At 52.4% G+C, this 72089-nt stretch overlaps 2 protein-coding genes across 3 annotated transcripts in view; one reads left to right on the top strand and one right to left on the bottom strand.

The window, feature by feature from the left end:
* The window catches only part of lamtor2 (late endosomal/lysosomal adaptor, MAPK and MTOR activator 2), a 10234-nt gene extending 9044 nt beyond the window's left edge, over positions 1–1190 (bottom strand). For both annotated transcript variants that reach the window (XM_078431859.1, XM_078431860.1), the window contains exon 1: positions 1084–1190. In XM_078431859.1, the coding sequence (XP_078287985.1) occupies positions 1084–1151 (68 nt within the window). In that variant the 5' untranslated portion in view covers positions 1152–1190. The remainder of the gene's footprint in view (positions 1–1083) is intronic.
* Positions 1191–27950: 26760 nt separating this feature from the next.
* LOC144612267 (RNA-binding protein MEX3B-like) lies at positions 27951–53931 on the top strand. The gene is made up of 2 exons (XM_078431826.1): positions 27951–28439; positions 46346–53931. Exons 1-2 carry the CDS (start codon positions 27965–27967, stop codon positions 47518–47520), a joined length of 1650 nt encoding a protein of 549 aa, XP_078287952.1. The 5' UTR covers positions 27951–27964; the 3' UTR covers positions 47521–53931.
* The last annotated feature ends 18158 nt before the right edge of the window (positions 53932–72089 follow it).

The raw sequence follows: 72089 nt of genomic DNA, 5'->3' as shown, positions 1-72089 counted from the left end.
CCCCCCCCACCCACAGGTGCTCTCCCCCCGACCCACGGGGTGCTCTCCCCCCCCCACCCACAGGGTGCTCTCCTCCCCCACCCCCCACCCACAGGGTGCTCTCCCCACATCCCACCCACAGGGTGCTCTCCCCCCCACCCCCCACCCACAGGGTGCTCTCCCCCGACCCACAGGGTGCTCTCCCCCCCACCCCCCACCCACAGGGTGCTCTCCCCCCCACCCACAGGGTGCTCTCCCCCCCACCCACAGGGTGCTCTCCCCCCCACCCCCCACCCACAGGGTGCTCTCCCCCCCACCCCCCACTCACAGGGTGCTCTCCCCCCCACCCACAGGGTGCTCTCCCACCCACAGGGTGCTCTCCCCCCCCACCCACAGGGTGCTCTCCCACTCACAGGGTGCTCTCCCCCCCACCCACAGGGTGCTCTCCCCCCCACCCCCCACCCACAGGGTGCTCTCCCCCCCCCACCCACAGGGTGCTCTCCCCCCCACCCCCCACCCACAGGGTGCTCTCCCACTCACAGGGTGCTCTCCCCCCCACCCACAGGGTGCTCTCCCACCCACAGGGTGCTCTCCCCCCCCACCCACAGGGTGCTCTCCACCCACAGGGTGCTCTCCCCCCCCACCCACAGGGTGCTCTCCCACCCACAGGGTGCTCTCCCACCCACAGGGTGCTCTCCCCCCCCCACCCACAGGGTGCTCTCCCCCCCCACCCACAGGGTGCTCTCCCCCCCCACTCACAGGGTGCTCTCCCACCCACAGGGTGCTCTCCCCCCACAGGGTGCTCTCCCCCCCACCCCCCACCCACAGGGTGCTCTCCCCCCCACCCACAGGGTGCTCTCCCCCCCACCCCCCCACCCACAGGGTGCTCTCCCCCCCCACCCACAGGGTGCTCTCCCACCCACAGGGTGCTCTCCCCCCCACCCACAGGGTGCTCTCCCACTCACAGGGTGCTCTCCCCCCCCCACCCACAGGGTGCTCTCCCACCCACAGGGTGCTCTCCCCCCCACCCACAGGTGCTCTCCCACCCACAGGGTGCTCTCCCCCCCCACCCACAGGGTGCTCTCCCCCCCACCCCCCACTCACAGGGTGCTCTGGACGCCCGCGGTGTTGGCCTGACTCAGGACCTGGGTCAGAGCCTTGGGTCGCAGCATCTTCCCTCCCTGCCGGAAGCCTGGCACCGGAAACGAGCCCGCGCAGCACCCTGGGGGATGTAGTCCTTTCAAACACACCACGTGACCGGAAACCGTGGCTGCGCAGCACCCTGGGGGATGTAGTCCCTAAAATCCCGTGACCGGAAACAGTGACCGCGTAGTACCCTGGGGGATGTAGTCCCCACACCCCCGTGACCGGACACTGTGACCGGAAACCGGCCCGCGCAGCACCCTGTGGGATGTAGTCCCAACACACCCCGTGACCGGAAACAGTGACCGCTCAACACCATGGGGGATGTAGTCCCAACACACCCCGTGACCGAAACAGTGACCGGTCCGGGGGTTGCAGTCCGAAAATGAACACGTTCCCGCTGACAGGGAAAAAAAACCCCACCTTTCCCTTTTTTAATCTCTTTCCTTCGTTGCTCTGGGTGAAGGCATTTCAAAAACAAAGAGTCTTCTTTAAATACAAAAAAACAAGGCCACCACCGCCATCTTGGTGAGCGTGCGTTGGGCAAGGATGTCCGCCATCTTGCTGAGGGCGCGTTGGGCGAGGATGTCCGCCATCTTGGTGAGGGCGCGTTGGGCAAGGATGTCCGCCATCTTGATGAGGGTGCGTTGGGCATGGATGTCCGCCATCTTGGTAAGGGTGCGTTGGGCAAGAATGTCCGCCATCTTGGTGAAGGTCCGCCATCTTGCTGAGGGAAGGTCGGCTTTCGTTCGGGGCCATTTTGATGAGGGAGCGTGCCGGCGCCATCTTGCTGAGGGCTCCGGGGCCCGTTGACGTGACTGCACCACCATGTTGGTAAAGGAGACTGCTCCAACTTTACACAGGGATAATTATAGAAGAGAATTGCAACTACCAGGCAGTGAAACAATTCTCTTTATCCGTAGAGTCAATGTTTCCAACTGGAATACGATTGAGCAATTGGACTAACATGTGAATAATGTAACTGTGCTGAGTAACAAGATGAATGAATAAGTTTATTGGCCAAGTATGTGCACATACAAGGAATGTGCCTTGGTGCTCCACTCGCAAGTAACAACACGAACATACAGTAAACAATTAAGAATAAAGCATAAAACATTAAAACATTAAGATTATAACATTGCAGTTTGATCATGCAAGTGAAATAAACCAGAGCAAAAAGAGACTACACACTTTTGGATATTGAGTAGAACTACTCGGGGGGGGGGGGAAAGCAGTTTTTATGTCTGGCTGTGGCTGCTTTGACAGTCCGGAGTCGCCTTCCAGAGGGAAGTGCTTCAAAGTGTTTGTGGCCAGGGTGAGAGGGGTCAGAGATGATCTTGCCCGCTCGCTTCCTGGCCCTTGCAGTGTACAGTTCGTCAATGGGGGGGAAGGTTGCAGCCAACAACCTTCTCAGTTGATCGAACAATTCGGTGCAGCCTCCGGATGTCGTGCTTGGTGGCTGAGCCAAACCAGACCATGATGGAGAAGGTGAGGACGGACTCAATGATAGCAGTATAGAACTGGACCATCATTAGAGGCAGGAAACATGTTCCCAATGTTGGGGGAGTCCAGAACAAGGGGCCACAGTTTAAGAATAAGGGGTAGGCCATTTAGAACGGAGATGAGGAAGAACTTTTTCAGTCAGAGAGTGGTGAAGGTGTGGAATTCTCTGCCTCAGAAGGCAGTGGAGGCCAGTTCGTTGGATGCTTTCAAGAGAGAGCTGGATAGAGCTCTTAAGGATAGCGGAGTGAGGGGGTATGGGGAGAAGGCAGGAACGGGGTACTGATTGAGAGTGATCAGCCATGATCGCATTGAATGGCGGTGCTGGCTCGAAGGGCTGAATGGCCTACTCCTGCACCTATTGTCTATTGTCTATTGTCTATTGCCTGTGGCAGATTGTGTTTCTTCAGTTGCCGCACGAAGTACATCCTCTGTTGGGCCTTTTTGACTGTGGAGTCGATGGTGGCCCCTCACATTTAAGGTCCCTGGAGATGATGGTTCCAAGGAACTTAAATGACTCCACAGATGTGACTGTGGTGTTGTTGATGGTGAGTGGGGGGAATATAGTTCTCAGCGTTCTAGCGCACCAGTTCCAGACACAAAGTCCAATGTCCGCAATGGGGTGGACGTGAATCGGACAGCACCCTGGCTTACGGAAGGACTGTTCAGAAGCCTGATAACAGACGGAAAGAAGCTGTTCCTGAGTCTGGTGGTGCGCGCTTTCAAGCTGCTGCACCTTCTACAGGACGGGAGAGGGGAGAAGAAGGAACAACCGGGCTGGGACAGGGACAAGCCTTTGATTATGTCGGCTGCTTTCCCGAGGCAACGTGGTGGAGAAGGAGTCAATGGTGGGGAGTATGGGGTGTGTGATGGGCTGGGCTACATCTACAATGGTGGGGAGTGTGGTGTGTGTGACGGACTGGGCTACATCTACAACTCTCTGTAATGTCTTTTGGTCTTGGGCAGAGTTGTTCCCAAACCAAGCTGTCATGTAGCAGAGCTTTTTACCGTGGTGCATCTGCAGAAGTTTGTAAGAGTCGTTAGAGACGAGCTGAATTTCCTCAGTCTCTTGAGGAAGGAGAGGCATTGGTGGGCCTTCTTAACCGTCGCACCAATGTGGTTGGTCCACGACAGATCGTAAGTAGGGCTGCCAACTGTTCTGTATTAGCCGGGATATCTATTGGGCTAAATTGGTTTGGTCCGTACGGGATCGCCCTTGCCCCGTATTAGGCCTGGGGGGAGCTGTAGGCCCGGACACTGTAGGCCTGGACATGGTAGGCCCTGACACTGTGGTCCGAGGGGCTATTGTAGGCCCAGATAGTGTTGGCCCAGAGGCCCGGATGCCGCCTGACGGAGGTTGCATTGCAACCCGCCTCCCGGCCTGGGCGGCCGCCATTGGTGGTGCAGGAGCACGTGGCCGCTGGCTGGGTGAGGTCACCTTTGCCCCTTATTTCGAAGTGAGGAAGTTGGCAACCCTATTGGTAATATTAATGGCCAGAAACTTCAAGCTCTCGACCGTTTCCACTTTGGCAGCATCGATGCTGATTGTGGCATGCATTCACTTCAGTTGAGTTTATAATCATGTGTACTGAGGTACCGTGAAAAGCTTTTTGTTTTGCTTGCCATCCAGTCAGCAAAAAGACAATACATGGTCGGCGTGGACTGGTAGGGCCGGACAGGCCTGTTTCCATGCTGTAGTTGTTATATTATGATTACAATCGATCCATTTACACTGCACAGATACATGATAAGGAAATAGCATTTCGTGCAAGATAAAGCCAGTAAAGTCTGATCAAAGATAGTCCGAGGGTCACCAATGAGGTAGATAGTAGTTCAGCACTGCTCTCTGGTTGTGGTAGGATGGTTTAGTTGCCTGATAACAGCCGGGAAGAAACAGTCGCTGAGTCTGAAGAGACATTTTCTTCCCAGCTATTTAGATTTTAGATTTAGAGATACAGCACAGAAACAGGCCCTTCAGCCCACCGGGTCCGTACCGCCCAGCGATCCCCGCACATTAACACTATCCTGCACCCACTAGGGACAATTTTTACATTTGCCCAGCCAATAAACCTACAAACCTGCACGTCTTTGGAGTGTGGGAGGAAACCGACGATCTCGGAGAAAACCCACGCAGGTCACGGGGAGAACGTACAAACTCCATACAGACGGCGCCCGTAGTCAGGATCGAACCTGAGTCTCCGGCGCTGCATTCGCTGTAAGGCAGCAACTCTACCGCTGCGCCACCGTGCCGCCACTGTTATCAGACAACTGAACCATCCTACCACAACCAGAGAGCAGTCCTGACCCACTATGTACACATTGGAGACCCTCGGACTATCTTTGATCAGATTTTGCTGGACTTTACCTTGTGCCAAACATTATTCCCTTTCTCCAGTATCTGTACACTGTGGACGGCTCGATTGTAATCATGCATTGTCTTTCCGCTGACTGGTTAGCACGCAACAAAAGCTTTTCACTGTACCTCGGTACACGTGACAATGAACTAAACTCAACTAGATTCAACTAAACTAAAGCAAAACAAAACTAAAAATGAACAAATCTAATCTAAACTGAACTACTAAATGATACCAAACTAATTTAATCAAATTTAAATTATACCAACCTAATCTAATCTGATCTAAACAAAACTAAACTAAACTATATTAATCTAAATTAGACCATACCAATCTAATCTGATCTAAACTATACCAAACTTTACATGGCACTTTCAGTCTGAAGAAGGGTCTCAACCTGAAATGTCACCCATTCCTTCTCTCCAGAGATGCTGCCTGTCCCGCTGAGTTACTCCAGCACCTTGTGTCTATATCAAACTAAATTCCTCTCCCAGCATGTATAAAGTTCTATCGTATCGTATCAAAACGAAACAAATCTAATCTAATCTAAACGAAACTGTTCCCTCTGCTCCTCCCACCTACCTCATTTGTTCCTGCGCTTTCTCACCAGCTTCCATCACCTGCAGTCCGTTGCTGTCTTGCCTCCACCTCTCACCTGTCCCTCCCTCCCCGAATCTAAATAAAACGTATTTAAACTAAAGTGAACTGAACTAATCTAAACTAAACTAATCTGAACTAAATTAAACTAAACTAATCCAAACTATACTAAACTAATCTAATTGAGCTAAACAAAATTAAATTATTCTAAACTAAACTGATTTAAACTAAACTGAACTAAAATAATCTAAACTCATCTTAACTAAATTAAACTTAACTAAAGTAATCACATCTAATCAAACTAAACTAAATTAAATGAATCTAATCTGAACTAATTTAACTAATCTAATCTGAACTGATTTAAACTAAACCAATCTAAAATAAATTAATCTGAACTAAACGAAACTAATCCAAACTAAACATCTAATCTAATCTATTCAAGCTAAACTAAATTTAACTAACCTAAACCGGATTAATTTAAACTAAACTGAATTGATGTAAAGGGTCGACGTCAGGAAGTGTTCAGAAGTTTAGGGAAATAACTGCAGATGCTGGTACAAATCGAAGGTATCACAAAATGCTGGAGTAACTCAGTGGGTCAGGCAGCATCTAGGAGAGAGGGAATGGGTGACGTTTCCAGTCGAGACCCTTCTTCAGACTGATGTCAGGAAGTGAAACGATACACATGTTCCAGTGTGCATTGACCACCATATTGAAGCAACGACCAAGAAAGCACACCCCCCAACCCCCCCCCCCACATAAAACAAGCTCAAGAACACGAAAAACGTACATTTAACACACACTATTAAAACAACATAGAAAGGCCAATCTCTTTATACCAGTGATCTCTCCTCCACCTTATCCATCCGCAAGAAGTGACTCGACCCGAAACCTCCATGGTCCAGGCCAAGACCTTCCGCCTGTGGCCTGTAGAGGGAGCCGCCGAGCACAGATTTGATTCACCTAAATTGAACTCATCCAAACAAAACTAATGTAAACTAAACTGAACTAATTTAAACTCAACTGAATTGATCTAAAGGGGCAAGTGATCGACGTCAGGAAGTGTTCAGAAGTTTAGGAAAGACCAGCAGCCCAGACCGTCACACACACAAACCAACCTCCCTTCCATTGACTCCATCTACACCTCGCGCTGCCTCGGCAAGGCCAGCAGCATCATCAAGGACCAGTCTCACCCCCGGTCACTCCCTCTTCTCCCCTCTCCCATCGGGGCAAGAGGTACAGAAGTGTGAAAACGCACACCTCCAGATTCAGGGGCAGTTTCTTCCCGGCTGTTATCAGGCAACTGAACCGTCCTCTCACCAACTAGAGAGCGGTCCTGACCTCCCATCTACCTCATTGGAGACCCTCGGACTATCTTTAATCGGACTTTACTTGATTTTATCTTGCACTAAACGTTGTTCCTTTATCTTGTATCTGCACACTGTGGACGGCTCGATTGTAATCATGCCTTTTCACTGACTGTATAGCACGCCACAAAAAGGTTTTCACCTCAGTTCACATAGCAATAATCAACTAAACTTAATTATACTAAACTAAACTAAACTAATCTAAACAAAACTAAACTAAAATAAATCTAATCTAAGCAGAACTAAACAAAATCAATCTAATCTAATCTAAACTATACCAACCTAATATAATGTGATCTAAACTAAATTATACTAAACAATACCATTCTAATCGAAACTAAACTAATCAAATCTAAACTAATTTAAAATCACCTTAACCATACTAATCTAAAGTAACCTAGGCAAATCTAAACTTGATTTACCTAAACTGATCTAAACCAAACTAATCTAATCCAAACCAAATTAAACCAACCCAAAATTAAACTAATCTAAATGTGTAGGAAGGAACTGGAATTAAAAGGTTCAAAGGTATTTTATTGTCACGTGTAGCAATTAAGGTAAAGTGATATGTGAATTACCATACAGCCATACGAAAAGCTCCCGTGTTAGGGCGGTCGAAACTCCCGCATCGGGACAGTCGAAGCCCCTGTGTCGGAGCGATCGAAACTCCCACATCTGGGCGGTCGAAGCCCCTGTGGCTTGGAGCTCCCGAAGTCGGTCTCTAACCAGAGACCGTGAGCTCCACGATGTTAAAGTCCGCAGGCTCCCGCGGTTGGAGCCCCAAAGTCGATCCCCGACAGGGATCATGGGCTCTGCGATGTTAAGTCTGCATGGTCTCGCGGTTAAGCTCTCGAAGTCGGTCTCCAGCATAGGCCGCCAGTTCCTCGATGTTAGGCCGCAGTGCGGACGGAGATACGATAAGAAACAAAATCGCATCTCCATCGAGGTAAGAGATTAGAAACGTTTCCCCCACCCCCCACCCCCCCACCCCGCCCCACCCCGCCCCCCCACACATAAAACAAGCTCAAGAACACGACAAATGTACATTTAACACACACTATTAAAACAACATAGAAAGGCCAATCTCTTTAAACCAGTGATCTCTCTCTCCTCCACCTTATCCATCCACAAGAAGTGACTCATCCCGAAACCTCCATGGTCCAGGCCAAGACCTTTTCACAGTGACCAAAAATTGGCCGCATCCTCCCCTCCCTCCCACTAAACTCTCCATTCCCAGAGCCATCAGTCTGAAGAAGGACCCCGACCGACCAGCCCCCTGTGGCCTGTAGAGGGAGCCGCCGAGCACAGATTTGATTCACCTAAATTGAACTCATCCAAACAAAACTAATGTAAACTAAACTGAACTGATTTAAACTAAACAAAACTAATCCAAAGTAAACTAACCTGAAGTAAATTAAACTAAACTAATCCAAATTAAACTAATCTGAAGTAAATTAAACTAAACTAATCCAAATTAAACTAATCTGAAGCAAATTAAACTAAACTAATCCAAATTAAACTAATCTGAAGCAAATTAAACAAAACTAATCCAAACTAAACTAATCTGAAGTAAATTAAACTAAACTAATCCAAACTAAACTAAGCTGGTAAATTAAACTAAACTAATCCAATTTAAACTAATCTGAACCAAATTAAATGAAACTAATCTTAACTAAACTAATCTGAACTAAATTAAACTAAACTAATCCAAATTAAAATAATCTGAAGTAAATTAAACTAAACTAAACCAAACTAAACTAATCTGAAGTAAATTAAACTAAACTAATCTTAACTAAACTAATATGAACTAAACTAAACTAATCTTAACTAAACTAATCTGAACTAAATTAAACTAAACTAATCCAAACTAAACTGAATTAATTTAAAACTAAACTAATCCAAACTAAACTAATCAAGCAAAACTAATTTGGATCGTAATGGAATATTTTTATTGTCACATGTGAGGAGGCACAGTGAGATTCTTTGCTAGTTTGCAATCTTTGCACCTAGCAGCCACCCACGGCGTTGACAAGGTTACAAAGCAAACCGGCTCCCCCTTTTGTTCTGCCCCACCCCCACAGTGGTTCCCCCCTCGCTGTGTCCCCATCGTCCTTTGCTCTCCCACCCTCCCTCATGGTCCATTGTTCTCCCCCCACCTCTCGCGCGGCGGTCTCCCCATGCCGGGTCCTCCATTGTCCTTCCCCTCCCCCCCTCACGCTCTCATCGACCGCGAGCTCCACGATGTTAAAGTCCGCAGGCTCCCGCGGTTGGAGCTCCAAAGTCGATCCCCGACAGGGATCACGGGCTCCGCGATGTTAAGTCCGCATGCTCTCTCGGTCGAGCTCTTGAAGTCGATCTCCAGCAAAGGCCACCAGCTCCTCAATGTTAGGCCGCAGTGCGGACGGAGATACGATAAGAAACAAAATCGCATCTCCGTCGAGGTAAGAGATTAGAAAAGTTTCCCGCCCCCCCCATCCCCCCCCACCCCGCCCCACCCCGCCCCCCCACACATAAAACAAGCTCAAGAACACGAAAAATGTACATTTAACACACACACACTATTAAAACAACAAAGAAAGGCCAATCTCTTTCTACCAGTGATCTCTCTCTCCTCCACCTTATCCATCCGCAAGAAGTGACTCATCCCGAAACCTCCATGGTCCAGGCCAAGACCTTTTCTCAGTGACCAGAAATTGGCCGCATCCTCCCTCCCTCCCTCTAAACTCTCCATTCCCAGAGCCATCAGTCTGAAGAAGGACCCGACCGACCCTGACCAGCCGCCTGTGGCCTGTAGAGGGAGCCGCCGAGCACAGATTTGATTCACCTAAATTGAACTCATCCAAACAAAACTAATCCAAACTAAACTAATCTGAAGTAAATTAAACTAATCTAATCCAAACTAAACGGAACTAAATGAAACAAAACAAATCCAATTAAACTAATCTGAAGTAAATTAAACTAAACTAATCCAAATTAAACTAATCTGAAGTAAATTAAACTAAACTAATCCAAATTAAACTAATCTGAAGCAAATTAAACAAAACAAATCCAATTAAACTAATCTGAAGTAAATTAAACTAAACTAATCCAAACTAAACTAATCTGGTAAATTAAACTAAACTAATCCAATTTAAACTAATCTGAACCAAATTAAATGAAACTAATCTTAACTAAACTAATCTGAACTAAATTAAACTAAACTAATCTTAACTAAACTAATCTGAAGTAAATTAAACTAAACTAATCCAAATTAAACTAATCTGAAGTAAATTAAACTAAACTAAACCAAACTAAACTAATCTGAAGTAAATTAAACTAAACTAATCTTAACTAAACTAATATGAACTAAACTAAACTAATCTTAACTAAACTAATCTGAACTAAATTAAACTAAACTAATCCAAACTAAACTGAATTAATTTAAAACTAAACTAATCCAAACTAAACTAATCAAGCAAAACTAATTTGGATCGTAATGGAATATTTTTATTGTCACATGTGAGGAGGCACAGTGAGATTCTTTGCTAGTTTGCAATCTTTGCGCCTAGCAGCCACCCACGGCATTGACAAGGTTACAAAGCAAACCGGCTCCCCCTTTTGTTTTCCCCCACCCCCACAGTGTTTCCCTCCTTGCTGTGTCCCCATCGTCCTTTGTTCTCCCACCCTCCCTCATGGTCCATTGTTCTCCCCCCACCTCTCTCGCGGCGGTCCCCCCAAGCCGGGTCCTCCATTGTCCTTCCCCTCCTCCCTCATGCTCTCCGACCACGGGTCGACCCGCCAGGCTTTGCCGCCAACGAGACCCTATCGTCGCGAGGCTTCGCCGCTCTCGACGCTTCACCGCTGTCTACGCCCCGCTTCATGCCACCGTGTCAACCCGGGCTCCATCGGCCGCTTAGCCTACCCGGACTACAACCGGATTTAAATTACTTTAAACTAAATTAACTTAAACTAAAATAATATAATTGAGCCAAACAAAATTAAACTAACATAATTTAAACTAAACAGGACTAAACTAAATTAAATGAAAATAATTTAAACTAAACAAAACTAGACTAAATTAAACTAAACTAATCCAAACTAAACCAAACCAAACTAATCTTCCCTAGGGGATTGATCTACAATCTAATCAAGCTAAACTAATTTAAACTAATCTAAACTAAATAAACTTAAACTAAACTAATGTAATTGCGTTAAACAAAATTAAACTAATCAAAACTAAACTAATCTAAACTAAGCCAATCCAAACAAAACAACTACATTAAACTAAAGTAAACTAATCTATTCAAGCTAAACAAAATCAAACTACACGAATTTAACCTAAACTAAACTGAATTGAACTAATGTAAAGGAGGTAGCGATTGACCTCAGGAAGCGATGTGGTACACATACTGTGGTCTGCATCAACTGTGCCAAAGTAAACTAATCTAAACTAAATTAAACTAATCTAATCTAAACTAATTCAAACTAAACAAAACCAATCTAAATTGTTTTTGCGAGACCTGGATGTCCTTGTACACCACTCACTGAAAGCTGGCGTGCAGGTACAGCAGGCAGTGAAGAAAGCTAATGGCATGTTGGTTTTCATAACGAGAGGATTTCAGTATAGGAGTAAAGAGGTTCTTTGCAGTTGTATAGGGCCCTGGTAAGACCACATCTGGAGTATTGTGTACAGTTTTGGTCTCCTAATTTGAGGAAGGACATCCTTGTAATTGAGGCAGTGTAGTGTAGGTTCACGAGATTGATCCCTGGGATGGCGGGACTGTCATATGAGGAAAGGTTGAAAAGACTAGGCTTGTATTCACTGGCGTTTAGATGAGAGGGGATCTTATAGAGTCATATAAAATTATAAAAGGACTGGACAAACTAGATGCAGGAAAAATGTTCCCAATGTTGGGCGAGTCCAGAACCAGGGGCCACAGTCTAAGAATAAAGGGGCGGCCATTTAAAACTGAGATGAGAAGGAACTTTTTCACACAGAGTTGTGAATTTGTGGAATTCTCTGCCACAGAGGGCAGTGGAGGCCAATTCACTTGATGTATTTAAGAGAGAGTTAGATTGAGCTCTAGGGGCTAGTGGAATCAAGGGATATGGGGAGAAGGCAGGCACGGGTTATTGATTGTGGGCGATCAGCCATGATCACAATGAATGGCGGTGCTGGCTCGAAGGGCCGAATGGCCTCCTCCTGCACCTATTTTCTGTTTCTATGTAAATTAAAATAATCTAAAGTAACTCAAATAAAATAAACTGAACTATCTTAATCTAATCAAACTAAGTTAAACTAATCTAAGCTAATCTGATTTAAACTAAACTAATCTAAATTAAAATAATCAAAACTAAAATAAAATAAACTGAACTAAACGAATCTAATCAAGCTATTAAACTAAATCTAAACTAATTTAATCTAAACTAATCTAAATTAAACTAATCTAAACTAAAATAAACTAAACGGAACTAAATTAATCTAATCTAATCAAGCTATTAAACTAAATTAAACAGTGTCCAGGCCTACACTGTTCAGGCCCACACTGTCCAGGCCTACAGCATCCGGGCCTACAGTGTCCGGGCCTACAGCACCCCCGGCCTAATATGGGACAAGGGTGGTCCCGCACGGGACAAACCAATTTAGCCCAAATGACGGGATGTCCCGACTACTACGGAACAGTTGACAATCCTACCGCGAATGCCAACAGAATTAACAAGCTCATGGATGGCTGGCTCCGTCCTGGGGGCGGAGTTGGAGTTGGATTCATGGGAAGGGGTCATGGAGGGGAGGATGCTCCTCAAACTGCTGAGCATCTTGGACAAGACAGCTCACCCCCCACTAAAATAATCTAAACTAACGAAAGTAAAGTAAACAGAGGCCGGAGGGAGTCTTGTGTTTCGTGCCTCAGGGTCGGCTGTGGGAGGTAATCCTGGGGTGGGAAGGCTGAAGGGGGCCGGATGGGCGAGGAGAGGGATGGGGATCGCTGGATGATCTGGGCGGAGGTGACGGCTGGAGGCCCCGCAGCAGCCTGGGGCTCGGCTGGATCCGACCCAACTCCAGGAGACACATCACGCGGACTGGGACTGGACTTTGGAAATGGGGCCAAAACCTGGCGACTCTTGCATGCAGTCTCAGTGGACCATTTCCCTGCCCTCCGGAAGACACGATACTGTAGCGACCATAGGGATTGGTCCTGAGAGTCGAACCCTCGGATTGGCCAGCAAGGTCACGTGGTGGTTTTGGCGCCCAAAACCAGTCAGTGGGAAGAGGACTTCGATGTGAATAGTTTAAGTTTAATGGTCGTCTGCGATCTCGGTTGTTATCTTTGTAACTGAATATTGCTACCGCAATAAACTTCTTTGACAAAGTTACAAGCCTTCAGACTCGCCATATTGGTGACGCCAACGTGATCTGGCCGATCACCTACCATGCAGGGACAAGGCGCCCCTGCTCCGGTTCTAACGCCCGGCGTACCGCAGCTAAACGCGGTCAGCGTTCATCTTCCTCCGTTTTGGGCGCATCAACCACACCTTTGGTTTGCCCATGCTGAAGCGCAGTTCCATCTAAGAGGCATCTCGGTGGACGAGACGAAATATTACTACCTGGTCAGTGCCCTACCGCCTGAGATGTCCGCGCGGGTGATGCAGTTCATCACCTCCCCTCCTGCAGACGGCAAGTACGAAGCGCTGAAGGTAATCATGCTTCGAACCTTCGGATTTAGTAGGCATGATCGAGCCGAGAGGCTTATGCATCTACCAGATCTCGGAGATCGGCTGCCGTCCGTCCTCATGGCCGAAATGTTGGCGCTGGCAGGCGGGCACAAGGATTGCCTCATGTTTGAGCAGGCATTCCGGGAGCAACTTCCAGAAAACGTTAGGCTTATGCTCACGGATTGTTCTTTTAAGGACCCAGTGGCATACGCGGAGAAAGCTGATGCGCTCATGGCGTCGAAATTGTGAAAGTACAGTTTGATCAACAGAGTCACGGCACCATCGGGCAGCCCGCCGCGACACCAAGATGGCGCCGCGAATCCCGCCATTTCTCCGAAACCCCGCCAAAAGGATCCGCACAAGCGCGGCTGGTGTTATTATCATCTGAGATGGGGTAGAGAAGCCCGCAACTGCCGCTCACCTTGCACTTTCTCGGGAAATGCCTCGGCCGATCGTACATAGAGGCAGTTGCGATTGGCCAGAACCGACGCCTCTACGTCTGAGATCGATTCACGGACACAGAATTCTTGGTCGACATGGGAGCCATAGTCAGCATCGTGCCGCCGACCGACCTCGAAGCCCGATCGGGTAAGAGAGGGCCTACCCTCATCGCGGTTAACGGTAGCCCCATCCGCACGTACGGTACGCGGGCAATGTCTCTGGCTTTCGGTACCTGCACTTACGAATGGTCATTTATCATCGCGGAAGTCGGTCAGGCGATTCTGGGCGCAGATTTCCTCTGGGCCTTTTCACTAGTTCCCGATGTCTGAGGTAAAGGCCTTCGACCCTCCGCTAGCAGCGATGAGCCCGCTGCTCCACCACCTGCCACCCCGCCCAGCCCGACTGTCCAGGCCGTAGTCGCGGCCTCCGGCCCGTATGCTGCGGTCCTGGCTGAGTTTCCGGAGCTGCTCATTCACTGTTTTGACGCTCCATCTGCAAAGCACGGCGTTGTCCATTATATTTCCACCGAGGGGCCCCCTGTTTTCGCTTGGGCCCGGAGATTGCCGCCGGACAAACTAATAGTGGAGCGTGAAGAATTTCAGAAGATGGAACAAATGGGCATTGTCCGTCGGTCCGACAGTCCGTGGGCCTCTCCGTTGCATATGGTCTCCAAAGCATCTGGGGGGTGGAGACCATGTGGAGATTACCGGCGTCTTAACGCCGTCACCACTGCAGACCGCTACCCCATTCCGCACATCCAGGACTTCTCGTCTAGTCTGGAAGGTGCTACGGTGTTTTCCAAAATTGATTTGGTGCGGGGCTACCACCAGATTCCTGTGCATCCAGAAGACCACAGGTTCGTGCCGGCAGCAGCACGGATCATGCGTCCGCTCTTCCAGTGTCTCGCGGGCAAACCTGTCGAGTTAGAGTGGTCCGCTGCGGCCGCTGAGACGGCCTTTGAGGCAGCTAAAATGGCTCTGGCAGATGCCACCATGCTCGTCCACCCAAGCGCCTCCGCCCCCCACGGCACTGACGGTCGATGCGTCAGACGTGGCGGTGGGAGGGATCTTGGAACAGCATGTTGATGGCAGTTGGCAGCCCTTGGCGTTTTTCAGCCGACAGCTTAATCAGGCTGAGCTGAAATATAGCGCCTTTGACCGGGAGCTTCTGGCTCTCTATTTAGCTGTCCGCCACTTTAGGTATTTTGTAGAAAGCCGCCGTTCGTGGCCTTTACTGATCATAAACCGCTGACTTTTGCTTTTTCAAAAGTGTCTGACCCATGGTCGGCCCGCCAGCAGCGGCACCTGACTTCCATCTCAGAGTTTACCACGGATGTTCGCCACGTCCCGGGTAAGCTTAATGCCGTTGCTGATGCCCTGTCCCGGCCAGCCGTTTCCCCAATTTCAGCGGAGGAATGCGAGGTAGATTTCCAGGAGCTTGCGGAGGCACAGCGCCTGGCAGACATTGCCTCAGCATATCAATCCACCACTTCGGGGTTGAAGTTGGCCCAAGTGGCTTGCGGGCCTGCGGGTACAAAAGTCTGGTGTGATGTTTCCCTCCCCCGCCCCAGGCCGGTGGTGCCGGCCGCCCTTCAGCGCCGGGTGTTTGATGCCATTCATGGGCTGGCGCACCCGTCCATTCGCTCCACCTCCGCCTTAGTAGCCGCTATATTTGTGTGGCATGGCCTGTGGAAGCAAGTAGCCGCTTGGGCCCGTTCCTGTGTTCCCTGCCAGACCTCTAAAGTTCACCGGCATGTCCAACCTCCGGTGCTGGAGTTTGCGGTCCCTGCGGTCCGTTTTTTCCACATTCATGTTGATTTAGTTGGGCCTTTACCTTCCTCTAGGGGCTACGCTCACCTACTCACGGTGGTTCACAGATTTACCCGTTGGCCGGAGGCCTTCCGTTGTCCGACACCTCCGCCGCCTCTTGTGCCCGGGCCCTGGCCCTCCATTGGGTGGCCCGTTTCGGTGTTCCGTCCGTCATCACCACCGACCGGGGGTCCCAGTTCACCTCTGCCCTTTGGGCTACGCTAGCGGAGCTGTACGGTTCCAGGTTGCAGCAGACTACGGCGTACCACCCACAGGCTAATGGGCTCGTGGAGAGGTTAATCGGCTGGGTAAATGTAAAAAATTGTCCCTAGTGGGTGTAGGATAGTGTTAATGTACGGGGATCACTGGGCGGCACGGACTTGGAGGGCCGAAAAGGCCTGTTTCCGGCTGTATATATATGATATGATATGATAACTCAAGTCTGCCCTCAGTGCGCGGCTGGACGGCCCTGATTGGGTGGATCAGCTGCCCTGGGTCCTTTTGGGCATCCGGACTGCTCCTAAGCAGGATCTCGGAACTTCGTCTGCAGAACTGGTATATGGCTCGCCACGCAGAGTGCCCGGGGATTTCCTTCCGGAGTCCTCTGGTCAGCAGCCCTCGGTTCCGTCGGTTTTAGCATCACTCCGGGCGCGAGTGGGTTCCCTAGCTCCGGTTCATACTTCACGTCACGGGTGTTCCATGGTGCACGAACCGCCTGCCTTGAAGGACTGTGAATTTGTGTTTCTGCGTAGGGATGCCCATCGTTCCCCGTTGCAGAGGGTCTATGAAGGACCGTTCCGCGTGTTGCGTAAAGGAACGGTTACTTTCACCTTAGATGTTGGGGGCAGGAGAGAGCTCGTCTCTGTGTCCAGGCTCAAACCTGCCCACTTGGTTCAGGACCGTCCTGTCCTCCGACCCGGGACCTCCTGCTCCTGTGGTTCCTGCAGCCCCTCTCCTTACTCGTTCTGGTCGCGAAACCCGGCTCCCTGCTCGGTTCAGTACCTTGGGTTCTGGGGGGGGGGGTCATGTAGCGACCATAGGGATTGGTCCTGAGAGTCGAACACTCGGATTGGCCAGCAAGGTCACGTGGTGGTTTTGGTGCCCAAAACCAGTCAGTGGGAAGAGAACTTCGAAGTGAACAGTTTGACTTTAATGGTCGTCTGCGATCTCGGTTGTTATCTTTGTAACTGAATATTGCTACCGCAATAAACTTCTTTAACAAAGTACAAGCCTTCAGAGTCGCCATACTCCGTAGTTTGAGGAGCATCCTCCCCTCCAAGACCCCCTCCCGTGACTCCAACTCCAACTCCGCCCCCAGGACGGAGCCAGCCATTCAGATGAGCTTGTTAATTCTGTTGGCGTTCGCGGTAGGATTGCCAACTGTCCCGTATTAGTCGGGACATCCTGTAATTTGGGCTAAATTGGTTTGTCCCATATGGGACCACCCTTGTCCCGGGGGGGTGCTGTAGGCCCGGAGACTGTAGGCCCGGATGCTGTAGGCCTGGACAGTGTGGGCCTGGACAGTGTGGGCCCAGACACTGTAGGCCAGACAAGGGTGGTCCCGTACGGGACAAACCTTTTAGCCTAAATTACGGGATGTCCCGACTAATACGGGACAGTTGGCAACCCTACCACGGACACCAACAGAATTAACAAACTCATGCTGTCGGCCTGGACAATGTGGGCCTGGACAGTGTAGGCTCAGACAGTATAGGCCCAGACACAGTAGGCCCGGATGCTGTAGGCCTGGACAGTGTGGGCCTGGACAGTGTAGGCTCAGACAGTGTAGGCTCGGACAGTGTAGGCCCAGACACTGTAGGCCCGGATGCTGTAGGCCTGGACAGTGTGGGCCTGGACAGTGTAGGCCCAGACAGTGTAGGTCCGGAGGCCTGGGTGCCACCTGACGGAGGTTGCATAGCAACCCGTCTCCCGGCCATTGGTGGAGCGGGAGCACGTGGCCTCTGGGTGGGTGAGGTCCTGTGGGACGTGGGGCAGTGACATCACCTTGTCCCTTATTTGGGAGTGAGATGGTTGGCAACCCTAGTCCGCGGCCTTTAACCTGCTGCCCCAACACAGGGCAGCGAAGAAGTACTAAAGATAGACACAAAATGCTGGAGTTATCCACTTTGGTGTGAGGTTATCCACTTTGGCGGCAAGAACAGGAAAGCAGAGTATTACCTGAATGGTGACCGATTAGGAGAAGGGGAGATGCAACATGACCTGGGTGTCGTGGTACAACAGTCATTGAAAGCAAGCGTGCAGGTGCAGCAGGCAGTGAAGAAAGCGAATGGTATGTTGGCATTCATAGCAAGAGGATTTGAGTTTAGGAGCAGGGAGATTCTACTGCAGTTGTACAGCGCCTTGGTGAGACCGCACCTGGAGTATTGTGTGCAGTTTTGGTCTCCTAATCTGAGGAAAGACGTTCTTGCCATAGAGGGAGTACAGAGAAGGTTCACCAGATTGATCCCTGGGATGGTGGGACTTTCATATGAAGAAAGACTGGATAGACTCGGCTTGTACTCGCTGGAATTTAGAAGACTGAGGGGGGATCTTATAGAAACATATAAAATTCTTAAGGGGTTGGAGAGGCTAGATGCGGGAAGATTGTTCCCGATGTAGGGGGAGTCCAGAACCAGGGGTCACAGCTTAAGGATAAGGGGGAAGTCTTTTAGGACCGAGATGAGAAAACATTTCTTCACACAGAGAGTGGTGAATCTGTGGCATTCTCTGCCACAGAAGGTAGTTGAGGCCAGTTCATTGGCTATATTTAAGAGGGAGTTAGATGTGGCCCTTGTGGCTAAAGGGATCAGGGGGTATGGAGAGAAGGCAGGTACAGGATACTGAGTTGGATGATCAGCCATGATCATATTGAATGGCGGTGCAGGCTCGAAGGGCCGAATGGCCTACTCCTGCACCTATTTTCTATGTTTCTATGTTTCTATGTTTCTATGAGTAACTCAGCGGGTCAGGCAGCATCTCTGGCGAGAAGGAATGGGTGACGTTTCGGGTCGAGACCCTTCTTCAGACTGATGTCAGGGGGGGCGGGACAAAGGAAGGATATAGGTGGAGACAGGAAGATAGAGGGAGATCTGGGAAGGAGGAGGGGAAGGGAGGGACAGAGGAACTATCTAAAGTTGGAGAAGTCGACGTTCATACCACCGGGCTGCAAACTGCCCAGGCGAAATATGAGGTGCTGTTCCTCCAATTTCCGGTGGGCCTCACTATGGCACTGGAGGAGGCCCATGACAGAACGGTCAGACTGGGAATGGGAGGGGGAGTTGAAGTGCTCGGCCACCAAGTGATGTCCCGGGACATCAGGTCGGTTAATGCGGACCAAGCGCAGGTGTTGAGCGAACCGATCGCCGAGCCTGCGCTTGGTTTCGCCGATGTAAATAAGTTGACATCTAGAGCAGCGGATGCAATAGATGAGGTTGGAGGAGGTGCAGGTGAACCTTTGTCTCACCTGGAAAGACTGTTTGGGTCCTTGGAGGGAGGTAAAGGGACAGGTGTTGCATCTCGTGCGGTTGCAGGGGAAAGTGCCCGGGGATGGGGTGGTTTGGGTAGGAAGGGACGAGTGGACCAGGGAGTTACGGAGGGAACGGTCTCTGCAGAACGCAGAGAGGGGAGGGGATGGGAAGATGTGGCCAGTGGTGGGGTCCCGTTGTAGGTGACGGAAATGTTGGTGGATGATATGTTGGATCCGCTGGCTGGTGGGGTGGAAAGTGAGAACGAGGGGGATTCTGTCGTTGTAGCGAGTTGGGGGGAGGGGGAACAAGAGCGGAACTAGGGTCTTGTGCTTAGGTATGGCGATACATTACTGAACTGTCATGCACAGAAAGAATTTTAATGTACGTCTGTAAATGCGATAATAAAGAACCATTGGAGGACCATTGACCCGAAACATCACCTGACCATTCCCTCCACAGATGCTGCCTGACCCACTGAGTTCCTCCAGCACTTTGTGTTTTGCTCCAGATTCCAGCATCTGTAGTTCCTTTAGAATCTGTTTCACCGTGTTCTCACACTCACCCACTGTGTACAGCCACGATAACTATGTTCGACACATCTCCCTTTGCCGTGCGCACTGCCACCTGCTGCACAGGAGGAGCAACGGGTCCTCCCACCCCACGCAGTCCACCAAACATCACACTCCCCCTTTCCAGTTTGAACGTCTCTATTCCTCAATGAGTCGCCTAGGGGGAATACCACGATTGCAACGTGTTGATTGACGAGGGACCACAGGCAGATCGGCGGGGAGTTCGTCTGGTGGAACATCGTTAAGCCAGGGGAGGGGCAAATCAGGCACTCCAATGTCCGCACGATACGACACTGGGATATCCGACTGCTTGGTTCTGTAATGCACTGTTTCGTAGCTACGATTTTCTTCTTATCCCCCAGAGCATGCTTTCCATCTCTCGCCATTGAACCCCGCTTTTGCTTCTGAAGAGTATTATTAGTTTGCTTTTCTTTGGAAGCATTGAGTCCATTGAACTCATCAATAAATTCTTCAGTGAAGAAGGTGATACTCTGGTTCCCAAGTGTCTTCATTACTTCCATAGCCTTTCCATCGTTTGAGGTACTGCCAACTCCCTTTTTAATTTTTCCTTTTGTCGACAATCTTCTCCACCTCGTATAGATCTCCTGAAGCCATACCTGCTTCCAGAGGCGGTCGCTATTTGCTTGCTGGTGTTACTGCTGTTGTTTCGGCGGCCGTATTACCCAAGTGCTCCTTTGCAGACTGACGGTCGACGGCGTCCATCCGACTGAACGGAACTGGTCTTGGTTTGAAAAACGTAGGGCCGGCATCGTCTTTGAGTATGAGCAGTGCCTTCATCTTTGTGCAGTGCCCGAGTCCAGGTGTGAAAACGGCCGGAAACTGGTCAAGAACCTTCTGCAGGTTGTTCTTGCACTTGCTGACCATGTTGCAGTCCGTGGTGGATGACAATGACATAGTTCATCCATCGTAGATCAAGGCGTTCATGTCAAGCTTGAAAGCACGGATCCAGTCGATGGCACACAGGGATGTACCTTCTTTGCCAACGACGATCAGCGGCAACATCTGTGTCATACCATTACAGGAAACGGTGACAGTGCATTTGCCTTTTGTGGGAATGGCCTGTCGTCCGTATCCGAAAAGGCGGATGTTGGCCGGTTTCAGTTTCGGCGATCCGATCCTCTCCCAGATGTCCTGACCCACCAGTGACACAGCCACACCAGTGTCCACCTGGAATTGTGGATCAATGTTCGGGACCCGCAGCGACATCCTCGGGCTTGTCGGTGATCGTGGACACACTGAGCACTTCAATAGAAATGGTCTCCGCGATTTGGTCGACTGTGTTTTGCGCTTTCTTGCCCTTTCTCCGCTTTCCTATGGATTGACACACTGCCTGGGGATGACCTTTTCGGTTACGGGCGTAACTAACGGACTGGATATATGGGCACTCACGGTGATGATGGGCAGTCAAGACTGGTAGCAGGGTTTCCATTCTTCCTCCACAGGGGAGCGGCTCTTCTGAAACTGTCCCTTCTTCTTCGGATTTGCTCTGGGTCGATCAAATGGTTTCTGGCATTGCGGACAAGTCTGACAAACTGTATGCACGAGTTGCGGACAAGTCTGACGAACTGTATGCACCTCTTGAGGGAGCTTCGATGCTGTATCGCCGGCCATTTTGTGCAGTTCTTTACTAAGCAGTTCGGCCATCTTAGCACACTGCAGCACATTGTTCAATGAGGCGTCCGATTCCTTGAGAATCTCCTGCTGGATGAATGCGTGCCTGCAGCCCATGGCCAGTCCATCCCGCAACGCATTGTCTTGGCACTTTTCGCAGCATTGAGCTTTAAAATCACAGTGATACAGTGTGGAAACAGGTCCTTCGGCCCAATTTGCCCACACCGGCCAACAGTCCAAGCTACACTAGTCCCACTTGCCTGCGCTTGGTCCATATCCCTCCAAACCTGTCGTATCCTTGTACTTGTCTAACTGTTTCTTAAACGATGGGGTAGTCCCAGCCTCAACTACCTCCTCTGGCACCTCATTCCATACACCCACCACCCTTTGTGTGAAAATGTTACCCCTCGGATTCCTATTAAATCGTTTCCCCCTCACCTTGAATCTATGTCCTCTGGTCCTCGATTCCCCAACTCAGGGCAAGAGACTCTGTGCATCTACCCGATCTATTCCCCTCGTGATATTATACACCTCTATAAGATCTCCCCTCACCCTCCTGCGCTCCATGCGCTCCCATTGCTTCTACTCTGGGGCTGTAGAGAGCATCCTGCCCGGCAACATTACAGTCTGGTTTGGGAACAGCTCTGCCCAGGACAGGATGGCCCTGCAGAGAGTAGTGCGTTCGGCTGAACACACCATGGGAACTACACTCGCCCTCCTGCAGGACCTATACATCAGGAGGTGCAGATCAAGAGCAAGTAAGATTATGAGGGACCCCTGCCACCCCAGTAATGGACTGTTCCAGCTGCTACGGTAAGGCAAATGCCTCCGCTGTCACGCTGTGAAAACGGAGAGGATGAGACGGAGTTTCTTCCCACAGGCCATCAGGACTGTCAATTTTTATAACTCCAGGGACTAAATTTTGTCTACACTATATTAACTTTATTTATATGCTGTAACTGTAATTCTTTTTTGTGCACAATCCGCAGGCATTGCCACTTTCATTTCACTGCACATCGTGTATGTGTATGTGACAAATAAACTTGACTTGACTTGATGGAATAGAGACCCAGCCTGCTCAACCTCTCTCTGTAGCTCACACCCTCTAGTCCTGGCAACATCCTCGTGAATCTTTTCTGAACCCTTTCAAGCTTGACAATATCCTTCCTATAACATGGTGCCCAGAACTGAACACTATATTCTAAATGCGGTCTAACCAACGTCTTATACAACTGCCAACCTCTGTACTTAATGTTCTAAATGGCTTACCCCTTATTCTGAAACTGTGGCCCCTGGTTCTGGACTCCCCCAACATCGGGAACATGTTTCCTGCATCAAATGTGTCCAATCCCTTAATAATTTTTTCTGTTTCTATAAGATCCCCTCTCATCCCTCTAAATTCCAGTGAATACAAGCCCAGTCGCTCCATTCTTTCATAATTTGACAGTCCCGCCATCCCATAACCTCGTGAACCTACGCTGCACGCCCTCAATAGCAAGAATGTCCTTCCTCAAATTAGGAGACCAAAACTGCACACAGTACTCCAGGTGCGGTCTCACTAGGGCCCTGTACAACTGCAGAAGGACCTCTTTGCTCCTATACTCAACTCCTCTTGTTATGAAGGGCAACATCCATGAGCTTTCTTCACTGCCTGCTGTACCTGCACGCTTAGTTTCAGTGACTGATGCACTAGGGCACCCAGGTCTCGTTGTACGTCCCCTTTTCCTAACCTGACACCATTCAGATAATAATCTGCCTTCCTGTTCTTGCCACCAAAGTGGTGACCTGACCTACTGAGTTACTCCAGCCTTTTGTGTCTGTTGAGCTTTATTATTGTCGCATGTACCGAGGTGCAGAGAGAGGCTTTGTTCTGCATGTTGTCCGAATAGAACAGATTTACCGTAGATAGATACAATCAGGTCCAACTCAAGTGCAATGGGTGCAATGGAAACTCAAGTGCAAAGGGGAAGATACAGAGTGCAGAACATAGTGGAGGCAGCACGGTGGTGCAGCGGTAGAGTTGCTGCCTCACAGCCCGAGACCTGGGTTCGATCCTGACCTCGGGTGCTGTCTGTGTGGCGTTTGCCAGTTCTCCCCCTGACCGCGTGGGTGCTCCGGTTTCCTCCCACACTCCAAAGACGTTCCCGTGCGGGTTTGCAGGCGGATCGCCCCCTAGTGCCTGGGGAGTGGATGGGAAAGTGGGATAACGTGGAACTTGTGTGTGAATAGTTGGCATGGACTCGGTGGGCCGAAGGGCCTGTTCCCGTGCTGTGTCTTTCAATCATTATACTTCCCTGGCAGGGGAGAGTCGGTGGCCATGATGGCTGACCTCCCAGGACGAGGCTATCCCATTGCACCTCGGGTGAGAGTTGTAAATCTGTGGAATTCTCTGCCTCAGAAGGCAGTGGAGGCCAATTCTCAGGATGCTTTCAAGAGAGAGCTAGATAGAGCTCTTAATGATAGCGGAGTCAGGGGGTATGGGGAGAAGGCAGGAACGGGGTACTGATTGTGAATGATCAGCCATGATCACATTGAATGGTGGTGCTGGCTGGAAGGGCCGAGTGGCCTCCTCCTGCACCTATTGTCTATTGACACCTGCCATGTTCCCAAATGCGGGATACTCGACTGCAAGATTTGTGGTCGTGGGGAACAGTGTCCGCGCTCAGAGATTTGGGCGGCCATGGCGGCGCAGTGGTAGAGTTGCTGCTTTACAGCCCTTGCAGTGCCGGAGACCAGGGTTCGATCCTGACCACGGGCGCTGTCTGTACAGAGTTGGTACATTCTCCTCATGACCTGCGTGGGTTTTCTCCGAGATCTTCGGTTTCCTTCCAAGACGTGCAGGTTTGTAGGTTAATTGGCTTGGTGCCTGTGTGTAAAATTGTCCTCAGTGTGTGCAGGGTAGTGTTAGTGTGCGGGGATCGCTGGGCCGAAGTGCGGACTCGGTGGGCTAAGGGCTTGTTTCGGCGCTGTATCTCTAAGGTGGTGCAGCTGTAGAGCTGCTGCCTCACAGTCCCAGAGACCCGGTTTCCATCCTGATGATGAGTGCTGTCTGTACGGTGTTTGTACGTTCTCCCAGTGGGTTTTCTCTGGGAGTTCCGGTTTCCTCCCACACTACAAAGACGTAGAGATTTGTAGGTTAATTGGTTTGGTACAATTGTAAATTGTCCCTCGTGTGTGTAGGATAGTGTTAGTGTGTGGGGATCGCTGGTCGGTGCGGACTTGGTGGGCCGAAAGGCCTGTTTCCGTGCTGTATGTCTAAACTAAACATAGTCTAGATCAAATTGAGACCTTGTTCAGTGTGGTCCATGTCTCTCAGTATCGTGTTGAGTCAGACATAGTGGAAACAGGCCCTTCGCCCCAACTCATCCATGCTGACCAAGGTGGCCCATCTAAGCCAGTCTTGTCTTTCCCTTCTCACCAAACCTTTTTGAACATTTGTACTCTCTTCATCATCTCTGGGGGCGGTGAGATTGGGAGGGGATGAGAGGGGAGAGGACAGTGATGCGGAGGGGTTGGGGAGAGCGGTGGGGAGGTGAAGACAGGGGAGTGGTGTGGAAGGGAGGAGGGGACACAGAGAGGTGGGGAGGGGACGGAGTGAGGGGAGGAGATGGGATGAGGGGATGGAGAGGGGTGGGGAAGGGATGAGGGGGTGGGGAGGGGATGGAGGGGAGGGGTGTGGGGAGGTGAAGAGAGGGGAGGGGACGGAGTGAGGGGATGGGGAGGGGATGGAGAGAGGTGGGGAGGGGATGAAGGGAGGGAGAGGGGTGATGGAGAGCAGTGGGGAGGGGATGGAGAGAGGTGGGAGATGAGGGATTGGGGAGGGGATGAAGGGTGAGATTGGAAGGTGATGAGGGGAGGGAGGGGACGGGGTGGGAAGGGTTGAAAAGAGATGGCGATGGCGTGGAGTGGGGATCAGGGGGGTAGGGAGGGGAGCAGTGGAAGGGGATGGATAGGGTAGGGGTGTGTAAATGGGGGGAGGGATTGAAGACGGTTTGGGTGAAGCATAAGAGGAGAGGAAAGGAGAAAGGTCAGAAAATGGAGGGAGAAAATGAAGGAAAGGAGGGAGAGAGAGAAAGGAGGGGAAAGAGGAGAGACAGAATGGAGAGGAATGGGAAGGAGAGAGAATGGAGAGAGGATGAGAGGGAGGGAAAGAGAGGGGAAAGGTGGGAGGAGGGAGACAAAGAGATGGGAGGAAAGGAGAGGTAGGGAGTGAGATAAAGGAGATGGGAAGACAGAATGGAGAGGGGAAGGAAAGAGAGTGAAGTGAGGGAGACAGGGGATGAAAAAAGAGAGAAGGGAGAGAGGGAGAGAAAGAAAGAGGGAAGGAGAGAGGGAGGAGGAGAGGGAGAGGGGGAAGGTGGGAGGGAGAAAGAGTGGAGGAGAGGGAAAGAGATAGAGTGGGGAGGGAGGCAAAGAAAGAGAGGAAAGGAGATAGAGTGGGGAGGGAGGCAAAAAAAGAGAGGAAAGGAGGGGAGAGAAAAAGAGAGGGAAGGAGAGAAAGAGAGAAGAGATGGAGGGAGGAGAAGAAAGACCTCATTGCAGCCAAGAGGAACAAAGGAGGGATGCGGCGCGGGGCATGCCGGGACGTGTAGTCCCCTAACGACATTCTCCCCAGCTTGTGCCTACAACTCCCGGCGGGCGGCGCGCCGGGCTTCCGGCAGGGCTTGGCCGGCGGGCGCGGGGCAGGGCGGGACGGGGTTGTAGTCCTGGCGGCGGCCCGGCTGAACGGGCGGCTGTGGGCATTCGGACTACAACTCCCGGCGGGCGGCGCGCGCCCCCGGGCTTCCGGCGCGGGGCAGGGCGGGACGGGTTGTAGTCCTGGAGGCGGCCCGGCTGAACGATCGGCTGTGGGGGGGGGAGGACTACAACTCCCGGCCGGCGGCGCGGGACGGAGGGGGACGGACCTCGCGGCGCGGGGCAGGGCGGGACGGGTTGCAGTCCTGGTGGCGGCCCGGCAGAACGGGCGGCTATGGGAGGTCGGACTACAACTCCCGGCGGGCGCCGCGCCGCCGCCCGTTGCCCGCCCACCCAACCAACCGTCAGCTGTGCGGCAGGCGAGGGAGGGAGGGAAGGAAGGAGGGAGGAGAGAGGAGGGGACGCGGCGCGACGCGACCAGAGAGAGAGAGAGAGAGAGAGAGAGAAAGGGGGTTTAAAACAAAAGAGTTGTGCCGAGCAGGGGCCGTCCAGGTGTGGCCGCCGCTCGCATCCCCCTCCCGCGGCCCCCGGGCAACCTCAGCCTCAGCCTCAGCCTCAGCCGGCCCCGACCAGACCAGACCAGACCCCCCACTGAGCCGCACACCCCCCCCCCCCCCCCCCCCACCGCCGCCGCCGCCGATCCACTCCCGCTCCCTTTGTCTGCTCCCCCCCCTCATTCCCGGGCCTCCCCTCTCCTCTACACACCCTGCTCCACTCACCCCATCCTACACCCTCCCTCCTTTATCCTCTCCTTTCTCTACTCTCTTCTCCCCACTCCTTTCTTCTCTACTCACCCCATCTCTCTCCCCCCCTCTCCCTCCTTTCTTCTCTATTCACCCCCTCTCTCTCCCCCCTCTCCCTCCTTTCTTCTCTACTCTCCCCCTCCTTTCTTCTCTCCTCTCCCCCCTCCTTTCTTCTCTATCCCTCTCTCCCCTTCCCTCCTTTATCCTCTCTTTTCTCTATTCTCTTCTTCCCCACTCCTTTCTTCTCTTCTCTCCCCTCTTTCCCCTTCCCTCCTTTTATCCTCTCATTTCTCTACTGTCTTCTCCCCTCCCTCCTTCTCTACTCACTCCCCCTCCCTCCTTTCTTCTCTACCCTCCCCTCCTTTCTTCTCTACTCTCCCACTCTCTACCCCCTCTGTTTTTTCCTCGCTCCCCTCTTCCTCTGCTCCTCCTTTCTCCTCTCCTTTCTCTCCACTCCTTTCCCCTGGCTCCCCTCTCTTTTCTTTAACCCCCCCTAGCCTCTGCCCTCTCTCTACTCTCCCCCCTCCTTTCTCCTCTCTCATCTTTCTCCTCTCTCCTTTCTCCTATCCCCCACTCTACTCCCCCCCCTCCTTGTTCCTCTCCTCGCTCTCTAATCCCCTTTCTCCTCTCTCCTTTCTCTCAACTCTGCTTTCTTCTCTCCTTGATCTCTCTTACCCCCTAATCCATCCCACTCCCTCCCATCTCCAGTTTTCCCAACAGGGGGTGGGTTTGAGAAGCGAGGGGGAAGGGGGTGTGTTTACCTCTCCCCTCTCTCTTCCCCCCCCCCCCCCATCTCTCACTCCCCCCCACCCGCCCCCTACATCCACCCCCTCCTCCGTCTCCTTCTAGGGGAGGGAGGAGGTGGGAGGTGGAAGCCTGGCGAGAGGGAAGGGTGGAGGGGATAACGTCTCCCCACAGGCCCCCCTGGGCCGGCCCAGCCCCTCGATCCCCTCCCAGGTGGCGGGCGGGCTGAGCCATGCCTAGCTCTGAGCTGCTGATGGAGAGGAACGGCAATGGGAGCGTGGAGCTTGGGCTGAGCGGTGGTGGTGGCAGTAGCAGTGGAGGCGGGCTGGAGCTCGACGTGGACATGGAGATGGAGATGGGCCTGGGCATGGGGCGGATGCTGGAGGAGGAGCAGCGGGCGCTGCAGATCGCCCTGGACCAGCTGTCCATGCTGGGGCTGGGCGAGGAGCAGGAGGGCGGCGAGCTGCTGGAGGACGAGGAGGACGACCAGGAGAACGTCAACAACAACAACAACAGCAGCAGCAACGGAGGAGGGGGAGGAGGAGGAGGGGGCGGAGGAGGAGGAGGAGGAGGGGGCCAGCACCACCGCGACTCCTACCTCGCCGCTCTGTACGAGGGCGGCGAGGCCAAGAAGAAGAGCAGCAACACCACCGAGTGCGTGCCCGTGCCCAGCTCCGAGCACGTGGCCGAGATCGTGGGCAGGCAAGGTGAGCACTGGGGTCAGCGGTCAGAGACTGGGTGCCAAAGGGGGGTCAGGGGTCAGAGACTGGGTGCCAAGAGGGGTCAGAGACTGGGTGCCATGGGGGTCAGGGGTCAGAGACGGTGCCATGGGGGTCAGGGGTCAGAGACTGGGTGCCAAGGGGTCAGGGGTCAGAGACTGCGGTCAGGGGTCAGAGGCCGTGTGCCAGGGGGGTCAGGGGTTAGAGACGGTGCCAAGAGGGGTCAGAGATTAGAGACTGGGTGCCAAGAGGGGTCAGGGGTCAGAGACTGGGTGCCAAGGGGGGTCGGGGGTCAGAGACTTGGGTCAGGAATCAGAGGCCTGGTGCCAAGGAGGGTCAGGGGTCAGAGACTGGGTGCCAAGGGGTCAGAGGCCGGATACCAAGGCAGGTCAGGGGTCAGAGACTGGGTGCATTGGTTCAAGAAGGAACTGCAGACGCTGGTTTACATCGAAGGTAGACACAAAATGCTGGAGTAACTCAGCGGGTCAAGCAGCATCTCTGGAGAGAAGGAATGGGTGACGTTTGGGGCCTCGACCTTCTCGCCAGAGATGCTACCTGACCTGCTGAGTTACTCCAGCATTTTGTGTCTGACCGGGTTCAAGAGTCAGAGGTTGTGTGCTGCGGGTGTTTGGCGCTTAGGTAATGGGTGCCAATTGACCATTGCTGGGTGCCAGGGAGCTGGAGATTGATTGGGTGCCCGCGGTTGCTGTCAGGGACTGGGTGCCATGGGTCTTGGGAGCCCGGAGTCTGGGTGCCGATTGACCATTGTTGGGTGCCAGGGGTCAGCAGCCTGAGATAGGGTGCCCACGATTACTCAGGGGTTAGAGACTGGGTGCCTGGGGGGTCAGGGGTCAGAGCCAGGGTGCCTGTGGGGTCAGGGGTGAGACACTGGGTGCCCATGGGGTCAGGGGTCAGAGATGGGTGGTCGGGTCAGAGACTGGGTGCCCGCGGGGGGGGTCAGGGGTCAGAGACTGGGTGCCCAGGGGAAGTCAGGGGTCAGAGACTGAGTGCCACAGGTTTGTTGCCCAGATATTGGGTGTCACAGGTTTGGGTGCCCAGAGTCTGGGTGCCAATTGACCGTTGTCAGGTGCCAGGGGTCGTCAGGAGGCTGAGACTGGGTGCCAGAGATTGGGCACCACAGGTTAGGTGCTCAGGATGGGTGCCATGGACTGGGTGCCCACTGCCGGGTGAGGGGAGGGGGTTCGGAGCCAGTGACTGAGTGCACATCACACGCGTGCTGGAGACTGGGTGCCCAGGATGGGGGGGCGGAAATTGGGAGCCAGGGACAGATGACCATTGCTGAGTGCCACTCGATGGGTACCAGAGTCTGGTTTCCACAGACAGTTGACCATTGCTGGATGCCAGGGATTGGGTGCCCATTACCGGGTGCCAGGGATTTGTTGTGTACCCAGGTGCCCAGTAGTGCGTGTCAGGGACTAGGTGCCAGGAGCTGGGTAGTAGGAACCAGGGACTAGATGCCCTGGGTCTGTGCCCATGCTGGGTGCCTGGGTGGTGTCAGAGAGGGAATGGGTGCCAGTGAGGGAACGGCTGCCCACACTGAATGCTGGAGGCTGGGTGCCATAGTGGGACTGTGTGCCTATACTTGGTGCTAGTGACTGGGTGCCATGGAGGGGCAGTACCAGTGCAGGGACTGGATGCTGTGCCCATCACCCCACAGGCAAGGTGCGGTGCTGCCGTGGTCACCTTGACCCCCCCACCACCTGGCCAGTCCCCTAGCTCTGGGCTGCCCGCTCTTGGGCACTGCCCTGTGTCGCCCACTGGGCTGTTGGGTGCCACCCGCGATGGAGACCTGGCATTGACTCCACTGGCACTCCAGTGGCCCTGGCGCTGATTAAGAACAAAATATCCCGGTGCTTCGTGGATGCACTTTGGAGCAATCTGCCCCCGTCAGTGCCCAGTCTAGGGGCTTGGTCGGAGGTGGCAGCGTTGCCCAGTGTTTCTAAGGGGTGTTGTGTCTGTAAATCGGGCATGTGTGTCGGGCTGGCACAGCTATAGTCTTGCCCGCTGGCTGAAGTCTCTGTGTGACAAGAGTCCAGCCTGTATAATTGTTACGTGCGCCGTAGATCGGAACAATGACATACTTACTTTCAGAGTAGGTCTGCAAGCACAGCACTCATGAGAAACACACAAAAATCCTCAAAAATCAGGGCGGCATCGTGGCACAGCAGGTAGAGTTTGAGTTCAGTTTATTGTCACGTGCACTGAGGTACGGTGAAAAGCTTTTGTTGTGTGCTAACCAGTCAGCGGAAAGGCTATACATGATGCTAGTCGATCCGTCCACACTGTGCAGATACAGGAGAAAGGGAATAATGTGACCCGGGTTCAATCCTGACTACGGGTGCTGCCTGTATGGAGTTTGCACGTTCTCCCCGTGACCTATGTGGGTTTTCTCCTGGTACTCAGGTTTCCTCCCACATCTCAAAGACGTAAAAGTTTGTAGGTGAATTGGCTTCAGTAAAAATTGTAAATTGTCCCTAGTGTGTGTAGGATAGTGCTAGTGTACGGGGTGATCGCTGGTCGCCACGGAGTCGGTGGGCTGAAGTGCTTGTTTCCGCGCTGTATCTCTAAAGTCTAAATGAAAAAATATATTAATACAAGAAAGCCCTGTCCCTAGTGTGACCGAGATAGTTTGTAGCTGGAAGGAACTGCAGATGCTGGTTTAAACCAAAGATGGACGTACAAAGCTGGAGTAACTCAGCGGGACAGGCAGCATGTGTAGGGAAAAAACTACAGATGCTGGATAAAATCGAAGGTAGACACAAAATGCTGGAGTAACTCAGCGGGTCAGGCAGCACAATGGGGACAATTTACATTTATACCAAGTCAATTAATCTGCTCGGGAGGCAACCTGAGAAAACCCACGTGGTCCCAGGGAGAACGTAGAGACAGCACCCGTAATCGGGATTGAACCCGGGTCTCTGGCGCTGTGAGGCAGCAACTCTACCGCTGTGCCACCGTGCCGCCCCTAGCATTAAAACTTCACGTTAAGTCCTGGTAAGATGGGCAGAGTCAGGATCGGATGGCGTTTCAGCAACTCTACCGCTGTGCCGCCCTGACTCCAGCACTTTGTGACTTTTTAAAATGTTGTAAAACCAGCGACTGCAGTTCCTTGCGTGTACGTCTGAGGATATAAAAGCTGGGTGTGTCGGTGTCTTGGTGCATCAGTAAGTGTGAGAGATGGCCGGCTGAGATTTAGTGCGAGTTCAGGTGGCAAAGTTTTGGAAGAGCTCTGAGTTTCTATCAAGAGGAAGGGGAGGGGAGGAGGGATGGACTGGTTTTGGGCTTTTAACAAAGGGGGAGGGTTTGGCTGGATGTACATGCTCCGTGATGGTGTGGAGCTGGTGCTGATTGCGTTTAGCTGTATTATTTTGTTGGAAGGAACTGCAGACAGACACAAAAAGCTGGAGTAACTCAGTGGGTCAGACAACATCTCTGGAGAGAAGGAATGGGCGATGTTTCGGGTCGAGACCTTTCTTCAGACTTAGAGTCGGGGGAAAAGGAAACGAGAGATATAGACGGTGATGTGGAGATATAGAACAAATGAATGAAAGATATGTAAAACATATTAGGATGATAAAGGAAAGAGGTCATTGTACAGACAATGAAACTGAACAAGAGGACTTTGAAACTGGTACGACTTGGGTGGGTGAGGGATGGAGAGAGGGGGATGCAAGGGTTACTTGAAGTTAGAGAAAGTGCAGGTGCTGGTTTATACCAAAAGTAGATGCAAAATGCTGGAGTAACACAGCGTGACCCCAGAATTTTGTGTCAGAGATGCTGCCTGAGTTACTCCAGCCTTTTGTGTCTGTTTAGCTTTGTTATTGTCGCATGTACCGAGGTGCAGAGAGAGGCTTTGTTCTGCATGCTGTCCGAACAGATCAGATGTACCGTACATAGATGCAATCAGGTCCAACTCAAGTACAATGGGTAGAGCAAAGGGGAAGATACAGAGTGCAGAACAGAGTGGAGGCAGCACAGTGGCGCAGCGGTAGAGTTGCTGCCTCACAGCCCCAGAGATCCGGGTTCAATCCTGATCATGGGTGCTATCTCTACGGAGTTTGTACATTCTCTCTGACCTGCGTGGGTTTTCTCTGGGAGCTCCAGTTTCCTCTCGCACTCTAAAGATGTGCAGGTTTGTTCGGCTAATTGGCTTGGTAAAATTGTAAATTGTCCCAAGTGTGTGTTGGATAGTGCTTGTGTGCGGGGATCGCTGGTCGGCACAGACTCGGTGGGCCGAAGGGCCTGTTTCCGCTCTCAACTAAACTAAAAGGTCTCGGCATTGTAGCGCACCAGTTACATAGACAAAGTCCAATGTCCGCAATGGGGTAGAGGTGAATCGGACAGCACCTGAGCTTGTGGAACGATCATTCAGAAGTCTGATAACAGGTGGGAAGAAGCTGTTCCTGGGTCTGGTGGATCCCAATCCAGAGGGTGGTGGGTGCCTGGAACGTGATGGTGGAGGCAGGTATAGTTGCCAGGTTTAAACGCATTTGGACAGATAGTTATGGAAAAATGTAGGGAGATATGGACCTAACGTGGGCAACAGGGGTTAGTGCATGGGCATCATGGTCAGCATGGATGAGATGGACCGAATGGTCTGTTTCTGTGCTGCACGGCTCTGTGGTTGTGCAGTCCCACATGTCTTTGGAATCACGTTGTCCTATATCTTTTAAGGATGTGTTTGCTTGGTTGTGTGGGAAGGAACTGCAGATGCTGGTTTAAACCGAAGATGGACACAGAGAGCTGGAGTAACTCCGCGGGACAGGCAGCATCTCTGGAGAGAAGGAATGGGTGACGTTTCAGGTCGAGGCCTTTCTTCAGACGCCTCTGAAGAAGGGTCTCTACCTGAAACGTCACCCATTCCTTCTCTCCAAAGATGCTGCCTGTCCCGCTGAGTTACTCCAGCTCTCTGTGTCCATCTTTGGTTGCTTGGTGGTGCAGCACAGCGGTAGAGTTGCTGCCTCACAGCACCAGAGACCCGGGCTTGGTCTGGATTGCGGGCGCTGTCGGTACGGAGTTTGTATGTTCTCCCCGTGACCTGTAGGTTTTCTCCAGGTGCTTCGGTTTCCTCCCACACTCCAAAGATGTACAGGTTTGTAGGTTAATTGGCTTCGGCAAAGATTGTAAATTGTCCCTAGTGTGTGTAGGATAGTGTTAATGTGCGGGGATCGTTGGTCGGAGCGGACTCGGCGGGCCGAAGGGCCTGTTTCCGCGCTGTATCTCTAAAGTCTAAACGTCCTGGTAGGTTCCTCTCTATGAGACAGGAGGGTGTCAGATAGCCCAACACCGGGAACTTTGGATAGTGCCGATACTCATCATTACCTGGTGGCAAGCATTTACCACAGTCACAACAATGACTGGTTTCCATCCTGTGGAGTTTGCACGTTCTCCCTGTGACCGCGTGGGTTTCCTCCAGGTACTCTGGTTTTTCCCCCACGTCCAAAAGACGTGAAAATTTGTGCGTTAATTGGCCTCTGTAAATTGCCCCCCTTTAGTGTGCAGGGAGTGGATGAGAAAGTGGGACTCCATCTGCCTACTTGCCCCTCACAGTCCGATACCCACTGGTACACCAGAACTATCTGCTGTGATCTCTCCCTTCCACTCTTGGTCACTAGGTTAGTTTAGTTTAGAGATACAGCATGGAAACAGGCCCTTCGGCCCACCGGGTCTGCACCGACCAGCGATCCCCACATAGTAACGCTCTCCTACACACACACTAGGGACAATTTTCACATTTACCAAGCCAATTTACCTACATACCTGTACGTCTTTGGAGTGTGCAGAGTTCCAAAGACCCATGAGAGGAATAGATTGGGCAGACACACAAATTCTTTAGCCCAGAGTAGGAGAATCGAGAACCAGAGGACACAGGTTTAAGGTGGACGGAGGCGAGGGGGGGGGGGGGGGTGGTAGTAAAAGATTTAATAGGAACCTGAGGTGTAACCTTTTCACACAAAGGGTCGTGGTCTATGGAATGAACTGCTGGACGAGGTAGTCAAGGCAGGGACTATCAACAACGTTAATGAGTAGGAAAGAACTGCAGATGCTGGTTTAAATCGAAGGTAGGCACAAAATGCTGGAGTAACTCAGTGGGTCAGGCAGCATCCCTGGAGAGAAGGAATGAACGGGTGACGTTTCGGGGTCGAGACTTGACCCATTCCTTCTCTCCAGAGATGCTGCCTGACCCGCTGAGTTACTCCAGCATTTTGTGTCTACCTTCGATCACAAAGTTTAAGAGGCATTTGGACAGGTGCATGGATCGGACAGGTTTAGAGGGATATGGGCCAAACGCAGGCAGGTGGGACTCGTGTAGATGGGACATGTTGGTCAGTGTGGGCATGATGGGCTGAAGGGCCTGTTTCCACACTGTTTCACTCTATGACATTGAGTGATACAGTGCAAAACCAGGCCCTTCAGCCCAACCTGCCAACACTGACCAACATGTCCCAACTACACCGCCCTACATGGTCATGGTGGCGCAGTGGTAGAGTTGTTGCCTTACAGCGAATGCAGCGCCGGAGACCCGGGTTCCATCCCGACTACGGGCGCTTGCTGCACGGAATTTGCACGATCTCCCCGTGACCTGCGTGGGTTTTCTCCGAGATCTGCGGTTTCCTCCCACATCTCCAAAGACGTGCAGGTTTGTCGGTTCGTTGGCTTGGCAAATGCAGGGCGAAAGGACCTGTTTCCACGCTGTATCTCTGAACTAAACTAAAACAAAGTCCCATTTTGGCCGGTTTTGGTCACACTGCTGCAGGAAAGATGTGTCAAGCTGAAGAGAGTGCAGAGAAGATTTACGAGGATGTTGCCAGGTCTCGAGGGGCCTGAACTACAGGGAGAGGTTAGGCAGGCTAGGACTTTATACCATGGAGCGCAGGAGCAAGAGTGGTGATTATACAATGTTTATAAAAACATGAGCGGGATAGATAGGGTGAATGTAGTCTTTCTTTCTCGGGATAGGTGAATTAAGAGCCGTCTCGACCCAAAACATCTTCTATCCAGAGGTGCTGGCTGTTCGATTGAGTTACTCCAGCATTTTGTGTTTATCCTTAATTAATAGGTTTAACGTGCATTTAAACAGTGGTGGGCAGGGACCAGAGAGGGTTGTGTTTAATTGTCAAAGGTGCCGATAATTAGTTTAGTTTAGAAATGCAGTGCGGACGCACAGACACACAGACACATGCACACTCACAGACGCACGCTCTCAGACAGACACGCGCATACTCACGAACACACGCACACTCACAGACACACGCACACAGACAGACACGCTTACAGAGACAGACACACGCACACAGACAAACACGCGCACACAGACACGCGCACACAGACAGACACTCACAGACACGCACACTCACAGACACGCACACTCACAGACAGACAGACACGTGCACACAGACAGACACACGCACACTCACAGGCACACTCACACACGCACACTCGCAGACAGACATGCGCACACAGACAGACACACGCACACTCACAGACACGCACACTCACAGACACGCACACTCACAGACACACGCACACTCACAGACACGCACACTCACAGACACGCGCACACAGAAACACGCACGCAAAGACAGACACACACACAGACAGACACGCACACAAACAGACACGCGCACAAACAGACACGCGCACAGACAGACACACACACACAGACAGACACACGCACACAGACAGACACACGCACACAGACAGACACACGCACACAGACAGACACACGCACACAGACAGACACACACACACAGACAGACACACGCACACAGACAGACACGCGCACACAGACAGACACACGCACACAGACAGACACACGCACACAGACACACGCGCACACAGACAGACACACGCACACAGACAGACACACGCACACAGACAGACACACACACACAGACAGACACACGCACACGGACAGACACACGCACACTCACAGACAGACACACGCACACAGACAGACACACGCACACAGACAGACACACGCACACAGACAGACACACGCACACAGACAGACACACGCACACAGACAGACACACACACACAGACAGACACACACACACAGACAGACACACGCACACAGACAGACACACGCACACAGACAGACACACACACACAGACAGACACACGCACACAGACAGACACACGCACACAGACAGACACACACACACAGACAGACACACGCACACAGACAGACACGCGCACAAACAGACACGCGCACAGACAGACACACGCACACAGACAGACACACACACACAGACAGACACACGCACACAGACAGACACACGCACACAGACAGACACACACACACAGACAGACACACGCACACAGACAGACACACGCACACAGACAGACACACACACACAGACAGACACACGCACACGGACAGACACACGCACACTCACAGACAGACACACGCACACAGACAGACACACGCACACAGACAGACACACACACACAGACAGACACACGCACACAGACAGACACACCCACACAGACAGACACACGCACACAGACAGACACACACACACAGACAGACACGCGCACACGGACAGACACACGCACACAGACAGACACACACACACAGACAGACACGCGCACACGGACAGACACGCGCACACAGACAGACAGACACACGCACACAGACACGCACACAGACAGACAGACCCGTGCAGACGGACAGACACCCACACAAACAGACGCGCGCACAGACAGACACGCACACAAGCAGACACGCGCACACAGACAGACACACGCACACTCACAGACAGACACGCGCACACAGACACACGCGCACAGAGCCAGACACACACGCACAAACAAACGCGCGCACAGACAGACACGCGCACACAGACAGACACACACACACAGACAGACACGCGCACACGGACAGACACACGCACACAGACAGACACACACACACAGACAGACACGCGCACACGGACAGACACGCGCACACAGACAGACACGCGCACACGGACAGACACACGCACACTCACAGACAGACACACGCACACAGACACACGCGCACAGAGCCAGACACACATGCACAAACAGAAACGCGCGCACAGACAGACACACGCAGACCGACAGACACGCGCACACAGACAGACAGACGCACACAGACAGACACGCGCACACAGACAGACAGACACGTGCAGACAGACACGCACACAGACAGACAGACCCGTGCAGACGGACAGACACCCACACAAACAGACGCGCGCACAGACAGACACGCACACAAGCAGACACGCGCACACAGACAGACACACGCACACTCACAGACAGACACGCGCACACAGACACACGCGCACAGAGCCAGACACACACGCACAAACAAACGCGCGCACAGACAGACACGCGCACACAGACAGACAGACACGCGCACACAGACAGACAGACACGTGCACACAGACACGCGCACACAGACACACGCGCACAGAGCCAGACACACACGCACAAACAAACGCGCGCACAGACAGACACGCGCACACAGACAGACACGCGCACACAGACAGACAGACACGTGCACACAGACAGACAGACGCACACAAACAGACGCGCGCACAGACAGACACGTGTACACAGACATACGCGCGCACAGACAGACGCGCACACAGACAGGCACACTCACAGACATGTGCACGCACACAGACGCAGGCTCACGGACGCGCTCACACTCACAGACAGACACACGCATGCTCTCAGACAGACATGCGCACACTCAGACAGGCGCACACTCAAAGACAGGCACACACGCGCAGCCTCACAGACAGACACGCTCAGACACACTCACAAACAGGCACACTCACAGACACGCGCAGGCACACCCTCACAGACAGACGCGCACACACTAACACGGACGCGCACACACTAACAGACAGACGCGCACACACTAACAGACGGACGCGCACACACTAACAGGCAGACGCGCACACACTAACAGACGGACGCGCACACACTAACAGGCAGACGCGCACACACTAACAGACAGACGCGCACACACTAACAGGCAGACGCATACTCAGACAAGCGCGCACTCAGACACCCACGTACATACAGATAGACACACACACATACAGGCAGACACATATAGATAGACACTCGCAGACAGACAGGCGCGCACACTCACATACACGCGCACAATCAGACGCACGCACACAGACAAGCGCGCACTCACAGACGGACACGCACTGACAGACACGCAGACGCACGCACACTCACATACACGCGCATAATCAGACAAGCGCACACTCAGACAGGCACTGACAGACACGCACACTCGCATACGCACGCACACTCACAGACATGCGCACACTCACAGACATGCGCACACTCACACACGCACAGTCACAGACGCATGCACACTCACAGACACGCGCACACTCAGACAGATACTCACAGACACGCGCACACTCAGAAACGCGCGCACACTGACACAGGCATGCTCACAGACAGACACTCAAATGCACACTCGTAGACAGACACACGCACACTCACAGATGCACGCACACTCACAGACACACTCACACAGACGCACACTCACAGACCAGCGCACGCTCACACTGACATACAGACACGCACACACTCACAGACGCACGCTCGCACGCTCACAGACAGGCGCACACTGACAGACAGACACACACACGCACACTCACAGACACGCACACTCACCGACCAGCGCATGCTCACAGACGCGCACACTGACATACAGACATGCACACACTCACAGACGCACGCGCGCACGCTCACAGACAGGCGCACACTGACAGACAGACACTCACACACACGCACACACTCACAGACGCACACGCACACTCACAGACACGCGCACGCTCACCGACAGACACAGACACGCGCACACTCACAGACACACGCACACTCACAGACACGCACACACTCAGACGCGCACACTCACAGACACGCACACTCACAGACGCACGCACACACTCACGGACACGTGCACACTCAGACAGACACTCACAGACATGCGCACACTTACAGACACGCGCACACTCAGACAGACACGCGCACACTCACACAGACTCACAGACAAGCGCACACTCACAGACGCGCGCAGTCAGACGCGCGCACACTCACAGACAGACACTCCCACGCACGCTCACAGACACGCGCACATTCACACAGACAAGCGCACACACACAGACAAGCGCACACTCACAGACAGACACTCACAGAAAGGCATACACTCACGACACGCACACTCAGACACGCGCACACTCACAGACCCACGCACACTCGCAGACAGACACGCACTGACAGACGCGCGCACACTCACTGACACGCACACTCACAGACAGACAAGCGCACACTCACAGACACGCACACTCACAGACAGACACGCGCACACTCACAGACAGACACGCGCACACTCACAGATACCCGCACATACAGGTAGACACAGACAGACATAATGCGCGGTCTCACAGACACGCGCACACTCACAGACAGACACGCACGCTTACAGACAGACCCAAGCACACAGACAGACACACACTCACAGAGACACAGACAAGCACACGCACTCACAGACACCCACATACACCCACACAGACAGACGTGCACAGACTCACGCCCACAAAGACAGGTGCACACAGACGCATACACTCACACACACACACACAGGCACGTACTCACAGGCAGACACTCGCACGCACACTCACAAACACGTGCACACTCACAGACAGACACTCACAGGCACACACACACACTCACAGACAGATACGCACTGACACACACTCATGCACACTCACAGACAGGCGCACACACAGACACAGTCACAGTCAGACAGGCACAGATGCGCGCACACTCACAGATACAAGCAAATAAAGATAGACAGATACACGCACACACAGACAGACACACGCACACTCGCAGAGACGTGCACACTCACAGATACACGCACATACAGATAGACAGAAGCACACACACAACGCACACACAGACACAGCGCGCTCACGGATACACAACGAGCACACACACAACGCGCACACACACATGACGTGCACACGCACAACTCGCACACAGACTCAACGCATACACAATGCACACACACAGACCCAACGCACACACGGACCCAACGCATACACAATGCACACACACAGACCCAACGCACACACGGACTCAACGCATACACAATGCACACACACAGACCCAACGCACACACGGACCCAACGCATACACAATGCACACACACAGACCCAACGCACACACGGACCCAACGCATACACAATGCACACACACAGACCCAACGCACACACGGACCCAACGCGCACACAATGCACACACACAGACCCAACGCATACACAATGCACACACACAGACCCAACGCACACACGGACCCAACGCGCACACAATGCACACACACAGACCCAACGCACACACGGACTCAACACAAACACAGACCCAACATGCACACACGCAAACCCAATGCACACACACAGACTCAACGCACATACACAGACACAATGCACACACACACACACACATGCAAACGCGCACACACAGACACACTCACAGCGCATACACACACACACAACTTACAGACACAACGCACTCACACACACACTGCGCACACACAATGCGCACACGCACAACACACACACAACGCGCGCACACAGACACAACACGCACACACACACAGATCCAATCCACACACACACAACGCACGCACACACACAGACACAACGCACACACACACAGTCACAACGCGTGCACAGTCATAACGTGTGCAACGGGCGATCGATGATAGGTGCGGGCTCGATGGGCCGAAGGGCCTGTTTCTGCACTGTGTCTAAACTATTCAGATAATGTATAATAAGCAAAAATACACTAAATCGATAATCAGAATACCAGGTTACCATTACAGTCCAAAACCGAAGTCCGTAGTCTAACCAAAGGTACTTTGGGGCAAGTTTTTTTACACAGAGGATGGTGAGTGCCTGGAACGTGCTGCCAGATGTGGTGTTGGGTGGATGATGGGACTGAAGGCTGATAAATCCCCTGATGGTCTGCATCCCAGGGTACTTAAGGAGGTGGCTCTTGAAATCGTGGAAGCATTGGTGATCATTTTCCAATATTCCATAGATTCAGGATCAGTTCCCGTGGATTGGAGGGTAGCTAATGTTATCCAACTTTTTTTAAAAAGGAGGGAGAGAGAAAACAGGGGATTATAGACCAGGTAGTCTGACATCAGTGGTGGGGAAGATGCTGGAGTCAATTATAAAAGAAAAAATTGCGGAGCATTTGGATAGCAGTAACAGGATCGTTCCGAGTTAGCATGGATTTACGAAGGGGAAATCATGCTTGACTAATCTTCTGGAATTCTTTGAGGATGTAACCTGAGGAAAGACGTTCTTGCCTTAGAGGGAGTACAGAGAAGGTTCACCAGATTGATCCCTGGGATGGCGGGACTTACATATGAGGAAAGACTAGATAGACTGGGCTTGTACTCGCTGGAATTTAGAAGACTGAGGGGAGATCTTATAGAACATATAAAATTCTTAAGGGGTTGAAGAGGCTAGATGCGGGAAGATTGTTCCCGATGTTGGGGGAGTCCAGAACCAGGGGTCACAGCTTAAGGATAAGGGGGAAGTCTTTTAGGACCGAGATGAGAAAACATTTCTTCACACAGAGAGTGGTGAGTCTGTGGAATTCTCTGCCACAGAAGGTAGTTGAGGCCAGTTCATTGGCTATATTTAAGAGGGAGTTAGATGTGGCCCTTTTTGCTAAAGGGATCAGGGGGTATGGAGAGAAGGCAGGTACAGGCTACTGAGCTGAATGATCAGCCATGATCATATTGAATGGCGGTGCAGGCTCGAAGGGCCGAATGGCCTACTCCTGCACCTATTTTCTATGTTTCTATGAAAATTGACGGGAGAGCCGGTGGATGTGGTGTACCTGGACTTTCAGAAAGCCTTTGATAAGGTCCCACATAGGAGATTAGTGGGCAAGATTAGAGCACATGGTATTGGGGGTAGGTTGCTGACATGGATAGAAAATTGGTTGGCAGACTGGAAACAAAGAGTAGGGATTAACGGGTCCCTTTCAGAATGGCAGGCAGTGACTAGTGGGGTACCGCAAGGCTCAGTGCTGGGATCACAGCTATTTACAATATACATTAATGACTTAGATGAAGGGATTAAAAGTACCATTAGCAAATTTGCATATGACACAAAGCTGGGTGGTAGTGTGAACTGTGAGGAAGATGCTATGAGGTTGCAGGGTGACTTGGACAGGCTGTGTGAGTGGGCGGATGCATGGCAGATGCAGTTTAATGTGGATAAGTGTGAGGTTATCCGCTTTGGTGGTAAGAATAGGAAGGCAGATTATTATCTGAAAGGTGTCAGGTTAGGAAAAGGGGACGTACAACGTGACCTGGGTGTCCTAGTGCATCAGTCACTGAAAGTAAGCATGTAGGTACAGCAGGCAGTGAAGAAAGCTGATGGAATGTTGGCCTTCATAACAAGAGGAGTTGAGTATAGGAGCAAAGAGGTCCTTCTGCAGTTGTACAGGGCACTAGTGAGACCACACCTGGAGTACTGTGTGCAGTTTTGGTCTCCAAATTTGAGGAAGGATATTCTTGCTATTGAGGGCGTGCAGCGTAGGTTTACTAGGTTAATTCCCAGAATGGCGGGACTGTCATATGTTGAAAGACTGGAGCGACTGGGCTTGTATACACTGGAATTTAGAAGGATGAGAGGGGATCTTATCGAAACGTAAGATTATTAAGGGATTGGACACGTTAGAGGCAGGAAACATGTTCCCGATGTTGGGGGAGACCAGAACCAGGGGCCACAGTTTAAGAATAAGGGGCAGGCCATTTAGAACGTAGATGAGGAAAACCTTTTCCACCCAGAGTTGTGAATCAGAGAGAGGGAATGCTGGGGCTACTTGAAGTGAGAGAAATCAATATTCACACCACTGGGGTGTAAGCTGCCCAAGCTAAATATGAGATGCTGTCCCTCCAATTTGCGTTTAGCCTCACTCTGACAATGGAGGAGGCCCAGGACAGAAAGGTCAGTGTGGGAATGGGAAGGAGAATTAAAGTGTTTAGCAACCGGGAGATCAGGTAGGTCCAGGCGGGCTGAGCGAAGGTGTTGAGGGAAACTATCACCCAGTCTATGTTTGGTCTCGCCAATGTATGCATCTTGAACAACGGGTACAGTAGATGAGGTTGGGAGGGGGTTCATTGTGGCTGCCTGACTCTTAGACCCAGTGCCCTGACCTACGAAGGCAAGCATGTCCTGTGCTTTCTTCACAACTCTTTATGTTTTACCAGAGTCGTCATTTTCAGGGAGTTACGGACTTGACCTCAAGATCCATCTGTGCATCAAGCTGTGCACATAGGCTTGTATTCACTGGAGTTTAGAAGGATGAGACATATACAATTATAAAAGGACTGGGCAAACTAGATGCAGGAAAAATGTTCCCAAACTTGGACGAGTCCAGAAACAGGGGCCACAGTATTAGAATAGAGGGGTAGGCCATTTAAAACTGAGGTGAGAAGGAACTTTTTCACCCAGAGAGTTGTGAATTTGTGGAATTCTCTGCGACTGAGGGCAGTGGAGGCCAAATCACTGGATGGATTTAAGAGAGAGTTAGATAGAGCTCTAGGGGCTAGTGGAATCAAGGGATATGGGGAGAAAGCAGGAATCGGGTACTGATTTTGGATGTGTAAGAAGGAACTGCAGATGCTGGTTTAATCCGAAGAAAGACACAAAGTGCTGGAGTAACTCAGCGGGACAGGCAGCATCTCTGGAGACAATAGACAATAGGTGCAGGAGGAGGCCATTCGGCCCTTCGAGCCAGCACCGCCATTCAATGTGATCATGGCTGATCATTCTCAATCAGTACCTCGTTCCTGCCTTCTCCCCATACCCCCTGACTCCGCTACCCTTAAGAGCTCTATCTAGCTCTCTCTTGAATGCATTCAGAGAATTGGCCTCCACTGCTTTCTGAGGCAGAGAATTCCACAGATTCACAACTCTCTGACTGAAAAAGTTTTTCCTCATCTCAGTTCTAAATGGCCTACCCCTTATTCTTAAACTGTGGCCCCTTGTTCTGGACTCCCCCAACATTGGGAACATGTTTCCTGCCTCTAACGTGTCCAACCCCTTAATAATCTTATACGTTTCGATAAGATCTCCTCTCATCCTTCTAAATTCCAGTGTATACAAGCCTAGTCGCTCCAGTCTTTCAACATATGACAGTCCCGCCATTCCGGGAATTAACCTAGTAAACCTACGCTGCACGAGAGAAGGCATGGATGACGTTTGGGGTTGAGACCCTTCTTCATGATCATATTGAATGGCGGTGCTGGCTGGAAGGGCTGAATGGCCTACTCCTGCACCTATTTTCTATGTTTCTATACGTATTCTTTGACTGGTTTCCTTGGTGTCTGTAACACGAGCAAGCTTGGTGTCATCTTCAAACTTACTTTAGTTTAGAGACACAGCATGGAAACAGGCCCTTTGGTTCACCGAGTCCACGCCGACCAGCAGTCCCCAATACTCGTACAATCCTACGCAAGGGGGACTTTTTTACAATTTTGACTGAAGCCAATGAACCTGCAAACCTGCACGTCTTTGGAGTTTGGGAGAAAACCCACGCGGTCACGGGGAGAACGTGCAAACTCCGTACGGACAGCACCTGTAGTCAGGATGGAACCCGGGTGCCTGGCGCTGTGTGGTAGCATCTCCACCGTGCCGCCTTTACAAAACCATGTACATGTATGTCTAGTGCGTGCCTGCGCATCTGCATGTATGTCTAGTGCGTGCCTGCGCATCTGCATGCAAACAACGAAAGACCCAGCTGGGATCCCTACGAAACTCCACTGGTCACAGAGCTCCATCCAGAATATTGTCCTTTCTATCCATAACCACAACCCCCTTTCTATCCATGAGACAGCGATCCAATGTGATCTCGGCGATTTGTACCGGTGTCAGGGGTTATGGGGAGAAGGCAGGAGAATGGGGTTAGGAGGGGGAGAAAGATCAGCCGTGATTGGATGGAGGAGTGGACTCGATGGGCTGAATGGCCTCATTCTGTTCCTATCACTTATGATCTTAGCCTTCTGGATGGCTTTTGCACAGGTGATCTGTGACAGGTGGTCGATGTGGGTGGGCGATGGATGTTGCCTAAATGGATTTTAGTCAAGAATTTGATCAGGTCCCTCGTGGTATACTGATCCAGAAGGCTCAGGACACGTTGGATTGGGCCCTGTGCTCCACTATGTCCCTGCAGTCAATAACCACCTGCTTTGGCTGGCTGACATCCAGGGAGAGGTTACGGTGCAAACTAACTGTTGGAAGGGTTGGTGGGCAGATGATGTGTTAGGTTGGGTTCTAACCTTGTCCCGTCTCTCTCTCTCCATCTTTCTCTCTCCCTCTCTCTCTCCACCCCCCCTTTCTACATCCCCCTCTCCCCCCACCTCTCTCCACCCCACTTCTCACCCCCATTTCTCTCCCTCTCAAAATCCGTCTCTCTCTATCCCCCTCCCGTCTCTCTCACTATCCCCCTCCCTCTCTCTCTCTATTTCTGTACCGTCTCTCTCTCTCTCTCCCCCTCCCCGTCTCTCTCCCCCTCCTCCATCTCTCTCTCTCTCTCTCTCTCTCTCTCTCTCTCCCCCCCCCCCCGGGTCTCTCTCTCTCCCCCTCCTGTCTCTCTCTCTCTCTCCTGCCTCTCTCTTTCTCCTCCTCTCTCTCTCTCCCCCTCCTGCCTCTCTCTCTCCCTCTCTCTCTCTCTCTCCCATCTCCTCTCTCCCATCTCTCTCTCTCTCTCTCTCTCTCTCCCTCTCTGTCTCTCTCTCTCCCCCTCCTCCATCTCTCCCTCTCCATTCTCTCTCCCCGCAGGCTGCAAGATCAAAGCGCTGCGGGCGAAGACCAACACGTACATCAAGACTCCGGTGCGCGGCGAGGAGCCGGTCTTTGTGGTGACGGGGCGGAGGGAGGACGTGGCCATGGCGCGGCGCGAGATCATCTCGGCTGCCGAGCACTTCTCGCTGATCAGGGCGTCACGCAACAAGGACGGGGCGTCTAACGGTACGGTGCCGGTGCCACCCAACCTGCCGGGCCAGACCACCATCCAGGTGCGGGTGCCCTACCGGGTGGTGGGCCTGGTGGTGGGGCCGAAGGGAGCCACCATCAAGCGCATCCAGCAGCAGACCCACACGTACATCGTCACGCCCAGCCGGGACAAGGAGCCCGTCTTCGAGGTGACGGGGATGCCGGCCAACGTGGACCGGGCCCGGGAGGAGATCGAGGCGCACATCGCCATGCGGACGGGCGGCGTGGTGGAGCTGGCGGAGGAGAACGACTTCCACTGCAACGGGCTGGACTCCGGCCTGGGCTCGGGCCGCCCGCACAAGGCCTGGAGCAAGCCGGGCCTGGGAGCAGGCCGCAAGCCTGTGGCCGGTTACCGCGGCAACGGGGCGGCGGGCCCGGACTACTACTACGGCGGCGGCGCCAAGATGGCGGACCACCATCACCACCATCACCACCACCACGCCTCCTACAGCAACGGCGTGGTGTTCGGGGAGCCCTATGCTGCCGCCTTTGGTGGGGCCGAGGGGCTGGAGCCGCAGGCAGGGCCGCTGTGGACTCACCCGGATCTGGTGGGGCCGGCGGTGGGCTCCATGCCCTCCCCGGCCCAGCGGCGAGGGAGCAGTAACTCCGGCGGCCTACCCCCCCTGCCCCACCTCTCGCCCACCCTGCCCGAGGCCGGGCCTGGAGGTGCCGCCCACGCCCTGGCACGCCGGGCCCACAGCGACCCGCTCCAGGCCAGGGTGGTGGTGGCGCCCGGGGCCGCATCTCCCTCGCCGGGCGGCAACAACAACGGCGGCGTTTCCCGGCACGCCAGCGGCCGGGAGTGCCAGGTCTGCTTCGAGAGCGAGGTGACGGCTGCACTAGTGCCCTGCGGCCACAACCTCTTCTGCATGGAATGCGCCAACCGCATCTGCCAAAGGAGCAACCCGCACTGCCCAGCCTGTCTCACCACCGTCACCCAAGCCATCCGAATATTCTCCTGATCCCCGCTCCACGCACTTACATCCTCCCCCTCTTTTGTGTTTCGTTTAGTTTTTTAATCCCCCTCCCTCCCCCCCCCCCCCCCCTTGCGCCCAATCGAGAGAAGGGATCAAAATGGAGGAGTCGATGGTGTGGATCAGCAACGGTCTTGCCTCTCTCTCCCTGTCCACTCCCTCCCTCCCTCCCTCGAGCCCTGCAGGTCTCGGCCCTTTTTTGGTGAACGTTGGGCGAGAGACTTTTTCAAGTTGGAAGCAAAAAGACTTGGTGGTACTGGGGAAGGTGGAAGACGGTTTTATTGATCGGCTTCGTTGAGCCTGGAGGGAGGTGATGTGATGATCGGATTTCGGACCAGGTTATGGAGATGGGTTGGGGGTGGGGGGTGGGGGGTGTCCTGGCATCATCTGGGATGGAAGAGGCCCCATTATCTTCTGGAATGGAGGAGGACCTTGCGTCATCTGGGATGGAGGAGGTCCCAGCATCACATGGTCCGTCAAGGTCCTTGTGTCACCTGGGAATGAGGAGGTCCCAGCATCACATGGTCCGTCAAGGGCCTTGTGTCACCTGGGAATGAGGAGGTCCCAGCATCACATGGTCCGTCAAGGTCCTTGTGTCACCTGGGATGGAGAAGGTCCTAATATCATCAGGGATGGTGGAGCTCCTAGCATCATCTGGGATGGAGAAGGTCCTAATATCATCAGGGATGGTGGAGCTCCTAGCATCATCTGGGATGGAGAAAGTCCTAATATCGTCTGGGACGGAGGTCTAAATATCAACTGAAACGGTGGAAGTCCCAGCGTCATCTGGGATGGAGGAGATCCCCTTGTTATCGTGGATGGAGGAGGTTCTAGCATCATCTTGGATGGACTAGGTCTAGCATCATCTGGGGTGGTGAAGGTCCCAGCATCTTCTGTGGCGGACGAGGTCTAGCATCATCTGGGATGGAGGAGATCCTAGCGTCTTCTGGGATGGACAAGATCCCAGCATCTTCTGTGACAGACGAGGTCTAGCATCATCTGGGATGGACAAGGTTCCAGCATCTTTTGTGACAGAGGAGGCCCTAGCATCATCTGGGATGGAGGAGATCCCAGCATCTTCTGGGATGAAGGAGGTCCCAGCATCATCTGGGATGGAGGAGGTCCCAGCATCTTCTGGGATGGACAAGTTCCTAGCAACATCTGGGATGGACAAGTTCCTAGCAACATCTGGGATGGATGAGGTCCCGTCATCTTTTTGGGGCGGAGGAGGTCCCAGCATCGTTTATCCTTTTGATGACGTTATCGTTTTGAGATTCCACGATCAGACCTTCGCGACGATGCGAGAGTCTTGGTCTAGGAGACCGCTACAGGGCCAACTGTACGGGGCAGGCAGCCATCAGTGGCCTCCGATGTGGGAAAGGCAGGAAGGAAACGAGAAGCCACGGCCAAGGCAACCTCACTTTCTGCTTGATCGGAGTGGACAAGCCGAACGCCGATCGGAACAAACGGTGGTGGACGTGTTCCATCCCTCGTGTGGCTGGACCAGGGGGGGCGCAGCGTGGCTACCAGAGAATATTCTTGAAATCCGCACCATTTCCTCCGGTTCTTTTTTTTGTATTCATTAATTACCGTCACCGATTATTTGGGGACAAAGTGTTGTGTCGTATTTAAGTCCAATTGATAAGAGTAACAAGTATGTTTCTAGATTCCTTTTATTGTGTGTTAAGCTGATGCTGCTGGGCCAAGAGTAGTCATTGTCAATCGCCTCTCTCCCTCCTTCCTTTCTCTCTTGTCTCTTTCTCTTCACTCCTTCTCTTTCACCCTCTCTCTCGCTCTCTTTTGCTTCCCTCTCTCGTTTATTTCTCCCTCTCTCTCGCTTTTGCTGCGTTTCTCTATTGCTCACTCATTCGTCTCCCTCTTTCACTCCCCATTGCTCTTTCCCACTCTCTTGCTAACTCTCACTTTTCCCTTTCTCCCTCCCTCACACTCTCCCACTCTTTCTCGCGCTTTTTTCCCACTCTTGCTTTTTCTCTTTCTCTCACTCGCTGTTTCTCTTTTTCTCCTTCTCTGTCATCTTGTTTTTGTGCTCTCTCTTGCTTCGTGTCTCTCTCACTTTCTCTCACTTTTTTTCTTAAGTTCTCACTCTCCCGCTTGCTTCTCTCTCTTTACCGTCTCATTTTTTCCCTGTCTCACTTTTTGTCTTTCTCCTCTCGCTCTGTCACTTTCCCCTCTCTCCCTCTTTCTTCCTCTCTCTCTCTCTCTCTCTCTATTTTTGCTTTCTCATTCTCCCAGTTCCCCACTGGCCAAGGCTGTTGGCACTGAGGCAACAAGTCATCAAGTGAGTTTCTTCCCGGTAGGACTGTCTGATACACTCGTATTAATAGCCCTTCAACTGGACGGCTTTGCCCACTCACAAGTTGTAGGAGTAGAATTAGGCCATTCGGTCCATCGAGTCTACTCCGCCATTCAATCATTGCTGATCTCTGCCTCCTAAACCCATTTTCCTACCTTCTCCCTATAACCCTTGACACCCGTTCTAATCAAGAATATGTCTATCTGTGTTAAAAATATCCACTGAGTTGGTCTCCACAGTCCTCTGTGACAATGAGTTCCACAGATTAACTACCCTCTGACTAAAGAAGTTCCTCCTCACCAGCAGGGAAATTAATCAATTTTGTCGAAGATTTGGATAAATGTTCGGCCCGTTCCCATACCGGCCCTTTCCAACAAACAATCCACTTGGTCCCGAAGCGCTTCCTGTTCTGTGTTGGCCACGGCGGATGGTGTAGTTGTCTGAGAATTGGCACAAGGGCTGGCAGGTCTCCGAGATAGGTCCCCACTTGTGTCCATGCCCTTTCAGCCCACGATTCCGGGGGGGGGGACACGGACTAGCCGTGTGCGGATAAATCCGAGAAGTGGTCTTAGCTTGACCTGGTGTGGCATGTGGTGATTTTACGAAACACTTCCCTTCAACCTTAACGTCTGGATTAAATGCCCTTGTGCCAATTCTCATGAGAGGAATAGATCGGGTAGACGCACAGGGTCTCTTACCCAGTGTAGGGCAATCGAGGACCAGAGGACATAGGTTCAAGGTGAAGGGGAAAAGATGTAATAGGAATCCGAGGGGTAACATTTTCACACAGAGGGTGGTGGGTGGATGGAGCAAGCTGCCGGAGGAGGTAGTTGAGGCTGGGACAATGCCATCGTTTAAGAAACAGTTGGACAGGACAGGTGAGGGCCTGGCAAGGTCCCACCGGAGGGGAGCGAGGTGAGGGACCCCAGGGGTGGGGGATGTCTGTCATTCAAGGCTGCTATTCAAATGCACAACCTCTCTGCCAATGCGGTGCTAACCCCACCTCTGACTGTCATAGAGTTTGTCATTCAGCGTGGAAACAGACCCTTTGGGGCAACGCCAGAGGTTATGGGGCGAAGGCAGGAAAATGGAGTTGAGGGGGAAGGATAGATCAGCCATGATTGAATGACGGCGTAGACCTGATGGGCCGAGTGGCTTAACTCTGCTCCTATGAATTTGCCCATCCTGACCAACGTGCTCCATCTACACCAGTCCCACCTCCCCTATATCCCCTGGCCTATATCCCTCTAAACCTGTCCAATCCATGTGCCATGTTTCTTAAACATTGCAATAGTCCTGCCCCAACTACTTCCTGTCAGCTCGTTCCATACATCCACCACCCTTTGTGTAAAAAATAAAGTTATCCCTTGAGTTCCTATTAATTCATTTCCCCCTCACTTTAAATCTTTGCCCTCTGGTTGTCCGGTCAAGAGACTCTGTGCATCTACCTGATCTATTCCTCTCATGATTTTATACACCTCTATAAGATCACCCCTCATGTGCTGTGAGGAATGGAGTCCCAGCCTACTCAACCTCTCCGCATAGCTCAGGCCTTCGAGTCCTGGCAACATCCTCATAAAACTTCTCGACACCCTTTAACAACATCTGGCAACATCCTCATAAATCTTCTCGACACCCTTTAACAACATCTTTATGCATTGTGAAGCCAGAGGAAGGAATATTAGTGGACACGAGGAACTGTAGATACTAGTTTACAAAACAAAACCCACAAAAGTGCTGGAGTAACTCAGCAGGTCAGGCAGCATCTCTGGAGAACATGGATAGGCGATGTTTCGGGTCAGGACCCTTCAGGCGTAGATGAAAGGGGGGGGGGAGAGGGAAGGGATAGGGGGCAGGAAAGGAAATGTTTGTAGTTTAGCATTACCTCTAATTAGAGAATTCACTGTTGGGTTGTAAGCTGCACAAGTGGGATAGGTACTGAAATTTGGCATTGGGAAATATCGACCCACAGGTCCATACACATCCTCGGTCTTCGAAACGTCCGAGGCCATCTTTCCAATGGTTGATTTGGGAGAAGGATGGGATTTCATAAGGTCAAAAGTGAGAGGAGCAGAATTAGGCCATTCAACCCATCCAGTCATTCAATCAAGGCTGGTCTATCTCTCCCTCCTAACCCCATTCTCCTGCCTTCTCCCCATAACCCCTGACACCTGTACTAATCAAGAATCTATCTATCTCTGCCTTAAAAATATCCACTGACTTGGTCTCCACAGCCATCTGAAGCAATGAATTCCACCCTCTGACTAATGAAGTTCCTCCTCATCTCCTTCCTAAAGGAACGTCCTTTAATTCTGAGGCTGTGGCCCCGGTCCTACACTCTCCTACTAGTGGAAACATCCTCTCCACATCCACTCTATCCAGGCCGTTCACTATGTGGATGATGCTGTTCCAGGATGCTGGGGTTGGATTGCTCCTTGGATGAAGGGGAGTGTCGCTACTGAGCGTGATCTGCCCCACAAAGGCTCTTCTTTCCTTTCATCACAGAATCTCGTAGTGGCCCCGGGCAACGGGTCTGAATCTGAACCAGGCTCTCATCGGTCTGACCATTGTACTCCTGAAAATGTGTATGTTCCCCCCCCCCATCAACTCCGAGACTGTTCTGCCTCCCCACCCCCCCTGAGACTGCCCCTCCACCACCTCCCCACGGCCACACCATTATCACCACCAGGCGTGCAAGCACACTTCTGTGAAGCACCTCGGGCCACGATACCTGTTAAAGGTGCTACACAGATGCACGCTCTTGCCTTCCCCTCCATTTATCACAGATGAAGCTCTTGGCCTTGCTGTCTTTCTCTCCCTCGTGCTCTGCCTTTGTCTGACTACTGCTCTCTCTGAGCCTGCATCACACTCTTTGTCTGAATGTCTTTTTCTCTTTGTCCTTTCTCTGACTGCTTCCCCCTCGTTCTGTTTCTCTCTGTTTGCATCTCTCTCTCTCTGCATTCCGTTTCTTTCTCTCTCTGCATCTTTCTTTGTCTACATCTCTCTCTCTCGTTCGCTTATCTGCACCCTTTATCTGCTTTCTCTCTCTTTCAGTGTGCAGCTCTATTTCTCTCTCTCCCCTCGTATCTCACTCTGCATGTCTATCTCTGTATCTAATTTCCTCTCCTCTGTCTGCATTCCTATCTCTCTCTCCCCCTCCCTCCACCTCCTTTCTCTCTCCCCTCATATCTCTCTTCCTCTCTATATCTCTCCCCCTCTCTCTCACTCTGTCCCACTTTCTCCCCATCACTTTCCCCCTTCCTCTATCACTCCCCCCATCTTCCTCTCTGCATCCCTATATCTCCCCCTCTCTCTACCCCCCCCCACCTTCCTCTGTCTGCATCTCTATCACTCTCTCCCCCTCTCTCACTCTCCCCCTCCTCCCTGTCTGCATCTTTATCACTCTCTCCCCCTCCACCCGCTTTCCATCTCTTCGTTTCTCAGCTTGTTTCTCCCCCTCCCTCTCTTGCATGGGAAGGAGGGAGGGGATCTTACCCACAAACTGCCCTTTTGTCCGATGCGTAGCTGCAATGTCGGCTGTATTCAACCTGGGGAGGCCCTTATTTTAAGACGACTGTTCATTAATGTATGTTTCCAATTATATTTTATATTCAGAAATGTAGGTCATTTTATATTCTTTCTAAACAAAGAGAAATTAAGGGGATCTGCTCAACACAATTTAACTGCTGACAGGAAAAAATTTATAACAAACCGGTAATTATGTTGACAGAAATTTTAGTTCTAGTTTAGTAAATATTTTAATACCATATGTTAAATGTATTTGTAGGTGAATTATTTCATTAAAATACTTTATGGAGCAAAGTTTAACCGAAAAACGCAAAAAAAGTATATTTTATTTTTTACCGACCAATGTCAAAAGTTCAAATACTGATATTTGCAAAAAAAAACAAAATTTTAAGAATTGAGAGGTTTATTTTTGTGACTGTTTAAAACGTTTTACGTACAAAATTGTGTGGTTCAGTTCTGTTTTTATTTTTGCTGTGACAATGTGACATTTTTTTCCTGTTTTCTCTGGGATGTTTACTCTTACATGCTTGGGTCGTTGTTTAAAACAAAAATGAGATGGGAGGGGTGGAGGGTTGGGGGGGAGAGATTTAAGTGTGTAAAAAAATACTGAGAGCTCTGTGCAAGTAAAGGCAGGCGAATTCCCTCAGCTCGCCCTCTATCCTTTGTTGCATCCTGTACATTTAATTGCTTATTTTCTCCTTTTAATGGAGAGGGTGGGTGGGGTGGGGAGCAGGTGCATTGCCCCGCTGGCTCTTTGGGGCTATGAACTTGTCCCATGGCTTGTTGTCCCAGTCGGGAATGGGAGCAGGAGCATTGGCCCGCAGATCCTTGGGGGTTGGGAAATTGTCGCACAGTGAGTAAGTTTTCCCAGTTAGGGCCGGGTGGAGCGGGCTTGATCGTAGCAGAGTTGGGGGGGGGGGGGGGGAGGGAGGGGAAGAGTTGCAAATGCAAGGGGGGCTTGTGGTTCAGGATATAGTAGAAGATACATGGAGGGGCTGGTATGCCGCCGTTCACCCGCGACCAGCGGCGTAACCCCCTCCCTCCTGCTCGCTGCCCCGCCGGAGCAGCGACTGGCGCCACCGCCGCCACTCGGCGGGACAGGGGGAAGCCGGGGGTGGGGCGTCGCACTCCTGCCGCGGGGGTGACCGGCGCTTTATCGCGCACTCTCAATTGATTGAATAGGGGGTGAGACGTCTGTCTGATAGGACTGGACCCCCTCTGGGAGAGTGTGTGCAACCGCCAGACACGATCCGTCTCAGATACACCCGTGTTTTAGACGAGTTTGAGGCGCATGTGATGCAACCATCCCCCCCTCGGGCACAGAGTGGTAGATGCCTCGCCGCCTGGTTACGTCACGGGGGGAGGGGAGGGGAGGGGAGGCCGGGCGGCGCCTGCGCACTGGCTGCCCGCCGCGTGCCGGGGTTGGCGCCAACGGTCGTCGCGCCGCCGCCCCCCCACACCCACTCACTCCCCTCACACCGACCCTCTCCTCACACCCACCCCCCCCTCACACCCACCCCCCACTCACACCCACCCCCCACTCACACCCACCCTCCCCTCACACCCACCCCCCACTCACACCCACCCTCCACTCACACCCACCCCCCACTCACACCCACCCTCTCCTCACACCCACCCCCCACTCACACCCACCCTCCCCTCACACCCACTCCCCTCACACCCTCACTCCCCCGCACTCACCCACTCCCCTCACTCCACTCACACGGCCCCACTCACCCACTCCCCCCCACACCACTCACACCCCTCACCCACACCCCCTCACTCACACTCACCCACTCCCCTCACACGCACTCACACCCAGCCTCCCCCACACCCTCACTCCCCCCACTCACACCCACCCTCCCCTCACCCCCCACACCCCCACCCTCACCTCACTCCACTCACACCCCCCCACTCACCCACTCCCCTCACCTCACTCCACTCACCCACTCCCCTCACCTCACTCCACTCACACCCCCCCACTCACCCACTCCACTCACACCCCCCCCACTCACCCACTCCACTCACACCCCCCCCACTCACCCACTCACACCCACCCTCCCCTCACCCACTCCACTCACACGCCCCCCACTCACCCACTCCACTCACACCCCTCCCCTCACCCACTCCACTCACACCCCCCCCACTCACCCACTCCACTCACACCCCTCCCCTCACCCACTCCACTCACACCCCCCCCACTCACCCACTCCACTCACACCCCCCCCACTCACCCACTCACACCCCCCCCACTCACCCACTCCACTCACCTCACTCCACTCACCCACTCCACTCACACCCCCCCCACTCACCCACTCCACTCACACCCCCCCCCACTCACCCACTCACACCCACCCTCCCCTCACCCACTCCACTCACACGCCCCCCACTCACCCACTCCACTCACACCCCTCCCCTCACCCACTCCACTCACACCCCCCCCACTCACCCACTCCACTCACCTCACTCCACTCACACCCCCCCACTCACCCACTCCACTCACACCCCCCCCACTCACTCACTCCCCCACGCCCTTCCCCCCTCACCCACTCACACCCACCCTCCCCTCACCCCCCACACCCCCACCCTCACCTCACTCCACTCACACCCCCCCACTCACTCACTCCACTCACACCCACCCTCCCCCACTCCCCTCACTCTACTCACACCCCCCCACTCACCCACTCCCCTCACACCCACTCACACCCCCCCACTCACCCACTCCCCTCACTCCACTCACTCCCCCCCCACTCACCCACTCCCCTCACTCCACTCACTCCCCCCCCACTCACCCACTCCCCTCACACCCCCCCACTCACCCACTCCCCTCACACCCACTCACACCCCCCCACTCACCCACTCCCCTCACACCCACTCACACCCCCCCACTCACCCACTCCCCTCACACCCACTCACACCCCCCCACTCACCCACTCCCCTCACACCCACTCACACCCCCCCACTCACTCACTCCACTCACACCCACCCTCCCCCACTCCCCTCACTCCACTCACACCCCCCCACTCACCAATTCCCCTCACACCCACTCACACCCCCCCACTCACCCACTCCCCTCACACCCACTCACACCCCCCCACTCACCCACTCCCCTCACTCCACTCACTCCCCCCCCACTCACCCACTCCACTCACACCCCCCCCCACTCACTCACTTCCCTCACTCCACTCACACCCACACTCCCCTCACTCCACACCCACCCTCCCCCACTCACCCACTCCCCTCACTCCACTCACACCTCACTCACTCACCCACTCCCCTCACTCCACTCACACACCCCACTCACCCACTCCCCTCACACCCACTCACACCCCCCACTCGCCCACTCCCCTCACTCCACTCACACCCCCCCACTCACCCACTCCCTCACCCTCTCACACCCACCCTCACCCACTCACTCCACTCACTCCCCACCCACTCACTCCACTCACACCCCCCCACTCACCCACTCCCCTCACTCCACTCACACACCCCCACTCACCCACTCCCCTCACTCCACTCACACCCCACCCACTCCCCCCACACCCTTCCCCTCACTCCCCTCACCCACCCTCCCCTCACTCCCACTTACCCCCTCACTCCCCTCACACCCTCACCCACTCACACCCACCCTCCCCTCACTCCCCACCCACTCACACTTTCACTTCCCTCACTCCCCACCCACTCACACTCACTCCCCCCTCACCCACTCCCTTCACCCCCTCACACCCACCCTCCACCCACACCCACCCTCCACCCACACCCACCCACTTACACCCACCCTCCCCTCACACCCTCACCCGCACCTCACCCCCCTCCCACCCACTTACACCCACCCACTTACACCCACTCTCCCCTCACTCACACCCTCACTCCCCCCACACCCACTCACCTCACCCCCCTCACCTCCTCACTCACCCCACACCCACTCACCTCCTCACTCCCCCCACTCACACCCACCCTCCCCTCACCCATTCCCCTCATACCTACCCACTCCTCACACCCACCCTCCCCTCACCCACTCACACCCACCCTCCCCTCACCCACTCACACCCACCCTCCCCTCACCCACTCACACCCACCCACACCCCTCTCACCCACTCACACCCACCCTCCCCTCACCCACTCTCCCTTGCCCACCCTCCCTCACTCACTCCCCACTCTCACTCTCTCCCCTCCCCCGCACTCCCCTCCCTCACCCACTCTCCCTCATACCCTCACTCACTCCCTCCCTGTCACTTTCCCCCACTCACTCCCCCCACTCTCTCTCCCCCTCATTCTCCCCACTCTCTTTTCCTCCCTCCCTCACACTTTTCCTCTCTCACTCTGCCTCCCTTTCTCACCCCCTTGCTCTGTACCCTCCTCTCCCTCACTCCTCCATCGCTGCCCCTCCTCCCTCGCTCTCTCCCCTCTCATGCTCCCCCCCCCTCTGTACAACATGTAACAATCTCCCCCACTCCCCCCCCCCCCCACCACCTCACTGTGCCCAGCTGGGACCCCTGGCACGGCCGACCTACCTGAGGGCTGAGGCACCTGCTCCCGTGTGGGCCGTCAGGTGAAGGGCCGGCGAGCGGAGGAGGGATGGAGTGAAGGAGAGGGGGGGGAGAGAGAGGGAGGGAGGGGGGAGCGGGGTGGGGGGGTGGGGAGGGAGTTGTAAGACAGACTGCAGTCAAAACAGTCCTTCTGGGTGGGGGTCAGCCCAGGAAATCTGCAGATCACTTAAACCGTAAACTAGAGGATGTACAAGTTATTTTCAGGAACACACACACGCACATCTATATATATGTACATATATATATATATATATATATATATATATATATATATATATATACACATATATATATACACCTGTGTTCCTGAAAATAACGTACTGAGTGAAGTGGTGCGGATTGACAGGTGGGGTGGAAGGGAGAGAGCAAATGCCCACAAATGTCACAGGCATGGTTGGTGTGAGAGGTGCCCACCCCAGTCCCCCGTCTCACTCTCCCCTGCCTCACTCGCCCTGCTCCCATTCCCACCGCCCCCCCCCCCCCGATCTCCCCCCGACCTCCTGCTTTCCTCCCCCTCCCTGCCCCCCCTCACTCTGGTTGTGAGACCACTACTGTCAAGATCCCCGGATCAGCTGGAAACCCCTGGCTTACCCCTGGTGTAGCAATCCCTGATTTTGCTGGGGCTCCTGGTGCAGCGACCCCCTGTTTGTGATGGGACCCCTGGATCGGTCTGGGGCGTTGGATTTATACTGGGGCCCCTGCACCAATCCTGGTGTCACTAATGGAACATAGTGGCAGCTGGTCTTTTTATTTCTCCTGAACCTGCAAACCCCTTTTCCCCCACCCCCCAAACTTTGACCCCCACCTCCCCTCACTCACCCCGTGCCCTTAGCAATCCAGAGATGTGGCCGTACAAGAGCGGTGATGGGGCTGAGTGTGGCGTGGCAATGAACCACCCTGGGACGGGTTACAGGGTCAACACTGGCAACCCTCCCCACCGCCGAGTTCTCCACAACTCCTGATCCCCACCTGCGCGATTTTGTCTCCAAGTTGGAAAAGGAGTTTTAAGCACGAATCAAAATGAAAGCCTTTGTTTCGGGGAGGGAAGATCAAGAGAAGGAGGTGGGTTAGGGGAGTAACGATGAGTAGCACTTGCTGCACACATGGAACACAGCGAGGGGGCGGTGGGGACCCAGAGCACGCACTGAGGGGGGGGGGAGGGGGTGGTGAAACAGCCGTCCCACCCCACGCTTCACAGATTCGTAAGCCTGGTTGACAAACTCCGTTGTCTTTAGCTGGGACGTCCCATAAAGCAGATCCGCTCGGAAACCGGTTAAAACAAAAAAGGATCAAAATAACTCGAGTTTTGGGGGGGGTTCCCCGTGCTGACACTAAATTTCCCAGCGGCCAGGGTCAGTCGATGGTGCGTGCGTGAGCTTTCTGAACAAATAGACATTCCAGTCGGGAAGATAACCTCCCAAGTGACAGCCTCCTGTACTGAGACTCCTGGGATGGTGGGTGAGTCTGGGAGTCATTCCCGAGTCCCACCTTGTCCGGTGGAAAAACTCCACCCTGACTAATGTATCTGTAGCAGTTAGTGTTTTGAGTAGGAACAGGGTCCCATTAGAGGGAGGGCTACTGATGTCGATCTTGTGCTGTGACTGTTTAAAATCTATAATAAAGTGGTAAAAGACTGTCGGAAGGAGAGGGTAGATTTATTAAAAATGATAATGTGATTGTGATTTTTATATTACTGAATGTAAAAAAAAAACACAAAAAAAGTTTATAACAACCAAATAAGCATTTATGATAAAATATTTTAACAATATTGCATGTACATTTTGGCATCCTGTCTCTTTGTTCTGTGTCGGGCCGTGTTTCTGCATTGGAGGAGGGTTTTTACGGTGTGTTTTGAAAAAAGGGTCAGGCAACATCCGGTGAAGCTGGAGAGAGGGCAGAGAAGATTTACGAGGATGTTGCCAGGACTCGAGGGCTTGCGCTGCAGGGAGAGGTTGGGCAGAGGTTGGACTTTATTCCTTGGAGCGCAGGAGGCTGAGGGGTGATCTTATAGAGGTGTATAAAACCATGAGGGGAATAGATCAGGTGAATGCACAGGGAAGAAAACTGCAGAAGCTAGTTTAAATCGAAGGTAGATACAAAATGCTGGAGTAACTCAGCGGGTCTGGAGAGAAGGAATGGGTAACGTTTCGGGTCGAGACCCTTCTGCAGACTGATGTTGAGAGTGGTCGGTACAGGGATAAAATGTATTCTGAGACAGTAATACTGGTAGAACTGGTAGGAGGGGGGGGGGGGGTGGAGAGAGGGAAAGCAAGGGCTATTTGAACTTAGAGAAGTCAATGTTCATACCGCTGGGGTGTAAGCTACTTAAGTGAAATATGAAGTTCTGTTCCTCCAATTTGCACTGGGCCTCACCTGACAATGGAGGAGGCCCAGGACAAAAAGGTCAGTGCGGGAATGGGAGGGGAGTTAAAGTGTTTAGCAACCGGGAGATCAGGTAGATTTAGGCGGACCGAGCGGAGGTGTTCAGTGAAACGATCGCCGAGCCTGCGTTTGGTCTCACCGATGTTCAGGAGTCCACACCTGGAACAGCAGATATAGTAGACGAGGTTGGAGGAGGTGCAAGTGAACCTCTGACCTGAAAAGACGGTTGGGCTCCCTGGATGGAGTCTGGAGCGAGGGAGGGGAAGGGGAGGTAAAGGGACAGGTGTTGCATCTCCTGCGGTTGCAGGGGAAAGTACCTGGGGAGTGGGTGGGAAGGGGCGAGTTGACCAGGGAATTGTGGAGGAAACGGTCTGCGGAAAGCAGAAAGGGGTGGAGATGCGAAGATGTGGCCAGTGGTGGGGTCCCGTTGGAGGTGGTGAAAATGTTGGAGGATTATGTGCTGTATGCGACGGCTATTGGGGTGGAAGGTGAGGACAAGGGGGACTCTGTCCTTGTTACGAATGGGGGAAGGGAGAGCAAGAGTCGAGTTGCGGGATATCGAAGAGACCCTAGTGAGAGCCTCATCTATAATGGAAGCGGGCAACCCCCATTCCCGAAAGAATGAGGACGTCTCCGATGCCCTTGTGTGGAACACCTCAGCCTGGGTGCAGATGCGGCGTAGACGGAGGAATTGGGAGCAGGGTGTTAAGTCTTTACAGGAAGCAGGGTGGGAAGAAGTGTAGTCTAGATAGTTGTGGGAGTCAGTAGTTTGTAATAGATGTCAGATGGAGAAGATGATAACGAGTGAAACTAAGCATGATGACAGCAAAATTAGTGGGATGGTGGTGCTGTGGTAGAGTTGCTGCCATTATAGCGCCAGAGACACAGGTTCGATCCTGACCACGGGTGCTGTCTGCACGGAGTTATCCCTGTGATAGCGTGGGTTTTCTCCAGATCCTCTGGTTTCCCCCCACACTCCAAAGATGTACTGGTTTGTAAATTAATTCGCTACGATAAATAAATTAAATTGTCCCTAGCGTGTGTAGGATAGCGCTAGTGTACAGGGATCGCTGGTTGGTGCGGACTTGGTGGGCCAAAATGCCTGTTTCCATGCTGTATCTTCAACAGCATTTAAAAGTCTCTTGGACAGGTACATGGATAAGAAAGAATTAGAGGGGTACGGGCCAAGGGCGGGTAAAGGGGCCTGGCTTAGATGGGGCGTATTGCTTGGCATGCACGAGTTAGCTGGAAGCTCAGTTTCCGTGCTCTGCCTCTTGTCTGTGGAGGGAATCAGGCAATGGACATTTTGGTTCAGGACCCTTCTTCAGACTCTTGGGTCGGGTGTTTGCCGATGAGAGGTTCGTTCCTCTGCCAAATGTGCGTGGTGCGAAGAGGTGACGTTCAACTCCCTCTGTGGTGAAGCTTGGTGTTTCCACAGTGATCTGGTCTTCTGCTCTCCCAGCTGGATACGGGTGGTTCCTGCCCCCAACATTCCCCAAATGGGACAGGTGCCTGCGGAGACCATGTGCCACATGTCCCTGTGAGAGTGTGCCTGGGGTCAGCTGTGGCTGATGATGAGGTGTGCCCCGCAAGCAGGCGACATCTACTCCCCTCCCGCTCTGTGCTTCCCCGTTTAGAGGCTCCGGTTTATTATTGTCACGTGTGCAGAGGTACAGAGAAAGGCTTTGGTTTACATTCTATCCAAACCGATCAGATATCGAGTGGCACGGTGGAGCAGCAGTGGAGCAGCTGCCTTACAGCGCCAGAGACCCGGGTTCCATCCTGACCACAGGTGCTGTCTGTACAGAGTTTGCACGTTCTCCCCGTGACCTGTGCGGGTTTTCTCCGAGATCTTTGGTTTCCTCCCACACTCCAAGGATGTACAGGTTTGGAGGTTAATTGGCTTGGTAGAAATGTAAATTGTCCCTAGTGTATGTAAGATAGTGTTAGTGTGCGGGGATCGCTGGTCAGTGCAACCTCGGTGGACCTGTTTACGCGCCTGTTTACGCGCGTTATCACTAAATTAAACATACAAAATTGCAATCAAATCAACTCGCTGGAGTTTAGAAGGATGAGGGAGGATCTCATTGAAACTTACCGAATAATGAAAGGCCAGGATGGAGTGGATGTGGGGAGGATTTTTCCACTGGTGGGAGAGTCTAGGACCAGAGGCCATAACCTCAGAATAAAAGGACGTAGAAAGGAGATGAGGAGGAATTTCTTTAGTCAGAGGGCGAAGAATCTGTAGCATTCATTGCCACAGACCGTCAATGGGTATTTTTAAGGCGGAGATTGGCAGATTCTTGATTAGTATGGGCGTCAGGGGTTATGGGGGAAAGGCAGGAGAATGGGATTGAGAGGGAAAGATAGATCAGCCATGATTGAAAGGTGGAGTAGGCTTGATGGGCTGAACGGCCTAATTCTGCTCCTAGAACCTATGAACTTTACGGGCTATCCAAAAAGATCTGCTACACCATACATAGATACAGTCAAGTCAAACTCAAGTACAACAGGTAGAGTGAAGGGGAAGATGCTGCATGCAAGATATAGTTCTCAGGATTTTGTGCACCAGTTCCAGAGACAAAGTCCAATGTCCGCAATGGGGTAGAGGTGAATCGGACAGTAACCTACCTTATGGAAGGACTGTTCAGAAGCCTGATAACAGAGGGGAAGAAGCTGTTCCTGAGTCTGGTGGTGTGCACTTTTAAGCTGCAGCACCTTCTGCCAGATGGGAGCGGGGAGAAGAAGGAATGACCGGGGTGGGACAGGGACAAGCCTTTGATTATGTCGGCTGCTTTCCCGAGGCAGCGTGAAGAGGAGACGGAGTCGATGGTGGGGAGTGTGGTCTGTGTGACGGACTGGGCTACGTCCACAACAAATATCAAGAGTCAAGAGTGTTTTATTGTCACATGTCCCAGATAGAACAATGAAATTCTTACTTGCAGCCCCACAGAATATGTAAACGTAGTAAACAATATAAAAAATGAGAAAATAAAGTTCAGTGTATGCACACACCTGCATATGTACACATAAAAAACACAAACAAACAACAAAAGTCTGATAATAATAATAAATATAATAATAAATAATAATGATCTGTTGTAGATCAGAGCTTACTTGAGGTTGTGGTGTTTAATAGCCTGATGGCTGTACGGAAGAAGTTGTTGTCATCTGTACAAGTACAGTGAGATACAAGTACTCAGAAATCTTGCTTGCAGCAGCATAGACTATAGACAAACGTAAATTATTATACATGAATCAAACATACAACTGCAAGAGTATGCAAAGAAACAAGAGATTCATAAAATTAGATGAAAAAAACAAGCCTGTGATAGTGGTCTGTAGTATAAGAAAATAACTGCAGATGCAGGTACAAATCGAAGGCATTTATTCACAAAATGCTGGAGTAACTCAGCAGGTAGGGTTAGGGTTGTGTGGGTCGGTTCAAGAGCCTGATGGTTGTAGGAAAGTAAACACAAAATGCTGGAGGAACTCAGCGGCCCAGGCATCATCTCTGGAGAGAAGGAATGGGTGATGTTTCGGGTCGAGACCCTTCTTCAGAGCCAAATTCTGCTCCAATGTCTTGTTGAGAGGCTTTGTCAGACTGAGAATCGGGGGAGAGGGAAACACAGAGATGTGTAAAGGGTAAGGTGTGAAAACGAGACATCAAAGGGGATGAAATTCAAGGAGAATGTGGAATAGATCATTGTTAGCTCGGGGAAGGTGACAATGAAGCAAACATAAAATTTAATCAGGGGGACAGTCGGATTGGTCGGAGAACTAGGATGGGGGAGGAATAGAGAGAGGGTGAAAGCAAGGGTTACTTGAAGTTAGAGAAATCAACATTCATACCACTGGGACTTGAGGCTTCTGTAACTCCTGTCTGACGGTAGCAGTGAGAAGAGGGTGTTGGGGATCAGTGGTGATCGATGCTGCCTTCTCGAGGCGGGCGCTGGTGTTGTCGGTGGGGAGGGCTGTCCCTGTGATGTAGATTGGAATTCTGTGATTAATCGCAGTGCAACGCATTTAGGCAAAGAGTTTCTCCCTTTTAAAAAATTGTCCTTTTCTGCACAATTACAATGATTTAAAAAAAATTCTGCTGATTCCCTCGGGAGCAGATGTGGTTCAGCTGGGGAGTTAGGGCTTGGTTTATACACTGACAACACTGTGCAAGGCACATGCACGGCTTTTGTGGTGCGCAGAGCGGACGATGCCCTGGTTTGTTTGCTCCTGGGCCTGGCCAAGCTGGGTCAGGGGTGCCAGACAGACGAGAACTCTGCCCGAGCCGACTGCCTACCCCTCCAGCAGGGTTGTGTTCACACCCGGGTCTTATCAGGCTTCTGAACGGCCCTTCCATAAGATAAGCCGCTGTCTAATTCACCTCTACCTCACTGCGGACATTGGAATTTGTCTCTGGAACTGATGCGCTACAAAGCAACCGAACCATCCTACCAGCAACTAGAGAGCAGTCCTGAACTATAGTGTGGCATGGTGACGCAGCGGTAGAGACCCGGGTTTGATCCTGACTATGGGTGCTGTTTGTACGGAGTTTGTACGTTCTCCCCATGACCGTGTGAGTTTTCTCCGAGATCTTCCACCATACTCCAAAGATGCATAGGTTTGTCGGTTAATTGGCTTGGTATATAAATTTTAAAATTGTCCTTAGTGTAGGAGAGTGTTAAAGTGTGGGGATCGCTGGTCAGTGCCCTCGATGGTCGGTGCCCTCGCCGGTCAGTGCCCTCGCCGGTCAGTGCCCCCGCCGGTCAGTGACCCGCCGGTCAGTGCCCTCGCCGGTCAGTGACCCGCCGGTCAGTGCCCTCGCCGGTCAGTGCCCTCGATGGTCAGTGCCCTCGATGGTCAGTGCCCTCGCCTGTCAGTGCTCTCGCCGGTCGGTGCCCTCGCCGGTCGGTGCCCTCGCCTGTCAGTGCCCTCGCCGGTCGGTGCCCTCGCCGTTCAATGCCCTTGCCGGTCAGTGCCCTCGATGGTCAGTGCCCTCGCCTGTCAGTGCCCTCGCCGGTCGGTGCCCTCGCCGGTCAATGCCCTCGCCGGTCAGTGCCCTCGCCGGTGAGTGCCTTCGCCGGTCGGTGCCCTCGCCGGTCAATGCCCTCGCCAGTCAGTGCCCTCGCCGGTCAGTGCTCTCGATGGTCAGTGCCCTCGCCGGTCAGTGCCCTCGCCGGTCAGTGCCCTCGATGGTCAGTGCCCTCGCCGGTCGGTGCCCTCGCCGGTCAGTGCTCTCGATGGTCAGTGCCCTCGCCGGTCAGTGCCCTCGCCTGTCAGTGCCCTCGCCTGTCAGTGCCCTCGCCGGTCGGTGCCCTCGCCGGTCAATGCCCTTGCCAGTCAGTGCTCTCGATGGTCAGTGCCCTCGCCGGTCGGTGCCCTCGCCTGTCAGTGCCCTCGCCTGTCAGTGCCCTCGCCGGTCGGTGCCCTCGCCGGTCAATGCCCTTGCCAGTCAGTGCTCTCGATGGTCAGTGCCCTCGCCGGTCGGTGCCCTCGCCGGTCAGTGCCCTCGCCGGTCAATGCCCTTGCCAGTCAGTGCTCTCGATGGTCAGTGCCCTCGCCGGTCGGTGCCCTCGCCTGTCAGTGCCCTCGCCGGTCGGTGCCCTCGCCGGTCGGTGCCCTCGCCGGTCAATGCCCTTGCCAGTCAGTGCCCTCGATGGTTAGTGCCCTCGCTGGTCGGTGCCCTCGCCAGTCGGTGCCCTCGCCGGTCGGTGCCCTCGCCGGTCAATGCCCTTGCCGATCAGTGCCCTCGCTGGTCAGTGCCCTCGATGGTCAGTGCCCTCGCCGGTCAGTGCTCTCGCCGGTCGGTGCCCTCGCCGGTCGGTGCCCTCGCCGGTCAATGCCCTCGCCGGCCAGTGCCCTCGATGGTCAGTGCCCTTGCTGGTCGGTGCCCTCGCCGGTCGGTGCCCTCGCCGGTCAATGCCCTTGCCGGTCAGTGCCCTCGCCGGTCAGTGCTCTCGATGGTCAGTGCCCTCGCTGGTCAGTGCCCTCGATGGTCAGTGCCCTCGATGGTCAGTGCCCTCGATGGTCAATGCCCTCGATGGTCAGTGCCCTCGCCGGTCGGTGCCCACGCCGGTCGGTGCCCTCGCCGGTCGGTGCCCTCGCCGGTCAGTGCCCTCTTTGTGCCGAAGGGCCTGTTTCCGCACTGTATCTGTAAACTAAACTATATTCTGCACTCTGTATCTTCCCTTTTGCTCTATTTATTATACTTGAGTGTGACTTGATTATATTTATGTATAAGAAAATAACTGCAGATGCTGGTACAAATCGAAGGTATTTATTCACAAAATGCTGGAGTAACTCAGCAGGTCAGGCAGCATCTCAGGAGAGAAGCTCCCGAGATGCTGCCTAACCTGCTGAGTTACTCCAGCATTTTATGATTATATTTATGTATCATATTATCTGGATAGCATACAAAACAAAGCTTTTTGCTCTATCTTGACACACGTGATAATAATAAACCTAAACATAAACCTTGAAAAAGAACATGTGGTGTCTACGGATGCATTCTGGGAATGTCTACTATATTCCTGGATCAGGATTCGAAGATAGAGCTAGATGGAGCTCTTAAGGATAGCGGAGTCAGGGGGTATGGGGGGAAGGCAGGAACGGGGTACTGATTGAGAATGATCAGCCATGATCACATTAAATGGTGGTGCTGGCTCGAAGGGTCGAATGGCCTCCTCCTGCACCTATTGTTTATTATCTATTGTCTATTGATAGTGGAGATAGATACAAAATGCTGGAGTAACTCAGCAGAACTGGTAGCATCTCTGGAGTAAAGGAATGGGTGACGTTTCAGGTCGAGACCCTACTTCAGACTGAGTCAGGGGAGAGGGAGATAAAAAGATAGATGTGAAAACGAGACATCAAAGGGGACAAAGTTCAAGGAAAATGTAGAATAGATCATTGTTAACCTGGGGAAGGTGAGAACGAAGCAAACATAAAATTTAATCAGAGGACAGTCGGACTGGTCGGAGAACTAGGATGGAGGAGGAATAGAGAGAGAAGGAAGGCAAGGGTTACTTGAAGTTACAGAAGTCGATATTCATACCGCTGGGTTTTCACCATATCTTAGTGCACATGACAATAATAAACCTAAACCGAAAGTTTGAAAAGGAACATGGAGTGTCTACTGGCACCACTGTGGTGTTCTGGGAATGTAAACTGTATTCCTGGATCAAGTCAAGTCAAGTTTATTTGTCACATACACATACACATACACGATGTGCAGTGAAATGAAAGTGGCAATGCCTGCAGATTGTGCACAAAAAAGAATTACAGTTACAGCATATAAATAAAGTTAATAAAGTTAATATAGAGAAGACAAAATTTAGTCCCTGGAGTTATAAAAGTTAACAGTCCTGATGGCCTGTGGGAAGAAACTCCGTCTCATCCTCTCTGTTTTCACAGCATGACAGCGGAGGCGTTTGCCTGACCGTAGCAGCTGGAACAGTCCGTTGGCAGGAGGAGGGGTCCCTCATAATCTTGCTTGCTCTGGATCTGCACCTCCTGATGTATAGGTCCTGCATGGGGGCGTAGTTCCCATGGTGTGTTCTGCCGAACGCACTACTCTCTGCAGGGCCATCCTGTCCTGGGCAGAGCTGTTCGCAAACCAGACTGTGATGTTGCCGGACAGGATGCTCTCTACAGCCCCAGAGTAGAAGCAATGAAGGATCCTCAGAGACACTCTGAATTTCCTCAGCTGTGGTAAAGGCGCTGCTTTGCCTTACCCACCAGTGCGGCAATGTGCTTTGCCCATGTCAGATCCTCTGTGATGTGGACTCCCAAGTATTTAAAACTGCTCACCCTATCCACAGTAGACCCAGGATTCAAAGATAGTGATTTGACGTTTAGTTGTTAGAAATGTATGTGAGTCTGGCGTTTTGGTGGTGGGCGTTTTAGCCTAGGTATACGCAATTTATGGTTTTGTAAATACTTATTGTCACAGCTGAAATAAACTTTATTTTGTGAAAAGGGTAGAAACAACAAGGAGGGCTTTTCTTGGCTTCTGTAGGTTCAGAAATAACCTGTCACATCTCACATGTCCTTTATCAACGTTACTTTTTTGTATCTTTCATTCATTTGTTCTACGTCTCTCCGTATCACGATCTATATCTCTTGTTCCACTTTTCCCATACTCTCAGTCTGAAGAACGGTCTTGGCCCGAAATGTCACCTATTCCTTTTCTCCAGAGACACTGTCTGCCCCGCTGAGTTACTCCAGCTTTTGGTGTCTGTCTTCGGTTTAAACCAGCATCTGCAGTTCCACATCTCAGCCCCCCTTGCGTTGTTGTAAGGGACAGGCCTCCGTGACTCCCAGCTCTGAGGAATAACCATGTGAATTAACGGTGTGGTACAGGGAAAGTTGGGAGAGATACGAGGGGTTTAGTTTAGAAATACAGCACGGAAACTGGCCCTTCGGCCCATTGACCCTTGATCACCCATTCGCACTAGTTCTATAGACACAAAAAGCTGGAGTATTGCAGCAGTTCAGGCAGCATCTTTGGAGAAAAGGAATAGGTGATGTTTCGGGTCGAGACCCTTCTTCAGACTGTTCTGAAGATGTGTCTCTACCAGAAATGTCACCTACTTCTTTTCTCCAGAGATGCTGCCTGAACTGCTGTAATACTCCAGCTTTTTGTGTCTATCTTCAGTGTAAACAAGCTTTTGCAGTTTCCTCCTACACACACTAGTTCTATGTTGTTTCCACTTTCTCATCAGCTCCCTACGCACTAGGGGGCAATTTAATAGAGGCCAATTAGCCGACAAACCCGGACATGCAAGTCTTTGGGACGTGGGAGGAAACCGGAGCACCCGGAGGAAACCCACGCGGTCACAGTAAGAATGTGCAAACTATACATACACAGACAGCGGTTGAGGTCATGATCGAACCCGGGTCTCCGGCGCTGTGAAGCAGCTGCACTACCCGCTACACCAATTTGAGCACACGGTGTCGGCAGGGAAGGGATGACTTCACAAGAGCCACAAAGCCACGGGGAATGGTGTTGCAGTCATGTTGGAGCTAGTGTGTCGGAAGGAACTGCAGATGCTGGTTTAAACTGAAGATAGACACAAAGTGCTGGAGTAACTGAGCAGGGCAGGCAGCATCACTGGAGAGAAGGGATGGGTGACGTTTTGGGTAGAGATCCTTCAGTCTGAAGAAAGGTCTCGACCAGAAACGTCACCCATTCCTTCTCTCCAGAGATGCTGCCTGACCCGCTGATTTACTCCAGCATTTTGTGTCTATGTTGGAGTTAATATTGGCTGGTCGCGGCAGAGGGATAAAGGGGGCTGGGGGCTGGGGGTGGGGCAGTCTCAGCCGCAGAGTAAGTCTGTTCCCCCGAGAGGAGAGGAAAGAGGAGAAGCCTTTTGTGATGGGGAAGAGAGGGTTAATGTAGACAGCCTTGGCAGGGAATATAATTCTCTCTCTCTCTCTCTCTGTCTGTCTCTCTGGAATTGGCTGAGAGCCAGCAGTTACTTAGCACTGGTAATGAGCTCTCGATTACCTCAACAGGCCAAGAATAGCGGCTGATGTAATGGTTGCAACAGAGGGAAGAAGCTGGCAAGACCACTTCATTAGCCCCACCCAGCAGAAAGACATGATCAGATATTTGGCATTGCTGACATTTTTTCCCCCAAAGAGCAGCATCACCTCCTTCCCAAGGTTAGACCAAAGATTGGAGAGGCTCAGTTTACAAAAGATATTGTAAAGAAAGCAGAGAGCGAGGGTGACTGGGTTCTTGTCTTTCCTATTGTCTGCGACACTCAGCCCCAAAGAACACCCTCCAACGGCAGCCATTTTGCGCACACCGGTTTGCCGTTGACGGCCATTTTGTGCAGCGACCGTGGTGACGGAACTGGAGCTGATTCCTGTCACAGCGATGCCGCTGGAAGCCATTTTGAACGCGATGGAGCTCCACTGGCAGCCATTTTGTACCCAATGGGAACAACGGAGGGGGGTTGTTTGTTGAAGTCGGCTTGCGTAGCGATGTAATAGCCAGAACAAGGAGCCATTTGGTGGAAGGAAGGATATGTCCATGGAAACATAGAAACATAGAGAACAGGTGCAGGAGTAGGCCATTTGGCCCTTCGAGCCAGCACCGCCATTCAATATGATCATGGCTGATCATCCAAAATCAGTACCCCGTTCCTGCCTTCTCCCCATATCCCTTTGATTCCGTTAGCCCTAAGAGCTAAATCTAACTCTTGAAAACTGCCAGGGTCTTCTGTGGGAAAGGCAGTAAGATTATGTGTGCCCACCTCTACCTGTGATATAGAGTCATAAAGTGTGGAAACAGGCCCTATGGTCCAACGTGTTTCTGCCGGTCAAGATGCCCCATCTAAGCTAGTCCCATTTGCCCACATTGGGCCCATATTCCTCTCAACCTTTCCGATCCATGTACCTGTCCAAGTGTCTTTTAAATGGTTTTATAGTACCTGCCTCAACTACCTCCTGTGGCAGCTTGTTCAATATACCATTGACAATAGGTGCAGGAGGAGGCCATTCGGCCCTTCGAGCCTGTACGCACCACCATTCAATGTGATCATGGCTGATCATTCTCAATCAGTACCCCGTTCCTGCCTTCTCCCCATACCCCCTGATTCCGCTATCCTTAAGAGCTCTATCCAGTTCTCTCTTGAATGCATTCAGAGAATTGGTCTCCACTGCCTTCTGAGGCAGAGAATTCCACAGATTCAAATGATTTATAATGTTGTTATTGTACCTGCCTCAATTACTTCCTTTAGAATTTAGAAAGATGAGGAGGAATTTCTTTAGTTAGAGGGTGGTGAATCTTTGGAATTAATTGCTACAGAGGGCTGTGGAAGCAAGGTCGATGGGTATATGTACGGCGGAGATAGATAGATTCCTGATTAGTACGGGTGTCAAGGGTTATGGGGAGAAGGCAAGAGAATGGGGCTGAGAGGGAAAAATAGATCAGCCATGATTGAACGGCAGAGTAGACTTGATGGGCCAAATAACTTAATTCTACTCCGAGAAATGATGGGCTTAAGATACGGCGTGGAAACAGGCCCTTGGGCCCATCGAGTCTGCGCCGACCAGCGATCCCTGTACTCTAGCACTATCCTACACACATTAGAGACAATTTACAATTTTACCGAAGCCAATTATCCTACAAACCTGTACATGTTTAAAATGTGGGAAAAAACCAGAGCACCCAGTGAAAACCCACGTGGTAAAAGGGAGAACGCACAAACTCTGTACAGACAGCATCTGTAGTCAGGATGGAACGGGGATCTCTGGGGCTGTGAGGCAGCAACTCTACCCCTGCACCCCTAGAAACATAGAAACATAGAAAATAGGTGCAGGAGGAGGCCATTCAGCCCTTCGAGCCATCACCGCCATTCATTGTGATCATGGCTGATCGTCCACAATCAATAACCTTCTCCCCAGATCCCTTGATTCCACTAGCCGCTTGAACTCTATCTAGCTCTCTCTTAAATCCATCCAGTGATTTGGCTTCCACTGCCCTCTGTGGCAGAGAATTCCACAAATTCACAATTCTCTGGGTGAAAAAGTTCCTTCTCATCTCAGTTTTAAATGGCCTCCCCTTTATTCTAAGACTGTGGCCCCTGGTTCTGGACTCGCCCAACATTGGGAACATTTTTCTTGCATCTAGCTTGTCCAGTCCTTTTATAATTATATATGTTTCTATAAGATCCCCTCTCATCCTTCTAAACTCCAGTGAATACAAGCCAAGTCTTTTCAATCTTTCCTCATATGACAGTCCCGCGATCCCAGGGATCAATCTCGTGAACCTACGC

This window comes from Rhinoraja longicauda, chromosome 44, assembly GCF_053455715.1.
Source record: "Rhinoraja longicauda isolate Sanriku21f chromosome 44, sRhiLon1.1, whole genome shotgun sequence".
NCBI lineage: Eukaryota > Metazoa > Chordata > Chondrichthyes > Rajiformes > Arhynchobatidae > Rhinoraja > Rhinoraja longicauda.
This window is presented reverse-complemented; position numbering and strand designations above follow the sequence as displayed.

Excerpts from the sequence above, each read along its gene's own strand:
- LOC144612267 (XM_078431826.1), top strand. The coding sequence starts at position 27,965 with ATGCCTAGCTCTGAGCTGCTGATGGAGAGGAACGGCAATGGGAGCGTG. Across the intron at positions 28,440-46,345 it reads CGAGATCGTGGGCAGGCAAG|GCTGCAAGATCAAAGCGCTG; the intron begins GTGAGCACTGGG and ends CTCTCCCCGCAG.